The 71,447-nt window shown below is 45.7% G+C and overlaps 3 protein-coding genes across 3 annotated transcripts; 1 reads left to right on the forward strand and 2 right to left on the reverse strand.

Moving 5' to 3' along the window:
- The first annotated feature begins 24,470 nt into the window (after nt 1-24,470).
- LOC146342951 (uncharacterized) lies at nt 24,471-30,833 on the forward strand. Its single transcript, XM_084808666.1, has 4 exons — nt 24,471-24,537; nt 25,300-25,411; nt 29,863-29,928; nt 30,126-30,833. The coding sequence occupies exons 1-4, from the start codon at nt 24,487-24,489 to the stop codon at nt 30,296-30,298; spliced, it is 402 nt and encodes a 133-aa protein (XP_084664792.1). The 5' UTR covers nt 24,471-24,486; the 3' UTR covers nt 30,299-30,833.
- Nucleotides 30,834-33,638: 2,805 nt separating this feature from the next.
- Nucleotides 33,639-46,385, reverse strand: LOC146342952 (vomeronasal type-2 receptor 26-like). The gene is made up of 4 exons (XM_084808667.1): nt 46,095-46,385; nt 38,912-39,139; nt 36,848-36,974; nt 33,639-35,556 (listed from the first exon to the last, which is right to left on the reverse strand). Exons 1-4 carry the CDS (start codon nt 46,383-46,385, stop codon nt 34,655-34,657), a joined length of 1,548 nt encoding a protein of 515 aa, XP_084664793.1. The 3' UTR covers nt 33,639-34,654.
- A 13,380-nt stretch (nt 46,386-59,765) lies between these two features.
- On the reverse strand, nt 59,766-63,431 carry LOC146342953 (vomeronasal type-2 receptor 26-like). The gene is made up of 4 exons (XM_084808668.1): nt 62,643-63,431; nt 62,118-62,345; nt 61,506-61,632; nt 59,766-60,864 (listed from the first exon to the last, which is right to left on the reverse strand). Exons 1-4 carry the CDS (start codon nt 63,429-63,431, stop codon nt 59,954-59,956), a joined length of 2,055 nt encoding a protein of 684 aa, XP_084664794.1. The 3' UTR covers nt 59,766-59,953.
- Between the last annotated feature and the right edge of the window lie 8,016 nt (nt 63,432-71,447).

A 71,447-nucleotide genomic window follows, 5' to 3' on the forward strand; every position in this document is an offset into this window, starting at 1 on the left:
CAAGCATGGCCTTGGTGTACAAAATGAAGCAGGACAAAGGTTAATAGAGTTTTGCCAAGAGGATACGCTGATCATAGCAAACACTCTTTTCCAACAGCACAAGAGGCGACTCTACACATGGACATCACTAGATGGTCAATATCAAAATCAGATTGATTATGTCCTTTGCAGCGAAAGATGGAGAAGCTCTATACAGTCAGTAAAAACAAGACCTGGAGCTGACTGTGGCTCAGTTCATGAGCTTCTTGTTGCAAAATTCGAGCTTAAATTGAAGAACGTAGGGAAAACCACCAAACAATTCAGGTATGACCTAAATCATATCCCATATGAATATACAGTGGAGGTGAGGAATAGATTTAGGGGATTAGACCTGATAGACAGAGTGCCTGAGGAACTATGGATGGAGGTCCGTAACATTGTTCAGGAGGCAGCAACTCAATCCATCCCAAAGAAAAAGGAAATGCAAGAAAGCCAAGTGGCTGTCTGATGAGGCTTTACAAGCAGCTGAGGAAAGAAGGGAAGCGAAAAGCAAGGGAGAAAGGGGAAGATATATCCAACTGAATGCAGAGTTCCAGAGACAAGGAGAGACAAGGCTTTCTTAAATGAACAATGCAAAGAAATCAAGGAAAACAACAGAATGGGAAAGACTAGAGATCTTTTCAAGAAAATCGGAGATCTTACGGGAACATTTTATGCAAATACGGGCATGATAAAGGATAAAGAAGGCAGGGACCTAACAGAAGCAGATGAGATTAAGAAGAGGTGGAAAGAATACACAGAAGAACTATACAGGAAAGATCATTATGTCCCTGATAGCCATGATCGTGCGGTCACTGAACTTGAGCCGGACATCCTCGAGAGTGAAGTCAAGTGGGCCTTAGGAAGCATTCCTAACAACAAAGGTAGCGGAGATGACAGTATTCCAACTGAGCTATTTAAAATCCTAAAAGATGATGCTGTTAAAGTGCTGCACTCAATATGCCAACAAATTTGGAACACTCAGCAGTGGACGCAAGACTGGAAAATGCCTGTTTACATTCCAATTCCAAATAAGGGCAACGCCAAAGAGTGTTCAAACTACCGTACAATTGCGTTCATTTCACATGCCAGCAAAGTGATGCTCAAAATCCTACAAGCTAGGATTCAGCAGTATGTGAACTGAGAACTACCGGAAGTACAAGTGGAGTTTCGAAGAGGCAGAGCAACTAGAGATCAAATCTCCAAAATTCGCTGGATCATGGAGAAAGCAAGAGAATGCCAGAAAAACGTCTATTTCTGCTTCATTGACTACACTAAAGCCTTTGATTGTGTGGATCACAACAAACTGTGGCGAATCCTTAAAGAGATGAGTGTACCAGACCACCTTACCTGTCTCCTGAGAAACCTGTATGAGGGTCAAGAAGCAGCAGTAAGAACCACACATGGATGGAACAACCGATTGGTTCAAAATTGGGAAAGGAGCACAACAAGGCTGCATATTGTCACCCTGCTTATTTAACTTATATGCAGAGTACATCATGAGAAATGGCAGGTTGGATGAATCACAGGTCAGAATTAAGATTGCTAGGAGAATTATCAACAACCTCAGATACGCAGACGATACCACCCTAATGGCAGAAAGTGAAGAGGATCTCAAGAGCCTCTTGTTGAGGGTGAAAGTGGAGAGTGCAAAAGCTGGTTTGAAACTCAACATTAAAAAAAACTAAGATCATGGCATCTGGCCCCATCACTTCCTGGCATATAGAAGGTGAAGAAATGGAAGGAGTGACAGATTGTATTTTCTTGGGCTCCAAGATCACTGCAGATGGTGACTGTAGCCATGAAATCAAAAGACGCTTGCTCCTTGGGAGGAAAGTTATGGCAAACCTAGACAGCATAGTAAGAAACAGAGACATCACCTTGCCGACAAAGGTTTGTATAGTCAAAGATATGGTTTTCCCAGTAGTAATGTATGGCTGTGAGAGCTGGACTATAAGGAAGGCTGAGCGCCGAAGAATTGATGCTTTCGAACTGAGGTGCTGGAGAAGACTCTTACGAGTCCCCTGGACTGCAAGGAGGTCAAATCAGTCCATCCTAAAGGAAATCAACCCTGAGTGCTCATTGGAAGGACAGATACTGAAGCTGAAGCTGAAATATTTTGGCCACTGAATACGAAGAGAAAACTCACTGGAAAAGACCCTGATGCTGGGAAAGATGGAAGGCAAAAGGAGAAGGGGATGGCAGAGGATGAGATGGCTAGATAGCATCACCGATGCAATGAATATGAATTTGAGCACACTCCGGGAGAGAGTGGAGGACAGGAAGGCCTGGCTAGGGGTGGACGAAAGTCACTTACCTGTCATCGAGGCTTGTTCGCGGTGGGGGGGAGGCACTTTGCTGCTCCCCCCGCGAAATTCAGGCCGGGGGGGAGGCTTCCCCCCTCGCCCGGCCGCGAACTCCAAAGTTTATTTTTTTAAAAAAAAAAACGCCCCCGTGATAGGCTATGTGACGATTAATGTAGCCTATCACGGCTAGATCTGCAAAGTCAGCCGTGATAGACTACGTTAATCGTCACGTAGCCTATCACGGGTGACTTAAAAAAAAAAAAAGCGCGTACGCTAATGGCGGCCCCCATAGGGAGCCGCCATTCGCGTTCCTTATTTGGTCGCTGTAGTCTACGTAAAGATTTATGTAAAGACCTGGCGTGCTATGGTCCATGGGGTCACGAAGAGTCGGACATGACTTAACGACTGAACAACAGAACAATAAGTTTCAGGGGAGATTCACCATGTCCAGAGACAATTTTCAAAGTTCAGTCTGTCTTCAAATGAGCAGTTTGAAGCCTGAAGATTCTGCCTTGTATTACTGTGCAAGATATAGGGATGTACAAAAGTCACTTAGCTCGAACAAAATTTGATTCACGGTGGGGGGGAGGCGCTCCGTTCCTCCCCCCGAAATTCTGGTGGTGGGGAGGCTCTCCGTCCGTCCCCCCCGAAATTCTGGCCATGGGGGAGGCGCTCCGTCCCTCTACCCCCGAATCCTGGCCAGCCGGGCAGCAAATGGCAGTGGCCGTATCCGACGCCATTCGCGTCCCTGTAGTCAGCCGTGATAGGCTACGTAAATGTTTACGTAGCCTATCACAGATGAGTTAAAAAACAAAAAACAAAACCGTGCATACGCAAATGGCGGCGCCCATGGGCGCCGCAATTTGCATTCCTTATTTTGGCACGTCTAGTCTACGTAAACTTTTACGTAGACTACGGAGAAAATAAGGGGAACACAAATAGCGTAGATGCTACGCTATTTGCGTTCCCCTTATTTTCGCTGTAGGCTTTGTAAATGTTTACGTAGACTAGACTTGCCAAAATAAGGAACGCAAATGGCGGCACCCATGGGTGCCGCCATTTGCATAAACACGGTTTTGTTTTTTGTTTTTTTACTCAGCCGTGATAGGCTACGTAAACATTTACGTAGCCTATCACTGTATTTTTTAAAAATCTAGCCGTGATAGGCTACGTTAATCGTCACGTAGCCTATCACGGGGGCATTTTTTTTTTAACTGTTTAGTTCGCGGCCAGGCGAGGCGCCTCCCCCCCAGCCTGAATTTCGGCCGGGCGAGGTGGGAAGCCTCCCCCCCCCCCGGCCTGAACTTCGCGGGGGGAGCAATGAAGCGCCTCCCCCCCACTGCGGGAAATCTTCGAGGACAGGTAAGTGACTTTCGTCCACCCCTAGAATTTTTCTATTCTTATGTTCAGTTCATCCAAAATACAATTTTTATATGTATTCTCCTAATATAATCATTTTTTATTCAATTGTGCCTAAGATATACTTTTTGCAAAGTAATTTTTTTTTCAAATATAATGGATATTTGGATGTTATTTCACTAAATTATGCATTTTTGTGTTCATGTTTCCCCAATGTCCTACTTGATGACATTTTTGGGTGCACTTTTTTACTGGAGAACTCCATTACAAAAATCAGAGAAGTGTGAATTTTGAAGGATAACTGAGAGCTTTGATTCACATATTGATTTGGAAGTGTGAAATTGGGTAGGTTCACAGCAAAATGATCTTTTTTCCTTCATTGCCTTTCTGGATCCAAACTCTTGACTACCATGCACTTGGAGAGACAGATGTTGCCAAAAGACTATGTTGCTATTTTATCCTGAGGTCTATGTAAATACAGGGAGACCTTCCTGTTTAAATCTATGGGATTTTCTTCCTCCTCCAACTATATCTGGGTAGGGATGTCAGAGAATTTCACCACGAATCTCGGGGAGGCCGAATGCCAGCACATTTTGCCCCCCGAAATCAGTGGCGAAACGGTCTGCCACTTTGCCGCCCCTCCCTGGGACGGGACTTACCTTGGGCGAATCTTCCTGGAAGCAGCGGCTGTAAAAAAAAGTAAAAAAAGCAAAAAACAAAAAAAGTGATAGGCTACGTAAAGATTTAAGTAGCCTATCACGGCTACATTTTTAAAAAACACCATGATAGGCTACGTAACTGTTTACGTAGCCTATCATGGCTGATTTAAAAGAAAAAAAAACTCGCACGTACGCAAATGGCGGCACCCATGGGCGCCGCCATTTGTGTTCCTTATTTTGACACATCTTACTCTATGTAAATATTTACGTAGACTAAGACAGTGAAAATAAGGGGAACGCAAATAGCGCAGCGTCTACACTATTTGCGTTCCCCTTATTTTCACCGTCTTAGTCTACATAAATGTTTACGTAGACTAAGATGTGTCAAAATAAGGAACACAAATGGCGGCGCCCATGGGCGCTGCCATTTGCATACACGCGTTTTTTTTCCTCTTTTAAATCAGCCGTGATAGGCTACGTAAACATTTACGTAGCCTATCACGGCTGACTGAAGGGACGCAAATGGTGGCGGCTACAGCAGCCGCCATTTGCGGACCCGGCCTGCCAGGATTTGGGGGGGAGGGACGGAGCGCCTCCCCCCCAGCCAGAATTTCGGGGGGGGGAGGGACGGAGCACCTCCCCCCCGGCCAGAATTTCAGGGGGGATGGACGGAGCGCCTCCCCCCCGGCCAGAATTTCAGGGGGGAGGGACGGAGCGCCTCCCCCCCACCGTGAATCAATTTCGTTAAAAGGTAAGTGGCTTTCGTACATCCCTACGCCAGGGACACAGTCCTCTGTGTGCCTGTGACCTCTTTCCAACCCATCCCTCTCAATATGAGAGAAGGAGCAATGATGCTTTGTTTTCAGGTTGTTTGCTTTTTAGCATTCTTCACAGGTAGTTGTCTCTCCTTTGTAATGAAGGAAACTGTTGCATTTTAATGATCACGGTTATCAAATCTCCTTAAAATTATTTTCTTTCTAGGTGTGCAATTGGAAGTCCTGCTTCTGGAGTCTGGAGGGCATGGAAAAAAGCCTGGACAGAGTCCCTCCATCTTTCCTGTCAAGCATCTGGGTTCATCTTTAGAACTTATGGAATGACCTGGATGAGACAAGCACCTGGAATAGAGTTGGAATGGATAGCGTACGTAAGTACAAGTTCAGTTTACCTTTACTATTTAGATACAGTGAAGGGGCAATTCACCATCACCAGGGAAGATTTGAACAGCCTGATGAATTTGCGGATGAACAATCTGAAACCATAGGACGCTGGTCTATACAAGTGTGCGACTCGTGACACAGTGAGGGGAAGTAAAACTGAAGCCAAACAAAAAAACTCTGACATACCAAGCATGCCTTGAAGCCAGTCTAGGAGTAGAAACAATCTGCAGAAACAGGGTTATGAATGCCACACACCTCAGGGCTGGCCCTACCATTAGACAGAGTGGGGCAGTTGCCACAGGTGGCAGATGCTGGGAGGTATGTGCCACACAGTCTACCCTGCATCCTCTGAGCTAGCCTGCTGCCTTCAGTTGTGATGGAGGATGCAGTCTCATCACCAGTTTTGAAGAAAGCTTCAACTTACCCATATCTTGCATAAAGGTATAGAACAAAAAGAAGGATGAAGAAACTTCCCCAATCCATGTTGGCTTGGCTTGAAAATAATAATAAAAAACCTATTGACGATCCCACCCCCCCAAATCAGAAAATAGCTGGGCTGATTTTGGAGCTATTTCAAATTAGGACTGATTCCATGCTAACCCAACAATACACACACTGATCCATCTTTTTTCCATAATCCACTAATCTCCACAAAAACTCTGCCTCCTTTCCCCCACCTCAGTTTCCAGGCTGACTTAGTAGTGCTTCAATAACAAGCCATGGAAAGCAGAAAGAGGAAGTCTCTTTTCTCATTGGTGACAGAGATCTGGATGTTGGTAAGCTGTGGGAAATGAAAGGAAAACTAGATTTTCCATGGGTGACCATTGGAAGCATAGTGTGTTATGTAGCAATTGAACACAAATATTTGAATGCATTATATCTTAACCTCTGAATACAAGGCTGCCAGAGTAGTTTGCAAAGGTAAGGAATAGGGCATTCTGCTATTCTATGATTCGATGATTCTATAAGGCAGTCCTTGCCCAACAGGCTTACAAACTAAAAGACACAACATGAAAGGAAAGGGGCTAGAACGGAGGAGGGGGGGAAGCAAATCGGGCACTAGATTCTTAGTTGCCATATACAGGAAGTCATGGAGTTGGGTCTGAACACAGTGGTAAGACTGCTGCTTCCTCTGAAGTAGGAATGTGTGAGAAATTCCTTTCAGTTCATTTTTTATCAGGACTTACCCAGTTTTAGGGATGTACGAAATTGGCCTTACCAAGCTCCGCCAGGTTCCACTGGGGGGGAGGCGCTCTGTCCCTCCCCCTGGAATCCTCGCCAGGGGGAGGCACTCCAGGCTGGCTCCGCTCCACGGGGATTCCGCTGAGCCGCCGGCCGGCTCCACCAGCAGCTGGACATCCAGCTGCTGGCTAGCAGGGATGCAAATGGTGGCGGCCATAGCCGCCACCGTTCGCGTCCCTGTAGTCAGCCGTGATAGGCTATGTAAATCTTTACGTAGCCTATCACGTCTGACTTTAAAAAAACACAAAAAACGCATGTCCGCAAATGCTATTTGCGTTGCCTCTTATTTTCGCTATTTTCATTATTAAATGCTATTTGTGTTGCCCCTTATTTTCGCCGTCTTAGTCTGCATAAATATTTATGTAGGCTAAGACGGGCCAAAATAAGGAATGCAAATGGCGGCAGCTGTAGCTGCCGCCATTTGCGTATGTGCATTTTTTTTTAAAAAAAAGTCAGACGTGATAGGCTACGTAAAGATTTACGTAGCCTATCATGTCATTTTTTTTTAACCTAGCCATGATAGGCTACGTAAATCTTTACGTAGCCTATCACGTCTTTTTTTTTTTTTTTAACAGTGGAAATGGCAGCGGCGGCAGCTGGTCGGAAGACCAGCTGCCGCCGCTGCCGCCGCCGCTGCCGCCACCACTGCTGGAGACGCCGCCGCCCGGAAGATCTGCCCTAGCTGAGTCTCGTCCCAGGGGGGATCTGCAGGGGGGCGGGGGGTGGCAGGCTGTTCCGCCACAGAGTTTGGGGGGCCGAATGCACTGGCATTCGGCCTCACCGAGATCCATGGCAGAATTCTCATGAAGGAGAAGGTGGAGGAGGAGGAGGAGGAGGCAATGGCCCAGGTGAAGAGCTGGGGGTTTGCTCAGGGGCGACAGGGGGTGCCCAAAGTGGGATTCGGAGGGCCAAATCCTGCTTCAGGTTTAGAGCCCAAACAAGTTTGGGACCACCTGAGTCAACCCGAGCTGAATCAGGCCTGCCTCCAAAGCCATGAAGCAGCTACCAAGTCAGATCCGGGTGTCTCTGCACAGCCCTATAAGCAAGGCAGCGTAATCTGCAAACAAACTGATTTTATGATTTGCATCCTGGATTATAGCACCACTAATAGTTAAATTATTATGTATCCTATTAGTGAAAGGTTCTAATGCAAGGACAAATCACATTGGAGATAGTGGGCATCCTTGTTTAGTACCTTCATTAAAAAAATTTCCCCTAATCAAATCCAGTGATTCTGAGTAATCTTGAGAATTTTTGTACAATCTTTGAATCAGTTGTATAAAGACCTTACCCATGTTCATTTTGTTCCAACTAGGGATGTACGAAAGGCACTTACCTGATCCCGCAGCTTGCTTCGCGGTGGGGGGGAGGCGCTTCGGTTCTCCCCCCGAAGTTCAGGCCGGGGGGGAGGCGCCCCACCTTGCCCAGCTGAAATTCAGGCCGGGGAGAAGCGCCCCGTCTCCCCGGCCGCGAAATAAAAAAATGAATATAACAACAACACCCGTGATAGGCTATGTAACAATTTATGTTGCCTTTCACAGCTAGATTTCCAAAGTCAGCCATGATAGGCTACGTAAATAGTTACGTAGCCTATCACAGGTGACTTTGAAAAAAAAAAGAAGCTATTTGCGCTGCCCTTATTTTCGCCATAGTCTACGTAAATCTTTACGTAAACTACCGGGACCAAATGAGGAATGCAAATGGCGGCACCCATGGGCGCCGCCATTTGCGTACGCGCTTTTTTTTTTCAAAGTCATCCGTGATAGGCTAAGTAACTATTTACGTAGCCTATCACGGCTGACTTTGGAAATCTAGCCGTGATAGGCAACGTAAATTGTTACGTAGCCTATCACGGGAGTTTTTTTTTACTTTATTTTGTAATGGCGGTGGCATCAGCCGGTCAGAAGACCGGCCGCCGCCCCCACCCCCGACGAACCGCCACCGAACTCCCGCCGGGACCCGCCGCTGAGAGGGACATTCAAGGGAGGTAAGTCCTATTCCGGGGGTGCGTGGGGGGGTGGCGGAGAATTTCACCAACAATTTCGGGGGGCCGAATGCTTTGGCATTTGGCCTCCCCGAGATTCGTGGAGAAATTCTCCACCATCCCTAGTTCCAACACCTTATATAGAAAGGGCCACTTTAAATTATTGAAAGCCTTATGAGCATCTTAGGGATGTACAAAAGTCACTTACCTTTCTGCTGATTATGTTGATGGTGGGGGGGGAGGCGTTCCGTCCCTCCCCCCAGAATCTTCAATGGTGGGGAGATGATCCGTTCCTCCCCCCTGGAATCCTCCATGGCCGGCTGTGCTCCGTGGCAGCTCCGCAGAGCAGCTGGCCAGGCCCAGCCAGGCCAGAGCCGTCTGCAGCCGGATTTCCAGCCACGGAGGGCTCTGGGGGGGGGGGGGAACCGCGTACGTAAATATTTATGTAGGCTAAAACGACGAATCAAAAAGGTACGCAAATAGCGCCCACTATGTTATTTGTGCTCCTCTTTATTTTCGCCGTCATAGTCTACGTAAATATTTATGTAGACTAAGGTGGCCAAAAATAAGGAGCGCAAATGGTGGCGGCCGTAGCCGCCATTTGCATACATGAGTTTTTTTGTTTTTTTTAAACCCAGCCATAATAGGCTACGTAAAACTTTACGTAGTCTATCACGTTTTTGTCTGTTTGTTTGTTTGTTTTACAAGACTGCAAATGGCAGGGGCAGCCAGTCGGAAGACCAGCCACCGGAGCCGCCACCACCCGGAACATCTGCCCCAGATAAGCCTCGTCCCACGGGGGATCCATGGGGGGCCAGGGGGGCAGGCCATTCTGCCACAGAGTTCAGGGGGCCGAATGCACTGGCATTCAGTGTCACTGAGATCCATGGCGGAATTATCTGACATCCCTAGAGCATCTAGCAAGAGAACGGCTAGAGGTTTCTTGCAATTTTTTTAATGGTGAATAATATTCAAAACTCTTCTAATAAGATTAATTAATTGCCTAGATTGAATAAATCCAGATTGGTTGGGGTGAATATAATTAATATTATATTAATTAAATAATATATAATACTTAAACATTATTCAATCTAGAAGCCATGATGGATTTCAATAATTTAAAATCAAAATTCATTAATGAAATGGGTCTAAATGACTCAATTTCACAATGATCTTGAACCATTTTGGGAAGCACAATAATCCAAGACAGCTTCCAGGTCTCCAGTATTTGACTCCCTTTAAGTACATCTTAGAACAGTACTACTAATTTTGGTATTAGGAGTTTTTTTATTTTATTTTTCTCTAAAATTCTGCAACAAAGCCATCGACACCAGGTGTTTTACAATTCTTAGCTTTTTAACAAGCAGCTTCTATTACATCTGATGTTATGGGGGAGTTCAAAGATTTTCTGTGTTGTTCTATAAGTGTTTTAAGTTGTGAGTCTTCTAAATATTTGTCTATCTTACTAACATCAGGATCTGGGTTAGAATAGGGATCTATGAAAGTCACCTTCTCACGAAATTGATTCGCGGTGGGGGGGAGGCGCTCCGTCCCTTCCCCCGAAATTCTGGCCGGGGGGGAGGTGCTCCATCCCTCCCCCCCAAATTCTGGCCAGGGGGGCACTCTGTCCCTCCCCCCAAAATTCTGGCCAGGGGGGGAGGCGCTCTGTCCCTCCCTCCCGAATCCTGGCTGGCCAGGTGCGCAAATGGTGGCGGCCGTAGCCGCCGCCATTTGCGTCCCTGCAATCAGCCGTGATAGCCTACATAAATGTTTACGTAGCCTATCATGGCTGAGTAAAAAAACAAAAACAAACAAAGTAAAAAACAAAACAAAAACAAAGTAAAAAACAAAACAAAAAAATGCATGAACGCAAATGGCGGCGCCCATGGGCGCCGCCATTTGCGTTCCTTATTTTGGCACGTGTAGGCTACATAAACATTTACGTAGACTACAGTGAAAATAAGGGGAACGCAAATAGCGTAGATGCTACGCTATTTGCATTCCCCTTATTTTCGCCATAGTCTACGTAAATGTTTACGTAGACTACATCTGCCAAAATAAGGAACGCAAATTTGCGTACGTGCATTTTTTGTTTTTGTTTTTTACTCAGCCGTTATAGGCTATGTAAACATTTATGTAGCCTATCACGGTATTTTCTTAAAATCTAGCCGTGATAGGCTACGTAAATCTTTACGTAGCCTATCCCGTTTTTGGGGTTTTTTTTTACTAGAAATGGCAGCGGCAGCAGCTGAACTGCTGCCGGAGCCGCCGCCTCTGCCAGGAGTATTCGCCCAAGGTAAGTCCCATCCCAGGGGGGGCGGGGGGGCAGACCGTTTCGCCCCCAATTTCGGGGGGCCAAATGTGCTGGCATTCAGCCTCCCCGAGATTCGTGGCGATATTCTCTGACATCCCTAGGTTAGAATACAGTTCTGAATAAAATTGCAAACAATGATACTGATATGTCTACTCCCCCAAACCAATGAATTTTGATTGTCTTTAAATGAACAAACAATATTTCTTAAGTTGCAGTGTTTCAGCTCACATGCTAGCAATTTAGAGCTTTATCCCCAAATTCATAGTATTTTTGTTTAAGGTAAAGGAGTGATGTCAAAACCTTACCTACGTCAAAGGCTTTAAGTTCTGTTATTTTTTTTGTGAAAGACCGAAAATTTTTGCCCCACCTGATTTTTTTGTGTTTCATTTCCAAGAGTTTTATTTCTTACAAAAGTGTTTCTTTGTTGTATTGAATCTTCTTAATTGCTGCCAGTTCACTTATACAGATGCCCCTTATAACAGATTTCATTGCTATACTGCATATTACTGCATGTGACAGCCCTACTTGTTCATTTGTATGGAAATAATGTTCTACTTCAGTTTTAATTTTCTCGACACATAGTTTGTTTTGTAGAAGAATGGGATTGAAGTGCCACGCATAAGCAGAGGATCAGTCTAAACCACAGTTTATGAATAGACTTATAGCTGAATGATTTGATCTTTTTTTCTTTTTTATAGATCTCTCTGCTTATGATGGAAGAGGCATGGGTTGAAGAAATTAATAGATAGTCTATTCTAGTGTAAGTTTCATAGCGAGGGGCAACATATGTATAATATCGGGCTCCTATATGTACAAATCGCCAAGGATCCATTAATTTAAATTTGGCCAGAAGGTCACCAAAAGAAGGAACACTGGTGGTCCTGTGCTTATCCCCAAAGCAGGTTCTATCCAGAGTTGGATCACTCAATATATAGAAATCACCCCCAATTGTTACACCTTGTTGAAATAACTCTAATTTCTGCAAAGTATCATGTAAAAGACTAATTGATTTGAAATTGGTGAGTACAAAGTGGCAAATATATAATATGAACCCCCTTTGTTGTTGTTCAGTTGTGTCCGACTCTTCATGACCCCATGGACCATAGCACGCCAGGCCTTCCTGTCCTGAGCTCTCTCCCGGAGCGTGCTCAAGTTCATATTCATTGCATTGGTGATGCTATCTAGCCATCTCATCCTCTGCCGTCCCCTTCTCCTTTTGCCCTCAATCTTTCCCAGCATCAGGGTCTTTTCCAAGGAGTTTTCTGTTCGCATTAGGTGGCCAAAATATTTCAGCTTCAGCTTCAGTATCTGTCCTTCCAATGAGCACTCAGGGTTGATTTCCTTTAGGATGGACTGATTTGACCTCCTTGCAGTCCAGGGGACTCGTAAGAGTCTTCTCCAGCACCACAGTTCGAAATCATCAATTCTTCGGTGCTCAGCCTTCCTTATAGTCCAGCTCTCACAGCCATATGTTGCTACTGGGAAAACCTAGGGATGTACGAAAGTTCCACCATGGATCTCGGGGAGGCTGAATGCCAGCGCATTCAGCCCCCCAAAATCAGTGGCGGAATGGCCCCCCACCCCCCTGGGATGGGACTTACCTTAGGCGGATCTTCCTGGCGGCAGTGGCTCCAGCGGCGATTCATTTCCAGGAAATGCCACCGCCGCCATTTCCAGGTAAAAACAAACAAAAACAAAAAAATGTGATAGGCTACGTAAAGATTTATGTAGCCTATCACGGCTAGATTTTTAAAAAACACCGTGATAGGCTACGTAAATGTTTACGTAGCCTATCACAGCTGATTAAAAAAAACCCCAAAAATGTGTGTACGCAAATGGCGGCGCCTATGGGCGCCGCCATTTGCGTTCCTTATTTTGGCACGTCTTAGTCTACGTAAACATTTACGTAGACTGTGACGGCGAAAATAAGGGGAACGCAAATAGCGTAGCATCCACACTATTTGCGTACCCCGTATTTTCGCCGTCTTAGTCTATGTAAATGTTTACGTAGACTAAGACGTGCCAAAATAAAGAATGCAAATGGCGGTGCCCATGGGCACCTCCATTTGCGTATGCACATTTTTGGTTTTGTTTTTTAATTCAGCCGTGATAGGCGACGTAAATATTTACGTCGCCTATCACGGCTGACTGCAGGGACACAAACGGCGGCAGCTACGGCCACTGCCATTTGTGTCCCTGCTAGCCAGTGGCTGGATGTCCAGCTGCTGGCGGAGCTAGCTGGTGGCTCCACAGAATCTCTGAGGAGCGGAGCCAGCCGGCCAGGATTCCACGGGGGAGGAATGGAGCACCTCCCCCCCGGCCAGGATTCTGGGGGGAGGGATGGAATGCCTCCCCCCCAGCATCAGCATAATCTGCGGAAAGGTAAGTCACTTTCGTACATCCCTACCTCTGCCTCTTCTAAAGCCAGCTTGGAGTTCCGCTAGTTCTCAGTTCGCATACTGCTGAAGCCTAGCTTGTAGGATTTTGAGCATAACGTTGTTGGCATGTGAAATGAGCACAATTGTACAGTAGGTTGAACACTCTATGGCATTGCCCTTCTTTGGGATTGGAATGTAAACTGACCTTTTCCAGTCATGTGGCCACTGTTGATTGTTCCAAATGTTTTGGCATATCAAGTGCAGCACTTTAACAGCATCACCTTTTAGGATTTTAAATAGCCCAGCTGGAATACTGTCATCTCCACTAGCTTTGTTGTTAGGAAAGCTTCCTAAGACCCACTTGACTTCACTCTCTAGCACCGTGATGGCGAAGCTATGACACGCGTGTCAGCACTGACACGCGTAGCCATTTTCGATGACACGCGGCTGCATGCGGTCGCATGCAGAGAAGTATGGGGCAGCATGCCGAGAAGGACGTTTCATCCTCGGCTACTGCACGGCCAGGTGCAGTAACCAAGGATGAAACATTTGCTGTAGTGTAGTGTAGACACTCTGTGCCGCAGGTCTGTAGGCCAAAACAACAGAACTCCGGCACAGAGCGTCTAGTTCTGGGACTTCCGGTTAGGCCTTTAGGGGATCTTTGACCTCCGTTCCGGCCGGCGGAGCAGGGAGCAGCGGAATGCCGCGGGGGACGCATCTCTGGGGGCCCTGTGATCGCCATTACCAGCAACCACATAACCACAGCAACCATCATCCAATCTACTGTTCTGGGGTATTGTGGATTTCTAATTGACCATCATTACTGAGATAAGTGTGGGGGAGGATGGGAGAGGTGAGGGCCTGTGCTATGGGTGCCGTTTCCTGCCATTAGATATAGCTGCAGCCATCTTAATTTATATAAGGAATGCCATTTTGCAGCATAGTGCAGACTCCATTTCACCACTATTACTGTTGTGCATCCTTATTAACCCCTATTTCTGCTTATTAACCCTGCCCTTTCCTAAAAGACAGTTACATGTGCCATCTTGTGGTCAGTTAGGCTAGTTAACCCCTAATTGCCTGCAGGGCTAACAGGCTATCTATAATTCTATCTTCTGTCACTGCCCCCCTGATGGAGAACCCAAAAAATAAAAAAAACAAGGTTAAGTAAAGGAAGTGGTAGTAGCAGTAGCCAACCCTTTCAAGAGACATGGACCAAGATGTATGGCATTATAGAAAAAAATGGCAGATCATTTTGCGTTCTATGTACTGAAACGGTAGTAAGCAGAACGTGGAATATAAATAGACATTTTGAAACTAATCATTCCCAGCTCTTGAAAAAAAGTGAGGATGAGAGGAAGGAATACATTTCCAGGCAGCTACACCTTTATAAGAGCCAATCTGATTCCATCCTTAAATTTATAAAAGGCTCTACAAATTTAATATCTGCAAGTTTGAGCATTGCTCACTCCATAGCTCAGCATGGAAAAGCACTCAGTGAGGGAGAATTTATTAAAGAAACTCTCCTAAGATGTGCACCAGTTCTATTTCATGATATGCAGAATAAAGATGCAATTATTAAGAGAATATCTGAGTTACCACTCAGTAGAAATATCATAAAAGACCAAATAATGAGACTGAACACAAACGTACAGCATCAGTTAAAGAGAGACATAAGTAATTGTAAATATTTTTCGGTCTCTCTTGATGAAACTACTGATGTCACATCACATGCTCAGTTGGCCATTATTGGTCAATATTCTGATGGTCTCACAATGAGAGAAGAGTTGATAAAGTTAGTATCAGTGCCAACAAGTACATCAGGAAGCGAAATATGTAAGGTTGTTATACAAACATTCCGTGACCTAAGCATTGATATCTCTAAAGTTGTGTCAGTGACGACAGATGGGGCACCAAACATGGTGGGGAAAAAAGTCAGATTTGTCAAATTGTTTACGGAAGCTATTGGACATCCGATTGTGCCTTTTCATTGTATTATCCATCAGGAGGTTTTATGTGCCAAGGCAGGATTCACCGACTTAAACGACTTAATGTCAGTTGTTACAAAAATAGTTAATTTAATAGCTGCTCACCCCCTTCACAAGCGAGAATTTTCTGCACTTTTACTGGAGGTTGATTCCACCTACAGTGGACTGCTGATATACAATAATGTAAGATGGCTGAGCCGAGGCAAAGTTCTTGAGCGCTTCGTGGAGTACTTTGAAGAAATTAAGGTATTTCTTGAGGATAAGGATCTGGGAAACTTTTCTCAGCTCAATGATGATAAGTGGGTCAACACGCTGATATTTTTTACAGATCTCTCTGTTCATATTAGTGAACTGAACTTAAAGTTACAAGGTTTTGGCAAAAGTATTGACGTTATGTTTGGATACATAAAAGCTTTTGAAAGTAAACTTAAAATTTTCAAGCGAGATGTAGAAACTAAAACTTATAAGTATTTTCCTCGAGTAACAAAGTATTTTGAGAAGGCCAGTGCAGCTGTACAAAATGAAATGGAACCCTTGCATATAAAGTACCAGCATGTTTTAGACTCGTTACTTGACCAGTTCAGTGATAGATTTAATCAATTTAGAAGCCTAGAACAGACCATAAAAATAATTAAGAATCCTGATGTAGTAGTCTACAGTAGTTTGGAATTAAATGGTTTCCAATGGATGCAAATTGATGATTTGGAGATGCAACTTGCAGAATTTCAAGACAGCATCTGGGCTCAGGTGTTTGTCAACTTGAGGTCAAAGCCTGAGAATCCGGAAAGGTGCCGCTTGGAGAATCAAGAGGAGTGCCACTACGAACAGGAAATTTGGAGTGCCTGGAACCGATTACCAGACACTTTTAGCACCCTGAAAAATATAGCTATGGCTTTACTCACAATTTTTCCCTCTACGTACTTTTGTGAGACCTTATCCTCAGCGTTAAATAATATCAAAACCAACAAAAGAAACAGATTGACAGATGAAGTTAGTAGCGCTTGCTTGGGCTTGAAGTGTACAAAATACCAACCTTCAATTGAAGGTTTAGCCAATGAAATTCAGCAAAAAAAAGGCACTAATAGGCAGGTTAGTTAAAGAATTCCCCCTCCCCCTCACTTATCTTAGTTCACGGCACCCCACACAAGTTAAATAATATCAAGACCAACAAAAGAAAACGACTGACAGATGAACAAAGAAGTCACTAAGCAGGTAAGTTAAATAATTAGTTTTTGGTTTGTTAAATACAGTTATATATTACAATTATACATTTTTGTTATTTAAACTATAAATAACACAAAATTATGGTTTTTTTCTCGAAGTGACACACCACCCGAGTTATGCTCGGTTTTTTGGCGAATTTTGACACACCAAGCTCAAAAGGTTGCCCATCACTGCTCTAGCATGTCCCGCTCAAGTTCAGTGACTATGCTATCATGGCTATCAGGGACATTCAGATCTTTCTTGTATAGTTCTTCTGTGTATTATTTCCACCTTTTCTTAATCTCATCTGGTTCTGTTAGGTCCCTGCCTTGTTTGTCCTTTATCATGCCCATCTTGGTACAAAACTTTCCCTTGGTATTGCCAATTTTCTTGAAAATATCTCTAGTCTTTCCAATTCTATTGTTTTCCTTGATTTCTTTGCATTGTTCATTTAAGAAGGCCTTCTTGTCTCTCCTTGCGATTCTCTGGAACTCTGCATTCAGCTAAATATATCTTCCCCTTTCTCCCTTGCTTTTCACTTCGCTTCTTTCCTCAGCTACTTGTAAAGCCTCATCAGACAGCCACTTGGCTTTCTTGCATTTATGAACCCCCCACGGCACCTTTAATAAAGAGGTATCTGCCATTGGGGTCTACCATAGTACTTTCTACTGATATAGGAAGGGAGGTTGCAAAGAGAACAGCCACAGCACGGGCTTTTGAAGAACCTGAGGCAGTAAGTTGTTGTCCAAAATATGGGTGTTTTAATGCTGTGTGATGTCTCTTAGTTAGATGTGTCTCTTGCAAAAATACAGCATCAGGAGAGCGCTTTTTAATTTCTATTGTAGCCCTTTTCCTCAATCTTAAAGGAAATCAACCCTGACTGCTCATTGGAAGGACAGATACTAGGGGTGGACGAAAGTCACTTACCTGTCCTCGAAGGACATTCACGGTGGGGGGGAGGCGCTTCGCTGCTCCCCTCGTGAAGTTCAGGCCGGGGGGGAGGCTTCCCGCCTCGCCCCGGCCGAAATTCAGGCCGGGGGGGAGGCTTCCCGCCTCGCCCGGCCGCGAACGTGAAAGTTAAAAAAAAAACCAAAAAACGCCCCCTGATAGGCTACGTGACGATTCACGTAGCCTATCACGGCTAGATCTGCAAAGTCAGCCGTGATAGGCTACGTCAATCGTCACGTAGCCTATCACGGGTGACTTTAAAAAAAAAAAAAGTGCGTACACTAATGGCGGCCCCCATAGGGAGCCGCCATTCGCGTTCCTTATTTAGTCGCTGTAGTCTACGTAAATGTTTACGTAGACTACGGCGAAAATAAGGGCAAGGCAAATAGCGTTGCCCTTATTTTCGCCGTAGTCTACGTAAAGATTTACGTAGACTACAACGACCAAATAAGGAACGGGAATGGCGGCTCCCTATGGGGGCCGCCATTATCCGTACACACTTTTTTTTTTTAAGTCACCCGTGATAGGCTACGTGACGATTGACGTAGCCTATCATGGCTGACTTTGCAAATCTAGCCGTGATAGGCTACGTGAATCATCACGTAGCCTATCAGGGGGCATTTTTTTTTTCTTTCATTGCAATGGCGGCGGCGGCGGCAGCCAGTCGAAAGACCGGCTGCTGCTCCCGCCTCGCTCAAGCACCTGCTGAACCGCTGGCCGGACCAGCCACTGGGAGGGACATTCGGTGAAGGTAAGTCCCATCCCGGGGGGGGGTGCGGGGGGTGGGGGGGTTGGAGGATTTCTCCCTGAAACTTGTTCGGGGGGCCGAACACGTTGGCGCTCGACCCCCCAAAGTTTCGGGGAGAAATTCTCCACCAACCCTAACAGATACTGAAGCTGAAGCTCAAATATTTATCCACCTAATGCGAATAGAAAACTCCCTGGAAAAGACCCTGATGCTGGGAAAGATTGAAGGCAAAAGGAGAAGGGGACATCAGAGGATGAGATGGCTAGATAGCATCACTGATGCAATTAATATGAAACTGAGCACACTCCAGGAGAGAGTGGAAGACAGGAAGGCCTGGCGTGCTATGGTCCATGGGGTCACAAAGAGTTGGACACGACTTAACGACTGAACAACAACAAAGCCCTTTTCCTTTTGACAACTGTGCCTAAATCTCTAACATTATGTGGATAACATTTTAGGATGCCCATGTATATAGTATAGGGGTGTCAGAGAATTCTGCCAAGGATCAAAGCCCCTCACCCCCCGCCCCACGAAAGGCGCGTGAAATGGGACACGTACCTGCTGCCGTTTGCGCTGACTTGCGAATGGTGGCCGTGTAAATATTTATGTAGCCTATCACGGCAAAATACAGGGATGCAAATGGCAACAGCTATGGCAGCTGCCATTTACGTCCCTGCAGGCTGCCCAGTGGCCAGATGTCCGGCTGCAGGCGGCCCCAGTCGGCAGCTCCACAGAATCTCCATGGATCAGAGCCAGCCAGAGAGAATTTCGGGAGGAGGGACGGAGTGCCTCCCCACCACCCGAATTTACCCTTTGAAAAGGTAAGTGGCTTTTGTACATCCCTAATATAGTATTTGATACCTTTGACAATATACCCTCATGAACGTGAATCAGTCATGTTCTGTAAAGGAGGGAATCAGCCTCTCTTTGCAGAAATAGAAATTTCATACAGTGCTGTGACATTACTATGCCAATACTACATTAGGTTCTCTTCTCAGTGCTATTTTGGGGAAACACAAGGGCACTTCTCTTCTCAACACTGTTGAGAGAACACTCAAGCAGCAGTGCTGGATCCAACCTGTAAGTGGGGTGGGGTACCTATAAGTAAACCCCACCAGCGAATCCTTCACCCCTTATTCCTGTGTCTAGAGGGCAAAAGTTCTTCCCTGTTGTTTAAAGAGTGGAAGTTTTTTTCTCTTTCCCCAATCTCTCTTCCTTGAAGGTATTTTCACATTCTGTTCCACTCCTTCTTGCATTTGTGAGCTGAGCCGGGGCTTTCCCAAAATCTGGGGACATTTTCCATATTTTTGTGTGTATGCATAGAGATTTGTGCAAATCACAGCCATAATTTGTGCAAATAGGTTTTTGGGCAAATTGCAGCCTCTTGTGCAAATTACACAAATTTATGCAAAGTGTGGCTGAAATTTGCATGAATTAAAGAACACAGAACTCTGCTGGCTGGCATGACTTGCTGAAGCCCAAGTTGGGCCAGTTAGCAGAAGGTGAACCAAAGTTTGGGGGACCAAGCTGATGAAAGCCTGCCGAACTCCACCCCAGAACTGGATTCCTCCAATATCCCAGTGGTAATATATTGTCTTATCTTGTAAAGTCACATTCCATAACTAAAGGAATAGACAATGCACATATAAGTCCTCTTTGATAGAATTCCTCTGAAAATCTTGGAGTACTGGCAGCATTCCAGCTTCACAGTGAAACTGAATATGCTTGACATAACTTTGCCAGCAATTGCTGCCAAAGGGCAAGAAAAACCTTCATAACTCTTAAACCATTGCTCAGAACTTCACTGCACCAATGAAAGACACACCTCCTCAACAAGCCTGAATAATGTACACCAGCAATTCTCACCAAAATTCAGAGGAAATATATGATGTGCTGAGCCACAGCTTGCAATAAAAAGGGTAGGGATTTATTTATTTATTTATTTATTTATTTTTATTTCATTTCTATACCACCCAATAGCCGAAGCTCTCTGGGCGGTTCACAAATAAAAACCGCCCAGAGAACACATCCCAGTTTGGGTTGTCCGGGTGCCCCCGAGTTTCCCCCCTGCTTGCTGGCCCTCTGGGCTGCACTCAAGTGCCCCCTCTGTGCTCGATGAGCAGCCCACAACTTCCCTGGGCCTGTTCATCTCTCTGCCAATCACCATGTTAAAAAAAAAAGGTGATCGGCAGCACTTGCCCACGAAGTTATACACAAAATAGCTCTGTAAACTAGAGCCTATGGGCGATTCACAGCACTTTTTGCATATAAGTCTAGGTGCCTGGAGGGGGCACTCAGCTACAGCTCAGAGGGCCAGTGAGCAGGGGGGAGCTCGGCGGGCACAGCTCAGCGGGCACCAGCAGTAGGGATGCCAGAAAATTTCGCCACGGATCTCGGTGAGGCTGAATGCCAGGGCATTCGGCCCCCCGAAATCTGTGGCGGAACGGCCTGCCACCCCCCTGCCTCCCTGCGGATCCCCCCCGGGACAAGACATACGTGGGGCGGATCTTCCGGGCAGCGGTGGAGGCGGTGGAGGCTGGTCTTCCGACCGGCTGCTGCCGCCACCATTTGCAAAGTTGTGGTGTTCTTTGTTTTTGTTTTTTTCAAGACATGATAGGCTACGTAAAGATTTACGTAGCCTATCATGGCTGGGTAAAAAAAAAAAAGTGTACGCAAATTTGTGTACCTTATTTGTGTTCCTTATTTTTGGTGTCTTAGTCTACGTAAATATTTACGTAGACTAAGATGGCGAATAAGGGGAACGCAAATAGCGTAGCGGGTGCTATTTGCATCACTTTTTGATTTGCCATTTTACCCTACATAAATATTTATGTAGGCTAAAATGGTGAATCAAAAAGGGATGCAAATAGCACCCGCTAAGACATCAAACATAAGGAACCCAAATGGCAGTGGCCGTAGCCGCCGCCATTTGCTTACACAGGTTTGTTTGTTTGTTTTTACCCAGAGCCCTCCACGGCCGGAAATCCGGGTGTGGACAGCTCTGGCCTGGGCCTGGCCGGCTGCTCCGCGGAGCCACCGCAGAGCACAGCCAGCCATCGAGGATTCCGGGGGGGAGGAATGGAGTGATTCCCCCCCAATAAACATAATCCGTGAACAGGTAAGTCACTTTCATTAGGATGTACGAAAGTCACTTACCTAGCCCGAATTTTGATTTGCGGTGGGGGGGAGGTGCTCCGTCCCTCTCTCCCGAAATTCTGGCCAGGGGGGAGGCGCTCCGTCGCTCCACCCCCAAATCCTGGCTGGCTGGGCCGGAAATGGCAGCGTCCGTAGCCGCCGCCATTTGCGTCCCTGCAGTCAGCCGTGATAGGCTATGTAAATGTTTACGTAGCCTATCACGGCTGAGTAAAAAAACAAACAAACTGCGCGTTCACAAATGGCGGCGCCCATGGGCGCCGCCATTTGTGTTCCTTATTTTGGCACGTCTAGTCTACGTAAACATTTACATAGACTACGACGAAAATAAGGGGAACCCAATTAGCGTAGCGTCTACGCTATTTGCGTTCCCCTTATTTTCACCGTAGTCTACGTAAATGTTTATATAGACTACTTGTGCCAAAATAAGGAACGCAAATGGCGGTGCCCACGGGTGCCGCCATTTGCGTATGCGCGGTTTGTTTTTGTTTTTTTTACTCAGCCATGATAGGCTATGTAAATCTTTACGTAGCCTATCACGTTTTTTTTTTTACTGGAAATGGCGGCGGCGGCAGCCGGTTCGAAGACCGGCCGCTGCAGCCACCGCCGCCAAACCGCCGCTGCCAGGAGGATTTGCCAATGGTAAGTCCCGTCCTGGGGGCTGGGGGGCAGACCTTTTCGCCACCAATTTTGGGGGGCCAAACACGCTGGCATTCGGCCTCCCCGAGATTCGTGGCGAAATTCTCTAACATCCCTACTTTTGTACATCCCTAGCCAGCAGTCCGTTAAATTTGCGGACCAAAACAGGTGCCTGCAACATCCCTATGTGTCAAAGGGCAAATGTGTCAATTTTCACTGCTGTTTAACTTGCTTCACCTGTGGCACTTTTGGATGGGTTTGTAATTTTACACAATTGTAGAGTTTATCATGTAGACCATGGATGCCGTGTTTCAAGTCATTAACAGTAGAAGTTTGAGGGTTCTAATGGTGGAACCTTTTTTTTCTAACTTACTGTAGTTAAGGGGCCACTTCCATGCACTTTTATTATTAATTCGCTTCTCATTCATTGCTTCAATATAGTATTATACTATATATAGTGGACCTGGCTCCTACAGGATAGAACACGACACGTCTGATCTCAGGGGTTGGGAAACTGTGGCCCTCCAGATATTGTTGGGTTACAACTCATGTAATCTCTGAGCAATGGCCATGATGGCTGGGGCAGATGGGAGTTGGAGTCTAACAACATCCAACACAGACTTTTCAAGCAAGACTGCAATGTTACTGAAGATCCTACATTGGTGCAAGGCACTCTATACACCAGCACAGCTGTAAGTATTTACCGGAGCTGGTTTCCCATCTCATGGAGACATAAAGCAATTATCTGAAGCTAAGAGGAAATGAAGTATTTGTCAAGGCTTCAATCATGGTGGATCCTGGTTGGTACATAGTGATACAGCCTCGTACAAAAACCTTTTGGAGGTAAAGACAGGAAGTTGCCACAATTAGTCAGGAGAAAGAAGCTAGAGAGAGGGAAGAGAAAGAAAGAAAGAAAGAAAGAAAGAAAGAAAGAAAGAAAGAAATTATATAAAGAGAGTCTTTCAGTTGTTTACACTCTCATGAGTTTGTGTAAGTTACTGATAATAAATTATAGGGATACTCATTAATAAGATAATTTTTTTTATTGTTGAATACTTTAATTATATTTTATATGTTCACTGACAACCCTCTCCCCCTCTTCTGTAAATCTGAAGTAAAATGTCTCCTTGAGTCACTTGTGTCAGGGCATGACAAAATAGTTACTTGGATACAAGTTATATCAGTGTTTTCATATCAGCAACTTACTATCCTTAATTCAAGCCTTGTTACCAATGGCACTTTGTGATAGCAGAAAACCTATTTGACTATTCTGCTGTGCAATACCTCCTCCCGTCAGTTATTATAATTTGTCTAATTATCCCAGGAAATGTTTATTTGAAATTTGGGGTATCAAGATGGACAATTCAAGTCAGGATTTCAGTTCCGTCCCCTAGATGGCTCTGCAAAAATAAGAAGGCTGAGAGGTTTGTGTGATGTAAAAAAAAGGTAAAGGTAAAGGTGTCCCCAACCAGTCGTGTCTGACTCTAGGGGGCGGTGCTCATTCCCGTTTCTAAGCCGAAGAGCCAGCGCTGTCAAAAGACACTTCCGTGGTCATGTGGCTCGCATGACTGAACACCGAGGTGCACGGAACGCTGTTACCTTTCCCGCCGAGGTGGTACCTATTTATCTACTTGCAATTTCTTGCTTTCGAACTGCTAGGTTGGCAGAAGCTGGGACTGAAGACGGGAGCTCACTCCGTCACGCAGCACTCGGGTCTCAAACTGCTGACCTGCCGACCTTCCAGTCTGCAGTTCAGCATCTTAACCACTAAGCCACCGCGGCCCTTTGTGTGATGTAGGGATGTGTAAATCAGCAAAACGTGGCCACACTGAAGTTCTCCAGATTCCATCTCAAAGCTTGTTCTGACTAGGGATGTATGAAACACCTACCTGGCTCCAATGTGGGCAATCCGCTGTGGGGGGGAGGCGCTCTGTCCCTCCCCCCAGAATCCTTGATGGGGGGGAGGCACTCCATCCCTCCCCCCGGAATCCTGCCTGCTGACTGGCTCCACTCCGCGGCCAAGCGGCAGAGCTGCCGGCCAGCTCCAGCCGCCCACAGCTGGACATCCAGCCGCTGGGCAACCCTGCAGGGATGCAAATGGCAGCTGTCATAGCCACCGCCATTTGTGTCCCTGTATTGAGCCATGATAGGCTACATAAATATTTACATAGCCTATCACGGCAGGGGGAAAAACCCCAGTGTACGCAAATGGCAGTAGCCGCTGCCATTTGCGCATGCTGGGTTCCCCCCCGCTGCCGTTATAGGCTACATAAATACTTACGTAGCCTATCACGACCTCCGCAGGGATGCAAATGGTGTCCCTGCGTTAGCCGTGATAGGCTACGTAAGTATTTACGTAGCCTATCACAGCTATGAAGAAGAGGAAGCGAATGGCGGCCGCAGAACGGCTGCCATTCGCAAGGCAGCGAGGATGGGAACAGGTAAGTGCTCCGTTTTGCGCGCCTTTCATGGGGTGGAGGCGGCAGGGACTTTGTTCCGTGATGGATTTCAGGTAGGGATGTACGAAAGTGACTTACCTTTCCACGGATTATTCTGATGCTGGGGGGAGGCATTCCGTCCCTCCCCCCAGAATCCTGGCCGGGGGGGAGGCACTCCGTTCCTCCCTCCCGGAATTCTGGCCAGCCAGCTTCGCTCCGCAGGGATTCTGTGGAGCCACCGGCCGGCTCCGCCAGCAGCCAGACATCCGGCCACTGGCTAGCTGGGACGTAAATGGCAGCGGCTGTAGCCGCCGCCGTTTGCATCCCTGCAGTCAGCCATGATAGGCTACGTAAATCTTTACGTAGCCTATCATGGCTGATTTAAAAAAAACACGCGTGTACGCAAATGGCGGCAGCTATGGCCGCCACCATTTGCGTTCTTTATTTTTGCACATCTTAGCCTACGTAAACATTTACATAGACTAAGACGGCGGAAATAAGGGGAACGCAAATAGCGTCGCGTCTACTCTATTTGCGTTCCCTTTATTTTCGCCGTCTTAGTCTAGGTAAATGTTTACGTAGACTAAGACATGCCAAAATAAGGAACGCAAATGGCGGCGGCCATGGCTGCCACCATTTGCGTATGCACATTTTTTATTTTTTTTTTAAGTCAGCCGTGATAAGCTATGTAAACATTTACATAGCCTATCACGGTGTTTTTTTAAAATCTTTACGTAGCCTATCATGTTTTCTTTTTTTAACTAGAAATGGCGGCGGCAGCCAGTCAGAAGACCGGCCGCCGCTGCCGCCGAACCGCTGCCAGAGTCGCCGCCGGAGCCACCGCCGGAGCCGCCGCCGCCAGGAAGATCTGCCCCAGGTAAGTCTCGTCCCGGGGGGGTGGGGGGGCAGACCGTTCCACCACCGATTTTGGGGGGCCGAATGCACTGGCATTCGGCCTCCCCGAGATCCATCGCGGAATTCTCTGACATCCCTAGTCCTGACTCGAGTCTGTATGAGATTGTGAGCTTTTCTTTTTTCACACAAAATTCCATGTGTATTTTCGTGCATATTTTTTCCCCAAATGCACACATCATTTGTGCATGTTTTTGAAATGTATGCAATACCATTGATGAAAGCATGTTTGTATGTGTGCCTATTTTTCAAAAATACACATTTTTATGTGCATTTTTCAAATGTATGCTGATTGTCGAACACATGTGTTTGGTCTGTGAATCACATTGCAAGCCGGAAAATTTACAGACTTTGACCACAGATTGCATCCCAGTCCATGTTCAATTTGGAAGGTAAAATCCTGATCAAAAATGAACTGAAATGAGTTCATACAACTCTAGTGTGAATCCTCCTTCTTCTTACCCTACTTCTCTGTTTTCCATGGGGAGTGATGGATGCATTACTTGGTGAGATCCAGAAGATCCAAGGTCCTACAGAGCTCGTAGATTTCCCTTTAGTCTCATCCACATATTACTGCAGGAGCATCATACCAAGGCCTAGAAACTCTCCTCCACCTGTTTCTCACAAGGGGGCAGCCATGGCATGAAGAACATAACACTGTATAGGCCATGAGGGAATTAAGAATGGATGGCTGAGCATGACACTTTGTGCATTCAGCCATGAGACTACTTATTTTCCTCCACTGTTGGCTTCTTTGACAGTATGCATGACTCTTGAAGAGAATTTCCAGCAATTCTCTCTTAAGCCACAAGGCAGACTTGCTCCACATTTCCACACTCTGCACAATTCATACAATTGCTCACATAGCTTACATAGGCATGAACTGGCATAAACTGACTGGATCAAAACCAAACAGGTGTATTGGGGAAAAGTGATAGAATGGAACCAATGTACACCAGGAGAGATTAGGGCCTGGGGCATGTTCATAGGACCTGTTTATTAATTACATTTATACCCCACATATCTGATTGGTTGCAACAACTATTACTCAACTTGATAGAGTATACAGTATTACCAATTAGGGATGGATGGATTGCCAGTTTCGCTTTCTCACACGTTTCTTTTAAAGTCTCCAATTCTTTCCGTCAAATTTATACAGACATTTATAAATTGTCATAAGTTCCTATTTAAAATAAACTGAATGAAATTCTCACCCTTCTGCAGTGTACAACTTCCACAGGTACAGCCATTATCAGAGTACAGCGCATAATGTTGTACCAGCATCTAGTAATAGAGTCATCTATGGTAATTTGACCAGACTAAAAGGCTTCCAGTTCAAGTTATGCCAATCAAGTGTGTGGCTCAATGGAACCTGAGGTTGATAGTTGCTTCTTCACATGTTGCAGGAGACAAACCTTGACCTGCTGCAAGAATGGCAGAAAGAAGGAACAGAGGCAGTACAGAATCACTGAGGCCTCTTCCCAAACATCTGATCTAGTGGGTACCCACCCGCCCTTTGGCTGGAAACTAACTAGGGATGTTAGAGAATTCTGCCACGGATCCCAGGGGGGCCGAATTCCAGTGAATTCAGCCACCCAGAATATGCTGCAGAACAGAGCCCCTCACCCCTCCACCCCGCGAAAGCCCTGCAAAACGGAGCCTACCTGGCTGTGGCTCCAGCGACGGCTTCAGCTCTGGTGGTGGTGGCTCCAGCTGCTGCTGGGCTGCTGCAGACGCAAATGGCGTCCTGAGTAGGGGATGCCATTTGCATCCCTATGGTAGCCCGTGGTAGGCTATGTAAATATTTATGTAGCCTATCACACGGCTAAAGCAGGAATGCAAATGGCATCCCCTCCATTTGCATTCCCATTTTATCCATGATAGGCTACGTAAATTTTTATGTAGCCTATCACGGGCTACCATAGGGACACAAATGCCATCCTCTACTCAGGACGCCATTTGCATCTGCACCAGGCTGGCAGCGGCTGGAGGCCCCACTGCAGGTTGGCCTGGCCAGAGGCCCCGCGGCCTGGCTGCGGAGCAGAGCCGGACAGACAGGATTCCAGGGGGAGGAACAGATCGCCTCCCCCCACCTGCAGAACCTGGTGGAGCCAGGTAATCTAACCACAAGAGATTAAAGAAACTGCATACGCTGCAGAGTGGCTCCATTTTAAAAAAGAATTATTATTTATAATTATTTATTTATTGCATTTCTATCCCGCCTCTTTTCCTCCAAGGAACCCAAGGCAGTGTACATAATCCTTCTCCTCTCCATTTTATCCTCACAACAACAACCCTGTGAGGTAGGTTGGGCTGAGAGCCTGTGACTGGCCCAAAGTCACCCAGTGATCTTCCATGGCCGAATGGGGACTAGAACCCAGATCTCCCGGCTCCCAGTCCCAACACTCTAGCCACTACACCACACTGGCTAGATAATAATAATAATAATAATAATAATAATAATAATAATAATAGCAGCAGCAGCAGCATTTGTTCCCAAAATCTGCCTCACTTTCACATCCCTTGAAGCCAAGATTCCTGCATATGGGGATTTAGCAAACTCCATATGGATGCTAAACAATTGCTGAACATATACCAAATAATGTGTAGGGGGAAGAAATGGAAGCAGTGACAGATTTTATTTTCTTGGGCTCCAAGATCACCGCAGACGGTGACTGTAGCCATGAAATTAAAAGACGCTTGCTCCTTGGGAGGAAAGCTATGGCAAACCTAGACAGCATAGTAAGAAGCAGAGACATCACCTTGCCAACAAAGGTCCGTATAAGCAAAGCTATGGTTTTCCCAGTAGTAATGTATGGCTGTGAGAGGTGGACTATAAGGAAGGCTAAGTGCTGAAGAATTGATGCTTTCAAATGGTGGTGCTGGAGAAGACGCTTATGAGTCCCCTGGACTGCAAAGAGGACAAATCAGTCCATTCTAAAGGAAATCAACCCTGACTGCTCATTGGAAGGACAGATACTGAAGCTGAAGCTCAACTATTTTGGCCACCTAATTCTAGGGATGGCGGAGAATTTCTCCCCGAAACTTCGGGGGGCCGAGCGCCAACGTGTTCGGCCCCCCAAACAAGTTTCGGGGAGAAATCCTCCGTACCCCCCCCGCACCCCGCACCACCCCCGGGACGGGACTTACCTTAGCCGAATGTCCCTCCCGGCGGTGGGTCCGGCCGGCGGTTCGGCGGGTGTTCGAGCGGGGCGGGAGCGGCAGCCGGTCTTTCGACCCTATGGGGGCCGCCATTAGCGTACGTGCTTTTTTTTTTTTTTAAAGTCACCCATGATAGGCTACGTGACGATTCACGTAGCCTATCATGGCTGACTTTGCAGATCTAGCCATGATAGGCTACGTGAATCGTCGTAGTAGCCTATCAGCCTATATTACGTCACGTAGCCTATCAGGAGGAGTTTTTGTGTTTTTTTTTTAACTTTCGCGTTCGCGGCCGGGCGAGGCGGGAAGCCTCCTCCCCGGCCTGAATTTCGGCCGGGCGAGGCGGGAAGCCTCCCCCCCGGCCTGAATTTCGGCCGAGCCGAGGCGGGAAGCCTCTCCCCTCGGGCCTGAACTTCACGGGGGGAGCAGCGAAGCGCCTCCCCCCCACCGCGAACGTCCTTCGAGGACAGGTAAGTGACTTTCATCCACCCCTACCTAATTCGAAGAGAAAACTCCCTGGAACAGACCCTGATGCTGGGAAAGATTGAAGGCAAAAGGAGAAGGGGATGGCAGAGAATGAGATGGCTAGATAGCATCACCGATGCAATGAATATGAACTTGAGCACACTCCAGGAGAGAGCAGAGGACAGGAAGGCCTGGGTCACCAAGAGTCGGACATGACTTAACAAATGAACAACAAAGGTTGTGATAGCAACTGTGCTGAAGTTTTATCCTGTGGGATATGCAAATACAGGGGCAACTTCCTCTTTAAATCAGACATATACACTCTCTCTGCTGTGCTACACTCAGAGAGATAACCCAGTTTCCTGGTCACTACTTTCCAGTCATTCTCTCTCAAAACATCAGAAGAAAAGATTATGTTTTGGCTTCAATTTGTTGTCTTTGTAGCCATTTTCAGAGGTAATTTCCTTTGGTTCAGGTTACAAAAGACTTGTTCCTTCTAGGGATTAATGTGAATAGAATGTTGTAATTAGGAATGGATGAGAATTTCATTTCAGTTTGTTTTGGATAAGAATTTTCCCAAATTCACACTTTTTTTCATATTCAGGACATAAAGAGCTTGAGATCATGATGATTTTGATGATGAGGGAGAAAACAAAAATAACAGATTCATCCCCCCTGGCCCAGGGCTTCGAGTGCATAACTCTTAAATGCCTGTGTTTGAATTCCTGTATATTCCAATGTGTTTGTAGTTCTGAATGAAGGTTGCTCTCTCTCTTTTTCTTCTGACAGGCTCCTCATCGTTAAAAGATATATGGGAGGCAGGTACAACACCATCAAGCTGGGATGAGAGTGCCAGTATGTATTAAATTTGGCCAGCACAGATGGTTGAGAATCTTGATTCAGTTTGTTTTTGATAAGAATGTATAAAACATCACACATGTCTTCACTGGCAGTAGGGAAAGAACTTTAAAATTTTGTTTTTAAGGAAAGTGGGAAGAAAGTGAAACTGTCAGATTTGTCCATCCCTGGTTGTCCTATCTCTTTCTTTCCAGGTGTCCCATGGGAGACCTGGACCAGCTGGTGGAGTCTGGATGGGATGTCAAAACGCCCGGAGAGGCCCTCCACCTCTCTGCCAAGCCTCTGGGTACCCCTTCAGCAGCCACAGCACACACAGGGTGAGAAAAGCTTCTGGGAAGGGACTGGAGTGGATCGCATGGATATTTGATGATGGCATTCGGTTCTCTTATGCCAGCTCTGTGAAAGGGCGCTTCACCATCTCCAGGGACAATTCAAAGAGCCAGCTGTATCTGCAAATGAACAACCTGAAACCCAAGGACATGGCTGTGTATTACTGTGCAGCCTGGACAGAGTGAGAGGAAGTGAATCTCAGCCTGGCTGAAAACCCTCCTGTGCTGGTGGCAGCTCACCAAGTTGCTTCAAGTGACCCACTTCGAATGACCCAAAGTGGAATGACTAAGATGTCGAGTGAAAATGGAAGAGCGTCCTTTGAAGTACCTGAAACCTGAAGACACGGCTGAGATGAAGTCAGTTAAAAACCCTGTTCTGATCGTGAACAGCAATCTAGGCTGGCTGGTTCATAGGGATGGATGAAAGGGACTTACCTGGTCCCGCAGCTTGCTTCGCGGTGGGGGGGGAGGCACGTCGGTTCTCCCCCGAAGTTCAGGCGAGGGGGGGGAGGCGCCCCGCCTCACCCGGCCGAAATTCAGGCTGGGGAGGAGCGCCCCGTCTACCCGGCCGCGAAAAAAAAAGTAAAGTAAAAAAAAACACACACCCACACCCATGATAGGCTACGTAACGATTTACGTAGCCTATCCCGGCTAGATTTCCAAAGTCAGCCGTGATAGGCTACGTAAATTGTCATGTAGCCTATCACAGGTGACTTTGAAAAAAAAACTGCGTACGCAAATTTGCATTGCCCTTATTTTCGCAGTAGTCTACGTAAATCTTTATGTAGATTAGACGTGCCAAACTAAGGAATGGGCGCCGCCATTTGCGTACGGGCTTTTTTTCTTTTTCAAAGTCACCCATGATAGGCTACGTGATGATTTACATAGCCTATCATGGCTGACTTTGGAAATCTAGCTGTGATAGGCTACGTAAATCGTTACGTAGCCTATCACGGGTGTGTTTTTTTTAACTTTCCTTTTTTATTTTGCAATGGTGGCGGTGGCAGCCAGTCAGAAGACCGGCCGCCGCCGCCGCCCCTGCTGAAACGCCGCCGGGACCCACCGCCGAGAGGGACATTCGCACGAGGTAAGTCCCATCCCGGGGGGGAGGCGGGGGGCCGGCAGAGAATTTCACCACCAATTTCGGGGGGGCAAATGCGTTGGCATTCGGCCTCCTGGAGATTCGTGGAGAAATTCTCTGCCATCCCTACATAGGAAATTCTCCGCCACCGCCATTACAAAGTAAAGTAAAAAACACACACACACACCCATGATAGGCTACGTAACGATTTACGTAGCCTATCATGGCTAGATTTCCAAAGTCAGCCGTGATAGGCTACGTAAATTGTCACGTAGCCTATCACAGGTGACTTTGAAAAAAAAACTGCGTACGCAAATTTGCATTGCCCTTATTTTCACAGTAGTCTACGTAAATCTTTATGTAGATTAGACGTGCCAAACTAAGGAATGGGCGCCGTCATTTGCGTACGCGCTTTTTTTTTTTCAAAGTCACCCATGATAGGCTACGTGATGATTTACATAGCCTATCATGGCTGACTTTGGAAATCTAGCCATGATAGGCTACGTAAATCATTACGTAGCCTATCACGGGTGTGTTTTTTTTAACTTTCCTTTTTTATTTTGCAATGGCGGCGGTGGCAGCCAGTCAGAAGACCGGCCGCCGCCGCCACCCCTGCCGAAACGCCGCCGGGACCCACTGCCGAGAGGGACATTCGCACGAGGTAAGTCCCATCCCGGGGGGGAGGCGGGGGGCCGGCAGAGAATTTCACCACCAATTTCGGGGGGGCAAATGCATTGGCATTCGGCCTCCTGGAGATTCTTGGAGAAATTCTCTGCCATCCCTACATAGGAAATTCTCCGCCACCGCCATTACAAAGTAAAGTAAAACACACACACACACGCACATGATAGGCTACGTAACGATTTACATAGCCTATCACGGCTAGATTCTCAAAGTCAGCCAAGAGAGGCTACGTAAATCTTTATGTAGCCTATCACGGGTGACTTTTGAAAAAAAAATGCGTACGCAAATGGACAGCCAGCCACCCAGCTACACGAGCCCCCTGCTCCTTACCAGCTTACCAACTTCGACAGCTGCTTCCCATTGGTCCAGGTAAGAAGCAGGGGGCTCATGTTGCTGGGGGGTGGGTCCATGTAAGGAGGAGCAGGAGGCTTATGTGGCTGGGCAGGGGGTGGGCATGGGCTCTGCACAGCTGGATGAGTTGTGGGGCTTGCTCTGCTGGGCAGAGGGGGGCACTTGAGCTGTACGGATCTTGCTCCTGATTTGCAGGCCGAATCGGGTTGGCCTAGCTCTGGACTGGCCCAAGGTGGGTCAGGACCAGTTCCAAAGCTACAAATCGGCCTCTAAAATGGGTCAGGGGTTGGTATTTGTGCAGCCCTAATTCTCTCCATGCTAGTTGAGAGGGGGCATAGGTGGGGCACAGATCTCCAATTCCCCTTTCCAAGAATGGAGCACTGTCTCTAATATTGGAAGTGGTTTTCTGAGACATTCTATGGTCCCTGGGATGCCCTGGGAGAATAATCCCTGCACCCCACCCTACCCCATCCATGTTGCTCAGGTCATGTACACAAGGGGAGGTCTGACAGTACCATGCCAATCAAAGTTGCATAAAATGCGGGACCTGAAGTCAGGTGGAATATGAACATGGCCGTATGCAAGTGACCCGTCGCAAAGTGATTTCACCTCATGGGAAATAGGAAACACCCTCAAGGTATAGAGCAAAGGGATCAAAAGGGCTGAATAGGTTTTTGCGAAGTTGCAACTTGACAATAGCCATTGTTCACAGGCCCAATATGGCATAGGTACCCTCTTTGCTGGCTCTGGAATTACCATGCTTACATCTTTTGTTTGCAAGCAGGAACTGCAATGCCAATAGTTAAGAATTCTTGCAACCATTGGGGTATAGTTATGCAAGTTGTGACAACCCAGTTGTGCCTGGGTTTGGATTAGTTCCTTCCAGGGTTTGAGGGGCTTAATTCCACCAAATCCTCACCACTGGAAAGGATTGAGGGTAGGATCCCTCGCTACACCTCTTCTTGTTTCCTCATTTTTGTTTTGTCCCTTCCAGTTGGCAACCTTTTCTGGAAATGTGGTCAACTATAAAGATCTGATTGCATGGGCTTGTGGAAATAAGAGGCAAATGCACAAAGCACTAGAAAAGTGTTTATTTATGTCATTGCAACAATGGGTACACCCCATCTCCCCTTATGGCTATGGTGGTTGTATATTGGGCATTGGTCTGATCACATCTCCTCACAGCAACCCAAATGCCCCTCTTTCTACCTTCTTCCTCCCTATTCTCTACAATCACCCACTACACTTGTTTTTTCATTCCCAAGAACACAAGAGATCTCAATCTCCCTATTCAATCCCTTCTAAACTCTAGAGATGTACGAAAGTCACTTAACTTTTCGAAGGGGTGATTTGCGGTGGGGGGGAGGCGCTCTGCACCTCCCCCCGAAATCCTAACCTGGCTGGCTCTGCTCCACAGCAACTCCGCAGAGCCGCTGGCCGGTTGCATTTGCAGGCGTACGGAGCCTGCGGACACAAATGGTGGCAGCTACAGCAGCCGCCATTTGCATTCCTGTTTTTTTGCCGTGATAGGCTACGTAAATATTTACATAGCCTATCACAGCAAAAAAACAGGGGCACAAATGGTGTAGCGGCTGCCACTTGCACCCATGTCTTTCACCGTGATAGGCTATGTAAAAATTTACATAGCCTATCACAGCCTCCGCAGGGATGCAAATGGCATCCCTACGTTAGCCGTGATAGGCTATGTAAGTATTTACGTAGCCTATCATGGCAAAAATTTGCAAAGGATCTCTCATTTGCAAAGCAGCGCAAACGGCACCAGGTACGTGCTCCATTTCGCGTGCCTTTCACGGGGTGGTTGGGTGGGGGGGGCTTCGTTCTGTCACGGATTTCGGGGGGCCGAAAGAACTGGCATTTGGCCTCACTGAGATCTGTGATGGAATCCTCTGACATCCCTACTAAACTCTCACCTCAGCAAACCTTTCCTCCTGCAAAGCTGAACAGCCAGCACAAGTCTGCAGCTATGATTATGCTCAGGAGATGGCCTCCATGAGAACTCAGCTACTATCTCCATAGTTATCTTCTGTAAGATATTTGTAGTAAAATAAAAAATGTACCAATGAACTTTGACATTTGTGTTTGAGCTACTTTTCCCTGTTTGAATACCGTCCCCCATTGTTGAAACACAGTCCATAAATCTGCTGTGTGCACCCCATGGCCAGCATTTCTGGGTTAAAATGACACATGTACTCATGTGAATTTGCATATGTGTGTGAAGAATGATGTGCAGTAATAGGAGAATAACTGGACAGATACTTTAATTCTTTCTCCTCATCAGTTGCTCCCTGTTGTTCAACTCAGGCTTCAGCACAATGAGGTAGCATTTAGGGAAAAAGATACAACCCAGTAACCCAACACTGGAGGACAAAATGGAGAAGATCTCCACAGCCACCATGTCTTTCCCACTCGTGCTCAGGTAGGTGGGAACAAAGGAGAGCCACACACTGCAAAATGCCAACATACTGAAAGTAATAAACTTGGCTTCATTAAAACTATCCGGCAATTTACGGGCTAGGAAAGCCACAAGGAAGCTGGTGATGGCCAATAGGCCCATGTAGCTCAGGACACAGTAAAACATGGTGACTGACCCTTCATTACAGTGCAAAATGATTTCTTCAGTTACTGAGTACATGTCTAAATCAGGGAATGGGGAAGAGGTTGCCAGCCACACAGCACAAATGGCTATCTGGATAAGGGAGCATGAAAGAACAATGGAGTTTGACAGTCTTTTCCCCACCCACTTCCTCATATTGGACCCTGGTCTGGTGGCCATGAAAGCTACAACCACAGTTACAGTCTTGGCCAACACAGTAGAAACAGCCACTGAGAAGATGATGCCAAAAGTGGGTTGTCGGAGAAGGCAGGTCACTTTCCCAGGAAGTCCAAGAAAAAGCAAAGAAGAGAGGAAACACAACAAGAGCGAGACAAGGAGAGTGTAGGTGAGGTCCCGGTTGTTGGCTTTGACTATGGGGGTGTCTCTGTGCTTAATAAAAATTCCTAGCACCAGGGCTGTGATGAAGGAAAATGAAAGCGCAACTGAGGCTAAACCGATCCCTAAGGTGTCTTCATAAGAGAGAAAGCTGATTGTCTTAAAGATGCATCTACCCTTGTCCCTGCTTGGATACTGATCTTTGGGGCATCTGATACAGTCATCCATGTCTGAAAAAGAAAAGACAAAGAAAAAAGGGAATAGGTTTCACATTGGTTCATTGGTGAGTTATAGACGATTCTCTGTGTTCCATATGGAAATAGTTGCTCATGCTGATGTAGCTTATTTTGAGGGCTATTTTCATCATAATTGTTCGGCTGACCATCATAACTGTGTTTGAACCAATTCCATTGCTTGTTTACAATATCTAAGGGTTGGATCCAGAGTTTGCCTTTCAGGCAAAGAAGGTCTCCACACTAGGGATGGTGGAGAATTCCACCATGGATTTCAGTGAGGCTAAATGCACTGGCATTCAGCCCCCCAAAACCCGTGGCAGAATGGCCTCCCACCCCCACCCCCCTGTGGAATCCCCCCCGAGATGAAGCTTACCTGGGGTGGATGTTCCGGCGGCGGCGGCTCTGGCAGTGGCGGAGGCAGCTGGTCTCTCAGCCAGCTGCTGCGGACTCAAATGGCAGCCACCATGCCATTTGCGTAGCTGCCTTTGGCGTGATAGGCTACGTAAATACTTATGTAGCCTATCACGGCAAGCAAAAAAAAAAAACAGTGTACACAAATGGCAGAGGCTACCGTGGCTGCCATTTGCGTTCCCTTTTTTTCGCTGTTTTAGCCTACGTAAATATTTATGTAAGCTATTAGGGCAAAAAAAAAGGAACGCAAATAGCACAGTGGGTGCTATTTGTGTTCCCCTTTTTTTTCATCATAAAAGCTTACGTAAATATTTACGTAGGCTAAAACAGTGGGGGGGGGAAAGGAACGTGAATAGTGCCCACTAAGCTATTTGTGTTCCCCTTTTTTTTGCCATAACAGGCTATGTAAATATTTACATAGGCTAAAACAGTGAAAAAAAGGGAATGCAAATGGCAGCCACCGTAGCCGCCACCATTTGCGTACGTGGGTGTTTTTTTTTTCTGGAAAGCTGCCCAGCGGCTGGATGTCTGGCTGCAGGTGGCCCCAGCTGGCGGCTGTGCGGAATCTCCGCGGTGCAGAGCGAGTCAGATTAGTATTTCGGGGGGAGGTGCTCCGCAGAAATCACCCCGTCGAAGAGGTAAGTGACTTTCATACATCCCTACTCCACACATGGAAGGTGCCCATACTTGAATTTTAGATATCCCTTTTCCTCCAAATCACAGCTTTTCTCAATCAGCAGAGTCACCTGGTCTTCTGGGTAGCATTTCCAGGGGGCAAAGGGGCTTCTGTGAAAGGGGTGGAACAATCTACCTCAGCATCAGTCTACATCTGAATTCAACCCTTACTTTATATGTCCAGCTAAAATATACCCACCAATCTTGTTTGAAATCTCCCCTTCTGGGCATGGAGCACACTCATAGCAACAAAATTTCTCCCCTTCCTTCTTTTTCTTCTGATTACCAGGATGGCAGTAGTCATTACACACAGATAGAGGAAGCACCTATCCAGACAGATGAAAGGAGTGTAGGTTGGCAAAGATTAAATCAAGCCATTATATTACCTGCGGATCTTCAAATACAGTAGTTGAGCACAAAGCCCCAGACAATTTGCATAGGAAGCAGCCTCATACAGAGTCAGATCCCTGGTTCATCAAGTTCAGAACTAGAACTAAGGAGGGGTGTAGCTCAATGGTAGACCGCATGCTTTGCATGCTGAAGGTCACAGGCTCAACCCCTGGAAAGTATCCTTCCTGAGCTCCTGGAGAGACATCAGTATGGACAATACTGAGCGAGATGAACCAATGGTCTGACCCTGTGTTCCTAACTCTCTATGAACACCGGCAAAAGCATCATAGAGGCCTCATAGAATCATAGGGATGGAAGGGGACTACAAGACCATCGAGTCCAACCCCCCGCTCAATGCAGGAAGCCTCATTCCGAGGCCATCTCCCAGCCATGTACTAAAGAGGGCTGACCCTGCTTAGCTTCCAAGATCAGATGACATCAGGCTGGGTGTTGTTAAAGAATGTAGTGTCCACCTTTTACACACAAACTACTGTATGTGCTCTATGGTGGAGCTAGGAGCCATATTTAATAGAAACAGAGATGGCCACCTGGTGACCCATGAAGATGTGTGTGTGTGTGTGTGTGTGTGTGTGTTTCCTGAGTTCTCCAGATCCCAGCCATATTTTATTTATTTATTTATTTATTTATTTATTGCAATTATCCCCCGCCTTTCTCCCTCTCGCAAGGAACTCAAGGCGGCTTACATTATCCTCCTCCTCACCGTTGTATCCTCACAACAGCAACCCTGTGAGGTAGGTTGGGCTGAGAGTCTGTGACTGGCCCAAAGTCTCCCAGTGAGCTTCCATGGCCAAGTGGGGACTAGAACCCGGATCTCCTGGCTCCCAGTCCGTCACTCTCACCACTACACTACACTGGCTACTTATTTAAATTAAGCATGATAGAGTTTCATTTCTACATAAAACAAAAAGACTGTGATGAAACTCCCAGCCCAGCTTCCCCAGAGAAGAAGCCCAATATCTACTGGTTTCTTGGGACAAACATTTACAAAGATTTTGGGTTGAGTTGGGGGGAGTTATGCTGGCTCCTTTATTTAACCCTATGATATTGCCAAAATTTTTCAATTTTATCTTGTTTGTTAAAACATTTCTTTAAAGCTATGCACTACTCAGAGTGATGCACTATTGTTGTCCTTGCCAAGATTCTGCAAACATCAACTTGCTGTTCATCTCTCCTCAGTTTGAACTTTCTGTTCATTTGGAGTAAATTGGAAAATTGTGCAAAATGAACTGCTATCAAATGTGGGGGGAAACCACCCACATTTGTGCAAATTTCCAAAGTTGTGCAAATCTCCCCCATAGACTAAAGCATGGACAATTTTAAAAGTTGTGCATTTTAAAAATGTGTTCATTTTTAAAATGTGTGCAAAATTTTACAGGGAAATTTGCACAAATCTAACATTCGTTTTCCACAAATTTTTAAAATGTGGATTTTTAAAAAATGCACAAACACGTGCCTTCCCCACCCCCCAAAAACGTAATACAAAACAGAAAACTCTTGGCCATCCTGTAAGGTGAAGTAAGGTAAGCTGCATACCTGTCCCACCTCCCATCTCAGATGCACCCCACACACACACACACACACACACCTTAATGGGGTGTCATTTTGGCCCACCTACAGAACTCACAGTTGGAACTGAAACATTTTCAATCTTTGGCCCAGAATTAGAAAACATAGCTTTGTTTTAAAAATAGGAATAGAGATATTCAGCAGTTCTGTGTTGCATCTAGGTTTTGAATATGCTCTATAGTGAAATAATTCCTCAAAAGGCCAGGTGGGACAGGAAATTTCTGACACTCAGTTTTGCCCATCTGGAGAATGGAGCCCATGTCCTTGTATACCCCAGAACCCACACCTGGTTGAAAACTGTGTGCCACTGAATTATATCCTCATGAATGATTAATTCTTTTCCTTCAAGGCCATTGGGATCCACCCATCCAACTTTCACTCTCTGGAAGGAGGTGTTTGGGAATGTGACCATGTTCATTATGTCAAATCCACCCCCCATTTCCTTTCCATCATTAAAGGAAACCGCTTCTCCAGCTGAGTTGTTAAATGAAATGCCTTGAAGAAATGGGTGGAGCTAATGAAAGAGAAAAAGACACAAAGAGATAATAACATAATTGAGATTTTGTGCCATGTTTGACAGTCAGCTTCTTTGGTCTAATTGCTTAGGTAGTTTCATCTAACACAGACCTTGTATGCAAGCCTTGCTGGTTTGACATCAGATGGAAAATTAATAATTCAACAGACAACAGTTACAACACTTTTCAGGTTCAGTGTACAGCAGGAGATAAGAATCTACAGCAGGAAATGTGAAACTACATTGTCAATGTAAAAAGTGTAGAATACCATTTCATCAGTTATGTGTGGATGGTAATCTGGAAGTAGACTCACCTTGTACTAATCTATTCATTGAAATAAGCATATTTTGCCAGGATAAATTTGACGTCTACTTAGGGATGTTAGAAAATTCCACCACGGATCCCGGGGGGGTGAATTCCAGTGAATTCCCCCCCCTGAGTCCATGAGGGAATGAAGCCCCCCACCCATCCACCCCGCGAAAGCCCCGCAAAATGGAGCCTACCTGGCTGCGGCTCCAGTGGCAGCTTCGGCTCCGGCGGCAGCTGCTCCGGCTGCTGCCGGGCTGGTGCAGACACAAATGGCATCCTGAGTAGGGAATACCATTTGCATCCCTATGTTAGCCCATGATAGGCTATGTAAATATTTACGTAGCCTATCACAGCTACAGCAGGGACGCAAATGACGTAGGGGACGCCATTTGCATTCCCATTTTATCCGTGATAGGCTACATAAATATTTACGTAGCCTATCACGGATAAAACGGGAACACAAACGGCATAGGGGAGGCCATTTGTGTCCCTGCTTTAGCCGTGATAGGCTATGTAAACTAGGGATGTCAGAGAATTCCACCACAGATCTTGGTGAGGCTGAATGCCAGTGCATTTGGCGCCCCGAAATCCATGGCGGAACGGCCTGCCACCCCCTCACCCCCCGCGGATCCCCCCTGGATGAGACTTACCTGGGGAGGATGTTCCGGATGGCGGCGGCTCCAGCGGAGGCTTCAGCGGTGGCAGCGGCGGCTGGTCTTCCAACCGGCTGCTGCTGCCGCCATTTGCAGTCGTCTTCATCTTTTTTTTTTTTTTTTACATAGATGTGATAGGCTTCATAAAGACTTATGTAGCCTATCACATCTGGGTTAAAAAAAAAACACACGCATACGCAAATGGCGGTGGCTATGGCCGCCGCCATTTGCGTTCCTTATTTTTGGCCGTCTTATTCTACGTAAATATTTACGTAGACTAAGACAGTAAAAATAAAGGGGAACGCAAATAGCACCCGCTATGCTATTTGTGTTCCCCCTTATTTTCATCATCTTAGTCTATGTAAATATTTACCTAGACTAAGTCGGCCAAAAATAAGAAATGCAAATGGCGGCAGCTGTAGCCGCCGCCATTTGTATCCGTGTTTGTTTTTTAACCCAGACATGAGAGGCTACGTAAGTCTTTACGTAGCCTGTCACGGCTGAATACAGGGACGCAAACGGTGGTGGCTACGGCAGCCGCCATTTGTGTCCCTGCTAGCCAGCTGGCGGCTCTGCGGAATCCCTGCGAAGCAGAGCCAGCCGTCGAGGATTCCTTGGGGGAGGGACGGAGTGCCTCCCCCTCATTGAGGATTCTGGGGGGAGCGATGGAGCGCCTCCACTCCCCAGCGGATGCTCATACTGGAACAGGTAAGTGATTCATACATCCTAACATAAATATTTACGTAGCCTATATTGGGCTACCATAGGGACGCAAATGGCGTCCCCTACTCAGGACACCATTTGCGTCTGCACCAGCCCAGCAGCGGCTGGAGGCCCCGCTGCGGGTTGGCCCAGCTGGAGGCTCCATGGCCTGGCAGCAGAGCAGAGCCAACTGGGCAAGATTCCATGGGGGAGGAACAGATCGCCTCCCCCCCTGTCGAGGATTCCAGCGGAGCCAGGTAAGTGGGGTTTCGTACACCCCTATGTCTACTCAACAAAGGAAGGAAGGAAGGAAGGAAGGAAGGAAGGAAGGAAGGAAGGAAGAGATGGCAGTTTGGCAGTGCCAGAGTTATGTTTGAGTCAACAGGCAGCCATGTTAACAGCAATGTCCCATCAACAGTGGTTTCTATACAATTAAAAGAATGGATACGGAAGGTGAAAACCAGTCAACCAAATGCAGTTAGCTGTAGAACCAACCAAACCTGTGTTCATTCGACTTCTCGCAATTTCTAACATGTTTCTAAGTACTCAGTACTGTCTGGCTTACATATAACAGCAAGGTTTCATGTGATGTAGTGTTGATGGTTAGAAGGAGGATATGGAGAAATAGCCCTTGCTTTAAGACTCTGCCCTTGTGATTCTAGGGATATTGAAACATTAATGCATATAGTCTTTTTTTTTCCCCTTCCTTTCCTTTTTTTTAAACAGGAGGGTATAGAAAAATTGATTCAGCAAATTTTGGTATCATATCCTGCTCATTCAGATGTGGTCCTATTTCTCATATGTCTTGAGGCGTGAATGTCAACTTCTTACTCCAAAGGTTGCAATGTTTTTAAATTCAGTTGTGGATATTAGACTGGAGATGCTTTCAAATGATAACCCTTTACTTCACTTATTCCATGTTGCCAGTATGCTGCTGTTGTCCATATACTGTTACAGGCATTCATTTTTGTCTGTATGTGTATTCTCCTTTTATTTGTGAAGAAATGTGCATGCTATGGGGATTAATTTTAAATATCAGATGTATTTGGGTATGCAGTGTTAAGGATAAGGGTTAAACATAAGCCACTATTAGTACCTGGAATGTCCCCATTGGTGTATCTGTTTTATTTGAATTGTTTCATATAGGGATGTCAGAGAATTCCATGACGGATCTCGGTGAGGCCGAATGCCAGTGCATTCGGCCCCCCAAAATCCATCGCGGAATGGCCTGCCACCCCCCCACCCCCCACGGATCCCCCCCGGGACGAGACTTACCTGGGGCGGAAGTTCTGGATGGCAGCTGCTTCGGCGGTGGCGGTGGCTGATCTTCCGATCGGCTGCTGCCGCCGCCATTTGCAGTCTGGTCTTTTTTCTTTTTTTCCCCCATAGACGTGGTAGGCTACATAAAGATTTACGTAGCCTATCACATCTGGGTTAAAAAAAAAAAAATGCCCACTACACTATTTGCGTTCCCCTTTCTTTTCTTCATCTTAGTCTACGTAAATATTGACGTACACTAAGACGGCGAAAAATAAGGAATGCAAATGGCGGTGGCCATAGCCGTCGCCATTTGCGTACGCGTTGTTTGTTTTTTGTTTTTTACCCAGAGCCCTCCACGGCTGGAAATCCGGCTGCAGTGGAGCCACCGCGGAGCACAGCCGGCCATCGAGGATTCCAGGGGGGAGGACCGGATCTCCTCCTCCCCCATCAAGAATTCCGGGGGGAGGGACGGAATGCCTCCCCCCACCATGAACAGAATCTGCGAAAAGGTAAGTCACTTTCGTACATACCTAGTTTCAGAAAGCCAAGTTATACCGTGACAGTAGGTCATGTAACAAAAGAGGCTAGAAAGAATCTATGATTATTATAATTTTGAAAAATACAAAATTCTTAGCTTTAAATATCTGGTTCAGAAAATTTCCCACTTATCTATATCTGACTTGAATGAGCTATCTCTGAGTTTTTATGAATTAGAAATTACTAAAGAATTAATGACATATACAAGCTATTAATACAATATGAAAACATTTTCACCAACAACATTTCTTGAAAGGAAATATTGCCAAAGTTTGTGATATAATGTCAAACATTAGGAATGGGAGAATACGGGATGCTGAGCTCACTCAGATTGTCCGAACTCTACGTCAAAGCTCAGTTCACCTCACTCCTGGTTTGGTTTGTGAACTGTTTTTTTTTTCTTTTTTTCTTTGTGTCTGAATGGGAAAAATATGTGTTTTTTTAAGCGCACATCACATATTACCCCCGTTGACTGAAGCATGAAAAAGCATGTGTGTGTGTGTGTGTGTTTTAAAGTGAACAATAAAAAATACAGATTTTTGGAACGCAGTCACAAACTCAGCAATATGCAAGAATTTTTCCAAAAAAAACACTCCTGTTCATGTTTGGGACTGCAAACAGACAAAGTTTTGATGTTCTGTGAACTGAACTGAAATTTTCATACATCCCTTCCCTATCAGTGATATAAGAAGAGAAGACGGAAATCCATCTGAGATGGGAACATGTATAAAAGTAATATTTCTCGTACACAATGGAAGGACAAATGCTGTGATCAATGGAGGCCGGTGGCGATTTCGATGGGGCTGTGAATCCATTCTGGGTTCTAATCAGAACCAGCCAGAACCCTAAAGAAGGTATCCAAGGTGTGGAACCCCATCCCTAAAATTGGTTCAACACCTGGGATAGCTCCTTTAGAGTTCTGGCTGGTTCTGACTAAAACCCAGAATCGATCCCCGGCCCCACCAAAGTCAGAGACACCATTATGGATGTTGCAGAAAGACAAATGTTTAACAAAATTATGTATTCACTTTGCCATATGTAAGTGAATGTCTTATGTGTCTCATAATTTTCAGAGAGATAACGTATAAACTATCGATCAAATTTTTACAGATGCAGATTTTAAACATGCTTGGTGTACCTGTGAGGAAATAAAATAAAATAAAATACAGGACATAAGTTATCAATGAACACTGTGCCCACTTTAGTCGGTAGCATGATGGTTTGATCGAATGAAAAAAAAAAAAGGAGTATGTTGGGTTTGGTTAACATGCTGGTGGCTAGACACTGGAAAAATCAGAACTTTAGATTAATAGGAAAGAAGTATATAACTCAGAATATTAATGCATCAGACGTAGTATAAGATGCTCTGGGAAGGAAAGATGACAGGAAAGGATTTGCTAGAACATTGGGATGCATGTATCCAGTACTACAATTCAATGCCAGAAGGTTAGAAATGAGATATTAGAAGTTGTAAAAATGGAACTATGATTATATTAGCTATCGATAGGATCCAGACAAAGTGAGTTATGCTTTAGTAACATTGATATTAATGGGAGAATATAGCCATGCATTTTTCTGCTCATTTTTTGCCAGCAATTTTCCTAACAGAATGCATTTTCACTAAAACAAACACTTGTCTGCTTAAAAAAAAAATGCAGAACTTCATTGCAAAATTCAGAGAATTACAAATTTTGAAGAATAACTGAGTTTCGGTTGTCATATTGGTTCAAAAGTTCATATCAGGTACATTTGCTTTAAAATGTGAACAAATCTATTTCCCAATACTAGCCATGCCTGACTCAAGTGCCATTGATTTCAAGGGGACTAAAGTGTGACCAACATAGTCTGGATCCCACCTGGTGATATTACTTACCCATGTTGTATTTTTATTTTGGGTTTGTCTTTTGATAAACCATCTCTGAGGGATTGTTTTGTGTTCAGGTGTTCAGCTATATACCTATAACTAGAGTTCTCTCTCTCTCTCTCTCTCTCTCTCTCTCTCACACACACACACACACACACACACATAAAAATGCATTTTTTTTCTTTTCTTTTTAAGGAATAAGATCTTGTTCTGGAGAAATTACCTGCCAAGGCTGCAGATCCCGGAGGTCAACTTTTTTACCCCCCACCACTTCTCTGTGGTTGGATCTAGATGAGGACAGGGAATGCAAAGCATGAGCCACCACATAGATGGCATTATAGATAAGGTAGCTATGGCCAATCATGCCCATTTCAAAAAGAGGGCCAGGAAGGCTCTCCAGCCTTTCCTCCCCAGTACATGAGCCATCAGTCTCCATCATTTCCTGGGGATCTGGAAATGTGCAGTCGAACGCTTGCTCCCAGAAGTCTTTGATAAAACCATCTTCCTGGGTCCAGGCGGGCCTTATGATCTGAAGAAACTCCTTGAAACCTGGAACATCTTTTGAGTGAATTGTGAAGGAAATGGCACCCTGGAAGAGCTGGAAACTCCAGCCCCTTTGAACACTTACTGACACAAAATCCATTTGGCTTGTCATAATCCACACCTTCCCAAAGGACGTGTTTCTCTTATTTTCAGGACTACCTAGAAGTATAGCAGTTCTCAGCCATGCCATAGTCAAAGCTTCTCCATTAATAATAAATGTATTGGCTTTGTCATCTGTGAAAATTTCATAAATACTTGAAAATATATCAGACATTTCACCCAAGTTATCCCAGTGGCCCTGTCGTGCAATTTTTTGTGTGAACGCCAGACAGATCCCATGCTGGGTAAGCAATGAATCCATAATCTTCAAGAAATGTTCTCCACTGTCATCTTCTACAGCAAGAAGCCCAACCCATGTCCACCTAAAATGCTGAAGTAACCGGATAATCCCCATATACTGACAGGATTCATTTGGGACCATGTTGTAAAAGGAAGGGACCTGCATTCCACCACTGTCTTCTGAGGCAAATGAGCCATACATAAGCTAAAAGGAAATGTACTGATTTTAGAGGCAACGAAGGAACAGGATTTGCATGCATGTTAGTATTTGTGCCACTAATATTTTTTGAAGCAATTTGTAAGTTTGGTGAGAATTAAATACCACAACACTTCCAACTGAATTTTCTCAATTTCAGTTTCTGGGAAATTTCTTCTGTCAATCATATTTTATTGAGTTTATTTGATTTATTTGGATTTTACAATCCTGTACATGACTTATTCCTGCTTTGGGACTTTCGAATTGATAGAAGCCCCACTATGCTGGAGGTATACTGGATTTTCAGCCACTATGACAGATATGATGTTAAGCAGACCATTTCGGTTGGGCCTCCAGTGTTAAAGCAAGATATAGGAAAACAGTGAAATTGATCTGGAGTTGTTCCCTGAAGGATACCGTATGTCCCTAGACTCAGGAACCATTCACCCACAGAAATACAGTCTTCTCTGGATTAAGCCTAAGTCGTACACTTCCCTTTTTCTGAAGATCAAAATTACTCCTGTAACAGCAAGTGAAGAGTACAATCCTACCTGTGGAATGTTGTAGAGACCTAAGATATCTGCCATGTTGAAGGAGGTATCTGCACCAAGTCCCCCAATGATGGCTACCAGGTTTTTCTGGGTATCATACTTGTAGTTGGGGACAAATCTATGGAATTTGAAGAGCAGGTATAGAGTGTTCCAATAGGTCATCCTTGCATCACAATAGCTATCGTAAATGTGGAAACCAAGTGTGACATTGGGCAGGATCTCAGGCTTCTCATTTATCTCAGTTACGGCAAATGCCAAGGCCAGGGCATGCTGATAGAACTTTGTCACCATGCTGCCAACATAGTTAATTTACAATTTCAGAGTAGAATTCAACAATGCATTCAGTTGAGATGCCACAATATCGGTAATTTCTTCTGAAATTATTTAGATCATAAGGAAATCTTTATGTTACTACTGATATTTCTAAGCTAATCTACACCTTACGCTTAAACTCAAATATATATAATGTATGCACCAGGGCATTTGTGCTGTGAATAATACTTTTACATGTATTTATACTCCCACATAGGTGACCATTTCATGTATCTTATCACGTGTGCTCTGGCCAATTAAAACGTGTGCCATAATCATTTCTTAGAGCCCAAAACAGACTAAGCTGGTTAAAATTTGTTCCCATGTTCAATGGGAAGTAATTCCCATTGAGTACACTTATAACTGTGTATAGGATTGAATCCATGGTCTTGATCCAACCCTTATTTTTTTTACAGTTCAGGAAGATGTGTTGTTAGTTTTGCTAAATGTTTTCTAATGCAATATTTTATTGATCTTCCCCATCCCACTCAAAGTTCACTCAACGTGCAGTTCTAAACTTCATAGTAGAATAAACCAATGTTTCAATTGTATTACTCTTACTTGGCAGTAAGCCCTATTGGATACAATAGGGCTTACTTTTGAGTAGACATTGGTAGGATTGCATTGTTAGACTCCCAGAGAGGTTTTTCATTCTATGTTACTATGCCGGTGCTTTGGCAGAATCTTATGCAGCTGTATTGCATACAGTCATTAACACTTATTTCATCTTGGTAGCTTTTTGGCAAAAAAAGACAGACAGACAGACAGACAGACAGACAGAGGTATATATACACCAATTATTGATTTAAAATAAATAATTTGTTGCTAAGCCATGCAAACCTCATGACCTTTCAATGATTTGGCCAGCCTGAGGTTAATGTTCCAGGCAGGTTAATGAGGTTGATGTTCCAGACACTTATCGGTGGTATGGAGCTCACAGCTTTATGAGGAAGGGTTGGTTGAGTTGGAGAAGTGAAAGTTTGGGTTAAGTATGGACCCTATATTTGAGAATACAAGTAATTTTATTGTAATTTCATTTCATTGTAATTTTATGTAATTTTATGGTCATTTAATTTTATTGTAATTTCATTTCATTTCAATTTTTTATATTGTAATTTTATTGTAATTTCATTTCAAATGTACAAGAAATGTACAAGAAATCTTTTTTAAAGTAACAGAATGAAGGGAGAATCACAGTGTCTCAGAAGATAGGCTGTTGCAATTGTACAACCGAAAAGTGCAACTGAACAGAGGGTAATGACGACATCCAAAAATGTATGAGTATTGTATAGAAAAGGCACAGTGCAACCTAAATATATGGTGGCAGCGTCGTTTTTATTCTAGAAATTTAAGAACATCTGTCCCTAGGAGCTTGTGGTAAGAAACACGGACAGGTTGCCTTGAGCTCATTGCTTTTTGTAAGTTATTAATACATGAAATGATCACACCACAATGTATCTACCAGCCCAAGAGATCATGCTAGCCAACAATATTTTCTGTGGACCTTCTTTAAAAAAAATAAATCCTTTCATTCTGTGTTTTAGAAGCAAGAATTGATCTTTTAAAATTGTGTTTGAAAACTTGTTACCCATTATGTATATATGTGCATGTGTGTGCAAATATCTTGCGGTATTTCACTGTTCTCACAGATTTTCCTCATTTCTGCATCTGTGTGAAGTCAGTTATTTGTGACACTTTCCCCATTTACTTTAATTTTCCATTCCCCCATATCCTCCCCAATGGTTGTACTGCAAAGAAGTTGCCCAAACATGTTGTGCAATTAAAACACAAACAGTTTATCCCCATCACCATGTTGCTTTACAAAACTGAAAGGGTTCTCATGATGGGAGAACTAAGTCCACAATTACTGTCAGCTTAGTAGAATACACAAGCCCCAGAAAGCAATGGATACAGATGACTAGTCTAAATGCCTGTAGTTTAAATCACACTTTATAACCTGGACAAGCTCACAAGATCCAAGGGGGGGGGGTCTTACTATGGAATCAAAAACAGCTTCTTTGAAGGGTGTTCATCAAAAGCGACATCATCAATAACATAAGAGATCTGAGAAGTAATTCCACCAATGAGGAGACCACCTGGCCGGTACCACTCATGTGGAATAAGGAGGGGATCATCCGCAGGGCACTTCATAGAGCTGACTTTGCATACAACAGGAGGCAGCAGAATCAGGAACACCATTAGCCACAACATCCTGGCAGCAAAGCTTCTCTCTCTCTAAATGTGGACTGTCTTGTGTCCATCCATAGCTGCTGTCTCAGTTAACCAGGCTACATTGGACGATGCTGGTCCTGCCAACAAAGCTCTAGAAGAGAAATTCATGAGTCTTACTTTTGAATGGGTGCAGATGCATGTCTTCTTGAGTACTAGCTGAAACTGCCAACACTTGGATCTCAAGTCTGGCTGCTAACATGAAAAAATGGGAAACTGTCAAAAATCAAACGGACAGAGCCCTGCCTGCCTCTTGCCCCTGCTCCTAGATCTTCATGGCACAGAGGTTTGTTTATAAGTACTTTGGGGCTTGCTTAAAGATTGTTTTCTCCTGGCTTCTAGAAAGCCTTTGGAGCTTTGGCTAGGTCAACCTAAATATAATGATTTCAATAATTGCATGGTGAGATAATTGCTTCTCCAGAGTTTGAGCTCCAACTAGCAATTTGGTAGCAAAAAAATGACTCTCTTCCCAAATGTGACTAAAAGTCTCTGCTGCTCATTAGTGCCACAAAAAGCAGCAGATGGCTTATAGTTCCCTGTGGTAAGCAAACAGCAGCAAGGAAAAAATCATAATGAAGTCATAGGATCATAGAATAGGGGCCTGTAAAACCATTTAATCCATCCCCCTGCTGAATGCAGGAATCTAAGTCAAAACATCCCTGACAGGTGGCTGTCCAGCCTCGTCTTGAAGGCCTTCAGTGTGGGAGAGCCCACCACCTCCCTAGGCAATTGGTTCCATTGTCGTATTGCTCTAAAAGTCAGGAATTTCATCCTGATGTCCAGCCGGAATCTGGCTTCCTGTCACTTGAGCCCATTTTTCCGTGTCCTGCACTCTGGGATGATCGAGAAGAGATCCTGGCCTTCCTCTCTGTGACAGCCTTTGAAGTAGGGATGTATGAAAGGTACTTACCTTTCCGCGGATTATGCTGATGCTGGGTGGGAGGCGTTCCGTCCCTCCCCCCAGAATCCTGGCCGGGGGGGAGGCACTCCGTTCCTCCCCCCCCCGGAATCCTGGCTGGACAGCTCCGCTCCGCAAGGATTCTGGGGAGCCACCGGCCGGCTCCGCCAGCAGCTGGACATCCGGCTGCTGGCTAGCAGGGATGCAAATGGCGGCGGCCGTAGCCGCCACTGTTTGCATCCCTGCAGTCAGCCGTGATAGGCTACGTAAATATTTACATAGCCTATCACGGCTGATTAAAAAAAAACACAATGCGCGTATGCAAATGGCGGCGCCCATGGGCACCACCATTTGCGTTCCTTATATTGAGACGTCTTAGTCTACGTAAACATTTACGTAGACTAAGGCAGTGAAAATAAGGGGAACGCAAATAGCGTAGATGCTACGCTATTTGCGTTCCCCTTATTTTCGCCGTCTTAGTCTACATAAATGTTTACGTAGACTAAGACGTGCCAAAATAAGGAACGCAAATGTCGGCACCCATGGGCGCCACCATTTGAGTATGCGCGTTTTTGTTTTTTTTAATCAGCCGTGATAGGGTACGTAAACATTTACGTAGCTATCACGGTGTTTTTTAAAAATCTAGCCGTGATAGGCTACGTAAATCGTTACGTAGCCTATCTTTTTTTTTTTTAACCTGGAAATGGCAGCGGTGGCAGCCAGTCGGAAGACCGGCCGCCGCAGCCGCCACCGCCGAACCACCGCAAGATCCGCTGCCAGAGCTGCCACCGCCAGGAAGATCCACCTAAGGTAAGTCTCGTCCCGGGGGGGGCATTCTGCCACCAATTTCGGGGGGCTGAATGCGCTGGCATTCAGCCTCCCCGAGATCCGTGGTGGAACTTTCGTACATCCATACTTTGAAGTACTTGAAGAGTACTATCCTATCTCCCCTCAATCTTCTCTTCTCAAGGCTAAACATGCCCAGTTCTTTCAGTCTCTCCTGGTAGGGCTTTGTTTCCAGTCATTGACACGGAATATCCAAATAACACTACATCCTGAAAAGAAGGCACTACCCAGCTCCAGTTTTATTAAGCAAATAGGAAGCTCTTTTTTAAAAGAAAGAAAGAGCCATCATGCCTTGCCTTCAGGTAACCCACCCCCAATTCTAGGACAAGCAAGCAATTTTTGTGATCACTGAGATTCTCCAAACACCACATTGAATCTTGTAACACCTCATTACCTGTGTTCAGTTGCACTCTATTTTGTTGTTGCTGCTTCTATTGTTGTTCAAACACAAAATATTCACATTTTGAATGGGAAACATGTGCATTTCTTAAAAAAAAAAAAAAACACCCTGCACTGAAATGTTCACTTTCCCCCCAAGAGCAAAGCATGAAAATGCTTCCCCCACCCCTAAAACAAACACCTTTTAAAGTCCACATTTTTAAAAATGTGATTTTTTTTTCTAAGATGGATGCAAGTTTGTACATTTTCAGCATGCTCCCCTGTTCAAATTCACATTCAGGGTTCCAAACTGGACGTGTTCACATGATCTGTGAATCCAATGCTCTTTTGAGCTCTGAAGGAAAGGATGCCCTCTATGGTTTTAATTCACTTATATCAGGCCAGGACAGGTTGTGACCAACCAAACTGAATGCATCCTACCTGAGGGTTATTGTTATTCTGGTCTGCCAGGAGATAGACCAGATGTGGGGAATGTGTGATCCTCCAAATGTAGTGAAAATACAACCCCCATCTACAACCCAAATACAACCCAACCGCCACCGTGAGTGCCCTTTTTTGGTAGAAAGGTGGGGTATAAATCAAAAAAATGATCATTCCTTATGCTGGCTCAGACTGATGGGACTTGGAATCCCACACCACTTAAAGGGACACGTGTTCATTGGGAAGGGGGCATAGTTCAGTGGGAGAGGAAATGCTTTGCATTGCATGTAGAGTGTTCACAAGCATCTCCAGGAAATCCAGGAAAAATTCTGCTAAAACCCTGGATTGCTGCATTAAGTCAGTGTCGACAATATGGACTAGATGCACCAATGTGCCCACGAAACAGGAAATGAGCAGCACTCTGGCTAATACCCTTATCAACGTTCTACTTATAGCCTGGACCCCCTGAGCAGCCCTTTAAGGATCTCTTGCATCCTGAGGAGTCCCACCTTCCTTCTTTTAAACTTCCCCTTCCCAGTAACGTGGGGTTTAGTCTGTTGACATGGGGCGACTGGCACTCTAGACTAGGGATGTTAGAGAATTCCACCACGGACTCCAATGAGGCCAGATTCCAAAGAATTCTTTAGAATCCAGCCCCCGGAGTCCATGGCGGAACGGAGCACTCCCCCCCCTGCCACCCCACAAAACCTTCCCGGGATGGACCGTACCTGTTGGCCAGTCTGGTCTGTCCACTGCCCCAGTCTGTGGCCACAAATGGCTGCCCCGATCTGCGGCCGCCATTTGCCTCCCTACTTTAGCCTAGGGATGTCAGAGAATTCCGCCACGAATCTCGGGGAGGCCGAATGCCAGAGCATTCGGCCCCCCGGAATCAGTGGCGGAACGGTCTGCCCCCCCTGCACCCCCGGGACAGGACTTATCTTGGGCGGATCTCCAGCAGCGGTTCGGCGGCAGTTTGGCGGCAGCGGCTGCGGCGGCCGGGCTTCTGACCGGCTGCCACCGCCGCCATTTCCAGTTAAAAAAAAAAACATGTGATAGGCTACGTAAAGATTTATGTAGCCTATAACGGCTGATTTAAAAGGGAAAAAATGCGCGTATGCAAATGGAGGCACCCATGGGTGCCTCTATTTGTGTTCCTTATTTTGGCACGTCTTAGTCTACGTAAACATTTACGTAGACTAAGACGGCGAAAATAATGGGAACGCAAATAGCATAGCGTCTACGCTATTTGCATTCCCCTTATTTTCGCTGTCTTAGTCTACGTAAATGTTTACGTAGACTAAGACGTGCCAAAATAAGGAAGGCAAACGGCAGCGCCCATGGGCGCCGCCAATTGCATATGCGCTTTTTTTTCCTTTTAAATCAGCCGTGATAGGCTACGTAAACATTTACATAGCCTATCACGGCTCACTACAGGGATGCAAACGGCGGCAGCTATGGCCACCACCATTTGCATCCCTGCTAGCCAGCCAGTGGCTCCACAGAATCCCTGTGGAGCGGAGCTGGCCGGCCAGAATTTCGGGGGGGGAGGGACGGAGTGCCTCCCCCCCTGGCAAGAATTTTGGTGGGAGTGATGGAGCGCCTCCCCCCCGCCACGAATGTCATGCTTCGAAAAGGTAAGTGACTTTCGTACATCCCTACTTTAGCCTTGATAGGCTACGTGAGTATTTACGTAGCCTATCACGGCACAGAGCAGGGACTAGGGATGTCAGAGAATTCCGTGACGGATCTCGGTGAGGCTGAATGCCAGTGCATTCAGCCCCCTGAAAGCCATTATAGAACGAAGCCCCCGCCCCCCACCCCATGAAAGGCACGCGAAACGGAGCACTTACCTGCTCCCGTCCATGCTGCTTTGCGAATGGCGGCTGTCCTGCGGCCCCCATTCACTTTGTCTTCATAGCCGTGATAGGCTGCGTAAATACTTGCGTAGCCTATCATCGCTAATGCAGGGACGGCAGCTACCGCCATTTGCGTATGCTGGGGTTTTTCCCCCTGCTGTGATAGGCTACGTAAGTATTTATGTAGCCTATCATGGCTCAATACAGGGAGGAAAATGGCGGCAGCTATGACAGCCACCATTTGCATCCCTGCAGGGCTGCCCAGTGTCCGGATGTCCATCTGCAGGTGGCCGGAGCCGGCTGGCAGCTCCATGGCTTGGCCGCGGAGTGGAGCCAGCTGGGAAGGATTCTGGGAAGGAGGACTGGATCACCTCCCCCCCCGTCGAGGATTCCAGGGGGAGGGACGGAGAGCCTCTCCCCCCCACCGTGGATTGCCTGGTGTGGAGCCAGGTAGGTGTTTCATACATCCCTAGCAGGGACGCAAATGGCATCCGCTAAGCCATTTGCGTTGCTACTCTTTGCCGTGATAGGCTACGCAAATATATACGTAGCATATCACAGCCAACACAGCGACGCAAATGGCGCCCCCTACACTGGACGCCATTTGCGGCTGCAGCCTGGCAGCAGACGGAAGTCCAGATGCGGGTGGCCCCAGCTGGCAGCTCTGCAGACTCACCGCAGAGTGAAGCCAGCCGGGGAGGATTCTGGGGGGAGGAACGGACAGCCTCCCCCCTTCAACAGACACCCCGGACTGGAACGGGGTAAGTAATCCGCCCATCCCTACTCTAGACACAGGGTTGAACCACAACAGTTTAGTCGTAGATGTAAAGCAAACGAATTACAACTAAAGGTATTTACACAATAGAGCTGAGTGATACGAAAGGCAATACAAGAAAAGAAAAGTTGCAAAACACATGTTCGTTTACCCAGCAGACTTGTCTAGGCTGCTTTTTCCTGCTCCAGTCTCTGTACTCACTTCAGGCACTGCTCTTCCTGGCTCACTGTTGCCCTGGCTCTGGCTGCACCCTGGTCTTTCTGACTCTTGCTGGCTCTCTACCTCTCTTTATATACCCCCCACCTCAAAATCGAAAGCACTGCCTCAAACTGAAGAAATGCATCCTAAGTGGAGAAATGCAACTGACACTAATCTGGAGAAATGAAGCTACTCCTCTCAGAGTTACCCCTTCCCAACAGGAAACTCCAGGCTTCTAAGCAGTAGAGATGTACGAATCCTTCACTTGGCTCCACAGTGGGGGATCCATGGTGGGGGGGAGGCACGCCCTGGAATCCTCCCTGGCTGGCTCTGCTCCATGGCGGCTCAGTGGAGCCACCGGCCAGGGTCATCCACAGCCAGGGTTCCGGCAGTGGCTGGGCTGCTGCGGACACAAATGGCAGCCATCATAGCCATTTGCATCATAGCCATTTGCGTCCTGCCAGGCTGCCATGATAGGTTACATAAATATTTGCATAGCCTATCATGGAAAGAACAGCGGCGCAAACGACGTAGCGGCCGCTGTTTGCATCCCTGCTCTTTGCCGTAATAGGCTACATAAATATTTACATAGCCTATCACAGCTCAGCGAAGGGACGCAAACGGCAGCTGGTGCAGCATCTGCCATTTGCAGCCGCAGCCTGGCAGCGGCCAGAACCACTGCCGCCACCAGAGCCACAGCCAGATAGGCTCCGTTTCGCAGGGCTTTCGAAGGGTGGTGGGGTGGGTTGCTCCATTCCGCCACGGATTCCAGGGGCCCGAATTCACTGGAATTTGGCCTCCCTGGGATCTGTGGCAGAATTCTGACATCCCTAGCCTCCATTTGTGACAAGCGCCCCCCCTTTTTTTGGATGTGTAAACTGTGATCACAAACATTGTATTCCTTTACTGATAAGGGAATGGGCAACAAATAGTCTGCAAGCTACATTAGGCTCATACTGCCCCGGGTCCAGCTCCCGTCCCCTGTTGCCCCTCTTTATTTTATTTTCAGTAGGGGGGAAAAAAAGGTCACCATTTGCCAGCAAAATTCAAGGGCAAACCAGTACACTGCTTCGAATGGGAAAATTTAGCTTGAAAACAAGCCAAATTTCTCTATTCTAACCATCTACAGTTGCTTATAAAAGACCCCCCACTTTTGCTACTGGAGCAGTAGTAGTGCAGCCAGCCGTGTTTGTCTGTGTGTGTGTGAGAGAGAGAGAGAGAGAGAGAGAGGGAGGGAAGGAAGGAAGGAAGGAAGGAAGGAAGGAAGGAAGGAGAGGGGAGGGAATTGGCCATAGTTGCATGCCCTTGTGATAAACACATATGTGAATTTTCCAGTGTGAACTCAGATAACAGAAATATCTCTATCATCTGTCTAGGAACTTATTTTTAAGTAGAAAAGGTTGTGCTGTCCATCCAGGAGACTCATCCAGTATAGGGATGTTAGAGAATTCTGCCACAGATCCCGGGGGGGGCAAATTCCAGTGAATTCAGCCCCCCAGAATCCGTGGTGGGAAGGAGCCCACTGCCCCACCACCCCGTGAAAGCTCCATGAAACGGAGCCTACCTGGCTGCAGCTCCGGCTCCGGCTCCGGCTCCGGTGGTGGCGGCTCCAGCCGCTGCCGGGCTGCTGCAGCCGCAAATGGCGGCCATTATAGCGACCGCCATTTGCATCCCTACGCCGGCCCATGATAGGCTATGTATATATAGGTAGGGGACGCCATTTATGTCCCTGCTTTAGCTGTGATAGGCTACGTAAATATTTACGCTTTAAAAAAAAAAAAGCGCATACGGATAATGGCGGCCCCCATAGGGAGCCGCCATTCCCGTTCCTTATTTGGTTGCTGTAGTCTACGTAAAGATTTACGTAGACTACAGCAACCAAATAAGGAACGCGAATGGCAGCTCCCTATGAGGGCCGCCATTAGCGTACGTGCTTTTTTTTTTTTTTAAGTCACCCGTGATAGGCTACGTGACGATTCACGTAGCCTATCACGGCTGACTTTGCAGATCTAGCCGTGATAGGCTACGTTAATCGTCACGTAGCCTATCATGGGGGCGTTGTATTTTTTTTAAACTTTCGAATTCGCGGCCGGGCGAGGCGGGAAGCCTCCCCCCTGGCCTGAATTTCAGCCAGGCAAGGCGGGAAGCCTCCCCCCCTGGCCTGAACTTCGCGGGGGGAGCAGCGAAGCGCCTCCCCCCCACCGCGAACAAGCTTCGAGGACAGGTAAGTCACTTTCGTCCACCCCTAATTGTTCCTAAGGAAATGGGTTCCTCGTTGGAAAAGCCCACTCACCAAAGACACAATAGGTGGGGGTGGGTGGGTTCCAGAGAGATGCCACTCAGGGCTTTGGGACTCAGGGGGGCAGGTATGGGTCCCCTTTGGTTCAAACCTGTTCCACTTACTGAGAGCTGTGAGGCCTCCCTTAGGAAGGCCTCCACCGCAATGATTTATTAGGTGTGGAAGTTGGGAAATATGACTGCTGTATGACTACAACCAACCAGCCAACAGTCTGGGTTAGCTCACGCTATCATCTACAAGTTAACAACAAAGCCCCACGTTTCCTAGTGTGGCAGATCTTTTTAGCCCTAGTTTACCCAGTTCTCTTGCATAGGGATGTCAGAGAATTCCTCCACAGATCTCGGGGAGGTGCATGATAGGCAATCCATGGCGGAACGAAGCCCTCCGCCCCCCCACCCCACGAAAGACGCGTGAAATGGAGCACTTACACACATCTGCGGCCGCCATTTGCTTCCTCATTATAGCCATGATAAATAATTATGTAACCTATCACTGCTAGCGCAGGGATGCCATTTGTGTCCCTGCAGAGGCAGTGATAAGCTATGTAAGTATTTAAGAATCTACGTAGCCTATCACGGAAAAACAAAACAAAACAGCAAACGCAAATGGCGGTGGCTACGGCGGCCACCATTTACGTTCTTTTCTCTTTTTTTGCTGTTTTAGCCTACGTAAATATTTACGCAGCGTATTATGGCAAAAAAAAAAGGGGGGGACACAAATGGTGGACACTACTCAAACTTGCATCCCTGCAGGCTGCCAAGTGGCCGGCCAGCGGCTCCGCAGAATCTCCACGGATCTGATCCAGCTGGAGAGAATTTCGGGGGGAGGGACGGAGCGCCTCCGCCCCCACCATGAATGTCACCCTTCGAAAAGGTAAATGACTTTCGTACGTCCCTACTCTTGCATCTCATCTCATTATTCCAGCAATGTTTCCCTACCCCTGTTCTAACCCTTCATAATATTCTGATTTCAGAATCACAAAATTTGGATCAGCATTTGTGAGTTGTGGTTGCAGAATTCCAGAAATCCATGCACACACATGCACACACACGCATGCACACAAACACGTGTACACACATACAAAATGATGCATGATTATACTGAGTGCTGGCAGATTTTGGCACTAGCAGTCAGGACTGTGGAAGAATAAAGCCCTCACAGCATTATATCCCAATACAAAAACTGTTTCCTGAAATGAAACAGGCAAAGAGGCTCATCATAGCCTGCTCTTTCATCAGGCTGGCATACTGAATTCATCTATGCATTGCCCTGGTTTCTTGATATCCACCAAAGACTATGAAGTACTTCTCCACAGGTAGGATGAACAGATAAACCATTCTGATGGGGATATGAAAATGTTGTAAATGTGCCCTGGTTTTAGGGATGGCAGAGAATTCCGCCATGGATCTCAGTGAGGCCGAATGCCAGTGCATTCAGCCCCCTGAAATCTGTTGCAGAATGGCCTGCCACCCCCCCGCCCCCCTGTGGATACCTCCCGGGATAAGAATTACCTGGGGTGGATCTTCCGGGAGGCGGCAGCTCCGGCGGCGGCGGCAGCGACTGGTCTTCTGACCAGCTGCCGCCGCCGCCATTTGCAGTTCTTTTTTTTTTTTTTACAGAGACGTGATAGGCTACATAAGTTTTTACATAGCCTAAAATGTCTGGGTAAAAAAAAAAAAAAAAAAGGCGTACATAAATGGCGGCGGCTACGGCCGCCGCCATTTGCGTTCCTTAATTTGGGCCATCTTAGTCTATGTAAATATTTATGTAGACTAAGACGGCAAAAATAAGGGGAACGCAAATAGCGTAGTGGACGTAGCCGCCGCCATTTGCATACGCGGTTTTGTTTTGTTTTTTTCCCAGAGCCCTCCACGGCTGGAAATCCGGCTGTGGACGGCTCTGGCCTGGCTGGGCCGGGCCGGCTGCTCTGCAGAGCTGCCATGGAGCACAGCCAGCCGTGGAGGATTCTGGGGGTGAGGAACGGATTGCCTCCCCCCCACCATCGACATAATCCGCGAAAGGTAAGTGACTTTCGTACATCCCTACCTGGTTCTGGGTTTCCCCTGTGTAAATGAGGGTGGTGGATTAGAAGGACTTGTGGTCTGATGAGCCAAGGCTCTTCCTATGATTCTATGTTCAGTCTGCACTGCTCCAGATTTGCATCAGGTCTTTGCCCACGATTCAGTGCTTCTCAGTGAAATGCCATAGTATGTGTAAGGAATTAACAAACCCACCAGGGAACACAGCAATGAAAACTGTGGATAGGCAAATGTGTCAATTTCACTTGCTCTTTTTCCTTCCTTCCTTCCTTCCTTCCTTCTATCTTTCCTTCCCTCCTTCCCTCCCTCTTTTGTTCATTTCTTCTTCTTCTTCTTCTTCTTCTTCTTCTTCTTCTTCTTCTTCTCAATCTTAAATTTTGGTTCATTACGAAATTTGATTTTTTAAAAATTTGGCATGAAAATTCATACATTTTTATTTGTACTTCTGCTAATACATGGATTCTTGTAGGCAATTTTGCCAAATATACACATTTTTCAAATTATTTTATGATTATAATGAATGTCAATATTATTTTCACTAATATACACATTGTTGTATGCATGTTTCCTTTAATGTACACATTTTTGTACATCACAGTTTCTCTGGAATTTGTGGACATCACTAAGTAAGGGATAAAAAAGGATGCTGGTTCCTGGATGGGGCCAAAGACAGACATAGTGGACAGAACCTCACAGCTTGTAGTGGACCCAAGAACACAGTCCTTTGGTTTCTTCTGAGCCCAGAAGTGTTTTTATTGTTTTATAAACAAAGATCTAGATAGATCTCTAGACAGACAGACAGAGATGTAGATATGGATGATATATAGATAGCATGCAAAATCATTAGCTGAAAAATGCAGCATAACCCTGAAATACTTCTTTAAAAGCTGTGCTTTTAGCTCACAATGGTACAGGCTCCAGGATAGAATGTGCTGGGCTTCTCCCTGGGGAGGGACTAGGTCAGCACATCCAGGAGTTACTGAACTGTGCATGGATGTAACAACCACAAAGGATTATAGTCTAAATTACAGAAGTTAAGTACATCACTGGCAGAGTCCGCTCCAAGTTTCTGGGAGTGCTTGGCAAATTGCCCTCTGGAGGCCCCCCTTACATTGATGCCCCAGTTCGGCTAACCTGGCAGCAGCACTCTGAGCGTGACTAGACAATGGCATTTTAATTTCCCACAATGCACTGGAGCACCTCATTCAGTGCCACCCTGAAGCCATTTCGGAAACTTAATTGGAGGTTTATAGTCCCAGCCACCTGGTCTCGAGGATGCAGGGCAGGTATCAGCACTGATGGGCCCGAATTAGGCAGTGAGGTCTTGGCAGATGCTCTAGAATGCCTGGGCTGATACAGGGTCTGATAATTGGAACAAATAGGGGAAATGAAGAGTAATTGCCCATTACACAATCACAGCTTTTATTACCCATTTAACATGCATGTCCATCTCACACGTTTGTTGTGTTTTCTGGGAAAATGAGAGTACAATGGATCAGATTGGTAAAGAAGGTAGCCCAGCCTGGGTCTTCCATAGGCCGGCCCATTGTGTCCATTGCCCCAGAGAGACATACATATAATTGAACATTTAGAGTTTGAAAGTCTCTTTCTTCATGAGGTGTTCCTTGATGTTCAGTTCAGGCCTCAACACAAGGATGTAGCATTTGGGGGAAAAGATACAACCCAGTAACCCAGCACTAGAGGCTAAGATAGAGATGATCTCCACAGCTACCATGTATTTCCCCTTGGTGCTCAGGTAGGCCGGAACAAAAGATAACCAAACACTGCAAAACACCAGCATGCTGAAGGTGATAAACTTGGCTTCGTTAAAACTGTCTGGCAACTTTCTGGCAAGGAAAGCCACAATGAAGCTGATGATGGCTAGAAGTCCCATGTAGCCCAGGACACAGCAAAACATGATGACAGACCCTGAATTACATTCTGCTATGATCTCTCCAGCCTCTGACTGCATGTCTAAATCTGGGAACGGGGGAGATGTTCCCAGCCACACTGCACAAATGCCAGCTTGAATGAGGGAACAGGAAAGGATAATGGAGTGGGACAGTCTTTTCCCCACCCAGGTCCTTAAGCTGGACCCTGGTTTGGTGGCCATGAAAGCAAGAAGTACAGTGATCGATTTGGCCAACACAGAAGAAATCGCCATAGAGAAGATGACACCAAAAGCAGAGTGTTGGAGAAAGCAGGTCACTTTCCCAGGTTGTCCAAGGTAAAGCAAAGAGCATAGGAAGCAGAGCAGGAGAGAGATGAGGAGAATGTGGGTGAGGTCCCGGTTGTTGGCTTTGACTATGGGAGTATTTTTATGCTTAATAAACATCCCTAACACCAAGGCTGTGATCAGTGAGAAAGAAAAAGAAATTGTAGTTAAGCTGATCCCTAAAGGTTCTTCATAGGACAGAAATGTTATGATTTTAGGGATGCATAGATCTTGCTGCTTGCTTGGATATTGGTCTTCTGGGCACTTGAAACAGTCATTCATGTCTGGAAGGGGGAAAAGAGACCTCATTTCAGTTCCAACTCATGTATGAATTGGGGACAGTACTCATGACTGCCTGATTTCTCAGGTCTTCTGTGTTCTATTTTCATTCTTAACTACATTTAAAACATTTCTAATGAGTGTATCTCTTTTGACAAGCCATAACAAGTGTTCTCTGTGTTTGTGTCTCTGTCTGTCTGTCTGTCTGTCTGTCTGTCTGTCTGTCTCACACACCTACATCACTTACAGCAAGTCCAGATAGGTGTTGACTTTTTAAAACTGGCATCTTGAAACAAGTATACAGGCTTATGGTGCTCACATAAATGATAAATCTGCATGCATTGATTTTTGTGCACATTTCCAGGTGGCGCTTTCAGGGATTAAACAAACCATACGATGAGGCTGCACAGAGTGACCTGAGCACACAGTGGGGGCAGGTAGACAGACATTTAATTCCTTTGATCAGACATTTAATTGTGATAGAATTATCCTAATACTTTCACAAAAGGATACAAAACACTCTTGTCAAGTGGTTACAGTTAAATATATTTATTTATTTATAGTTAAGGTATTAACTTACCTCTTTGTGAACTATTACTTGCATTATCCATGTATGCTAGAATATTTTACATACCACATTACCTACCCCCTTTGTATGAAACCTTCCCCGCTGGGCACAGAGCACAATCGTAGCAGCAAAATTTCTTCCCTTCCTTCTTTCTCTTCTGATAACCAGGTTGGCATGCATCACTACATACAGACAGGGGCATCACCTATTCATAAACATGAAAGGTGTTTAGGGTGGAAGAAATTATATGTTATTGTTGTTGTAGTGGGGGTGGGAGTGAACTAATAGACAAAGGAACAAGTGGTCAGATGACATGGCAGAAGAGAATTCTGACAGTACTTTCCTAATCAAAAACCATTTTTTTGCAATTAGGTGTTGGAGGAAACTTTGAGGACCAGATACAAGAAATTTTCTACCCAGAATTAGGCATGCTCATAGAGTGCTCTACATTCCTGTTACGATCCACAAACAAGTTTGTTGTAGCTCTCTCAAATCTCTATCACTTTTCAATGGGCATGGTAATTGGTAAAAATTGACCAGGTTTTACTTGTCCTGCAAATGTACAATTGCTTTCAAATGTGTGACTTCATTGTACAGTTTCATTGCACATTATAAGGCCAATTTATACAGAAAAGGGATGCTCTGGCCCCTGATGCTGGAGCTCCACCTCCCCAATCCCAGCATCCACACCTGGTTAAAGCTCCTGTGCCACTCAATTCTATACTCATTAATGGTCATTTTTGCCCATTCAGGAGCAGTAGGATCCACTCGTCCGACTTTCACTCTTTGGAATGAGAAGTTTGGAAATATGACTATATTCATGATGTCAAATACAGCAACCATTTCCCTATCATCATTAAAAGACACTGTTTCTCCAGCAGAGTTGTTAAACAAAATGCCTTGAAGAAATGGGTGGAGCTAGTTTGAAGACAAAAAGGAAAAACGGAATATCATAACACATTGGAGCCTTTAAGCAGAGATTTACATACAATATTCCTTGCTGACACAATTCCCAAGGAGTTTCATCCAGCAAACACCAAGACTGGAAATCCAGCCAGGTACCTTTTTCACCCTCCAAGTATATTAAAGAAATGTGACCACCCAACACCTTCCCAATGGATAATGTTTACATCATTTCTTTTAAGGGTGCTGTTGTTGGATGCTGTTTCATCTTGTATTCATGTCAACAAAGCCATTCCATTGTGGACACATTACCTGCCAAGATTGGAAATCTCTGCATCTTTTACTTCTCGCCATTGCTCTGCACTTGGATCTTGATGAGTCCATGGCATGGAAAGCATGTGCCACAGCATAGACAGCATTATAGATACTGTAGCTGTGGCCAGTCATGCACATTTCAAAAACAGCTGAAGGAAGGCTTTCCAGTCTCTCCTCCCCAGTACACATTTTATCCTCCTGCTTTGGCACACTGGGATTTGGAAATGAGCAGTCAAATGCTTGCTCCCAGAACTCCTTGAGGAAACCATCTCCTTGTGTCCAATAAGGTTTTATGTTCTGAAGATATGTCAGGAAACCTAGAAGATTATTAGAGTGAATTGTGAAGGAAATAGTGCCATGGAACATCTTCAAGTTTCTGTGTGTTACAAGGCCTGTGACTGAAAGATCAACCTGGGCTGTCATAATCCACACCTTTCCAATGAAATCCTGAGATTCAGGATCTGCTAGAGCCACCAACGTGCTCAGCCACATAATGGTCAGAGTTTCACCATAGATGACACATGCTCTGGCATTCCTGTCCATGAAATGTAGATAAATATTTGATGTCGCAACACTCAATTCCTCAAAGGTAAGCAAAAAACTTTGGTTTGGGATTCTTCCTGTGAAGGCTGAACAGATTCCGTTCTGGGAAAATAAAGGCTCCAGGGCCTGCAAGAAATGTTCTCCACTTTCATTATCCATAACAAAAACACCAACCCATGTCCATCCAAAATGCTGAAGCAAATGGATAATCCCTGTATACAAATAGGCTTCATTAGGGACCATGTGATAAAAGGAAGGGCTGTATGTTATATCATGTTCTTCTGAAGCAAATGAGCCATATGTAAGCTAAAAGGAAAGCATAGAATCATAGAAGAGTAGGAATGGAAGGGGCCTATAAGACCATTGAGTCCAACCCCCTGCTCAGTTCAGGAATCTAAGTCAAAGCATCCCTGACAGCTGGCTCTCCAGCTTCATCTTGAATGCCTCCAGTGTGGGAGAGCCCACCACCTCCCTAGGTAATTGGTTCCATTGTTGTATTGCTCTAATAGTCAGGAAGTTTTTCCTGCTGTTCAGCCAGAACCTGGCTTCCTGTAACTTGAGCCCATGATTCTGTGTCCTGCACTCTGGGATGATTGAGGAGAGATCCTGGCCTTCCTCTCTGTGACAACCTTTCAGGTACTGGAAGAGCACTATCCCCTCAGGCTTCTCTTCTCAAGCCTAAACATGCCCAGTTCTTTCAGTCTCTCCTCATGGGGTTTTGTTTCCAAACCCCTGTTTATATACATATTAGTAATGGGTCATGTAGAGTACCTGAATACGTATGGACTATGTATGTAGTTGCATTCCATGAGGTCCAAGTTAATAGTACTAGAATTCAGGACACTTTTGGCTGATGTTAGGAAATGATAACCTATATCTATATCTATATGCTAGACACAACTGACTCTGCTCTATACTCCCTGATCCTCCAGATGGTCTGAAGTCAGTTTCCAGATAACTGTTGTCCAGTCAATCCCTTCTTTCTCACATCCAGAACCACAAAATCATTCATAGTATCACAAGAATTAATATGCGTATTTTTTTTATTATCCATTCACAGATCTTACCTGTGGAATCTCATAAAGACATAAGATATCTGCCATATGGAAGGAAATATCAGAACCCATTCCTCCAATAACAGCTATTAGATTTTTCTGGGTACCACATCCATAGTTGGGGACCAAACTATCTGAATTGAAAAGCAGGTCTAGTGTGGTACGATAGGTCATCCTTGCATCATTGTAGCTGTCAAAGATGTGGAACCCAAGTGTGACATTTGGCAAGATCTGGGGGTTCTTGTTGACCTCATTTACAGCAAATGCCAAGGCCAGGGTTTGCTGGTAGAACTTTGTCACCATGCTGTGTGAATAGAGTTAAACTGTGTCGCAAATAAATTCTATAATGCTTGTCATTATGGAGGATTTCAGTTTTTTTCTTTTTTGCAAATCCCAATATGAACTTATATATATGTAAAAATAAGTACCCTGCAATATGATCCAAACCCATAAACCATAATATTGCCCTTTCCACCAGCATGAGGCATTTGTATAAATTCTCTCTATTTCTTACATACTGTCAATGTCCTGTCCCAACAACCACTGTTATCATTATTTCAGACATCTTTTAGGTGTGTTTGATTTTGGAAATCCTAATCAATTGCTTCTTTATCTTTTATCAGAGTCTCCTCGTTGGTGTCTTCCTCACCAATTTCTGCTGTGTTTGCGTATTTTGCAATCTCTTGTAGAGATGGCTTTTTGCCCTTTATTTCTCAACATGTTTGCCAAACGTATTGGGCTGCTTAAAAGTCTTATGAGGCTACTATGCAAATTCAGTGTGATGAAAGAAAACACTCAGCACCATCTTCAAAATAGTAAGAGCTCTCTTATTATGGGAAGAGAAAACTTATTGGGGGAAAATCCCAGGCATTTTAGCATTTTAGCGTTCTAAATTTTTAGCTTTGCTGTTTTAAGTCTGTATTTTAAACTCCTGCACTGCTGCTAGGTTGTATTGTGGTTGTATTGTTATATTGTGGTTTTAATGTTCTATATATTTTCAATTGTTTTATTGTGTGTTGTTTGGTTTTAATTTTTGTGAACCGCCCAGAGAGCTTCGGCTATTGGGCGGTATAGAAATAAATAAATAAATAAATGAAAGAGAGCTGTAAACATGGTGATGAGTATGACATGCGCAAAGCTTCAATGACTGATGCTAGCACACTGCTTGTATATGTTCTTTGAGCATTAAGGATGTATGAGAAATTTGGTTTGATTCCATTTTTCTCAGAATACCCAGGTCACACTTCCAGGAACCAAATGAGGACCTGAATACAGTTTGCAGCCGCCATCCAAATGTTTCCAAGCTTGCAACGTGATTCTCAGAGCAAACAAAAGAAGTGTCAGAAGAATTTATATATTTGAAAAACGTGCATGAAAAAAATGCACACTTTGGGGGAAATACGCACAAGCACACTTAAATCAATGGTAGAAAAACGTATACACTTTTAAAAATGTGCATAACTGATGTCTGCGTTTGGGGGGAAATGCCCTGATTTTCATGCAAAAATAAAGTTCATAATCTGATACCGACATGAGTCACAACAAGCTTTGGAATTCAGACAGCTTCAGTGAGATCAAGTTTAGCTGATACTTGCACATACTTACGGGGAATTCAGTTACACAAACACATAGGTTTCCAAGCTCATGGGGGGGGGGGAGTTGCTTACACTGGAAAATCAAAGCCCAGTTCCTGAGAAGGGTGTTCCTTGAAAGGAATGTTTGGGAAAAGGAGTATGATCTGAGAAGCCATCCCACCAATGATGAAGCCGCCAGGCTGATACCACTCATGAGGAACAGGGAGGGGTTCAGTTGGGAGGCACTTGATGGTTTCTATCTTGCACATCATGTGAGGCAATAGAAACAGCAATGCCAATAAGATGGCTACCTGAAGGCGGAATTTCTCTCTAGATGCAGATGTTACTATGACTGTTGCATTGCCACTGGCATCAGGCCACTTTAAACAAGCCATGCTACAGGACAGCTTACTCTGCTGCAGTCGATGATCAACAAAAGGATATCAGCCCTAGCTTGAACATGAATACATGCAGAAAAACATGTATTTTTTCCTCAAATGACAACTGCGCTAAAATGCGTGGCAGCCAGGACCGTACAGTACAAGTGACATCACACTCTTCACCTCTTGCCACTAATCCTAGCTCTGAATGGCAGAAGTGGAGAGTTTTTAAACAGTTACTGAGTCATTAATGGATTGTTTTTCGACCGTCTTCTGGAAAGCTGTGAGTGCTTTGGCAAGGGGAGCCAGTGACAGTGATTCAGATAATTACAGGGTGGGGGGATAAATATATCTGCTGCCAAGTTTGGTCCCTGAGGGGCATCACTGGTAGCAAATGAGGCTGGTTTTTTTCTTGCTGCTTTTCAGTGGGAGAGTAAGAAGGAGGATAATTCTAATGGCCACAGTGAACAAAGACCAACAGGGAATTTTGGCCCTACAGCACAGATGCACAACCCACGGGCCTCAGGAGCTCTGGGTGTGGCCCTCAGAGCTGTGGGAACCCTGAACACTTTCCCGGGCAACTCAGCTGATCAGATGGACTGTAGTGCTGGGCCAGGTGGGGGAAAGGTTTCCTGGTGCTGCTAGTACAGTGGTCTCACGTGTAAGATCAGTGTTTCCCTGTTGTTACTCCATCTGGAATGGTCAGGAGAGAGGACGTTACTTACCAAGGACCCAGAGCATGCCAGAGTTGAACAACTGCCTTAGATGATTCTTCCAACAATGATCTGAGCACTCAGCTTTCTCTAGAGAAGACAAATGAGTAACTCATTCAGTTAAAACCCTGTTTTTTCTTTTCCTCCAGCTTTCACTTGTAGCCTCTTTCCCCTTATTTGGCATGTGTCATTAAGGCTGCTTAGAGCCTTTTTCTAAGGCCTGCCTGCAGCCTGTCCAACAAAGGTTGAAAACCTGACCCATCTTCTTCCACCAAAGATGAAGGTAGAACTGGGATGAAGGTATAACTAGGGAGTGGGCTCTTTTTGTATGGTCTTGTGGGCTTCCAGTTGCTTGCTGTTTGAATTGCCTGGCCCTATGTTGAGAGCCATACTTCTACTCATCCAAGAAAAAGAGGTAGGGTCAAGATTACTGGGACCACCACTCTGATGCACAACCCAAAGGACTTTCCAGAGAGCAAACTCTTGCCCCTGTCTCTGCCACCCCTTATGTCACCCTTATTTCTGAAGATGGCACCGGTGTGTGGGGGGGTCCTGTATGCTGTGTTGCTGCTAGGTCTTGCCTAGATCCCACCTCGAATACATGGAGTTGGTGTGTCACTCCCCTGAGGCCAACCCTACCCCACTCCCCTCATAACCTGGTCAGGTTAGTGGCTGCTAATATGATTTATTATATTAACTGTGGTGGTTATTATATTAACTGTGGTGTTGGAGGAAAATTCTGAGAGTGCCTTGGACTGCAAGCAGATCAAACCAGTCCATACTCCAGGAGATAAAGCCAGACTGCTCACTTGAGGGAATGATATTATAGGCAAAACTGAGGTACTTTGGCCACATAATGAGAAGACAGGATACCCTGGAGAAGATGCTGATGCTAGGGAAAGTGGAAGGCAAAAGGAAGAGGGGCCAACCAAGGGCAAGGTGGATGGATGATATTCTGGAGGTGATGGACTCGACCTTGGGGGAGCTGGGGGTGGCAATGGCGGACAGGAAGCTCTGGTGTGGGCTGGTCCATGAAGTCACGAAGAGTCAGAAGCGACTGAATGAATAAACAACAACAAAATATGATTTAGCAAATCATATTAGCAGCCACGAATCTCACCAGTTTATGAGAGGAGAGAGGGTGCCTGAGAATGGCCGCAAATGGATTTTAAAACGTATGAAATGGGAGGAGGTAGATCCGTGAACACAACATGCGCAGAAAGACTTTTTGATGATGTTATCTGCCACCCCCATCAGAAGAAATGTGTGAATTTTGGTAAATTCTCATCTTACCTAACTCTTGGTAGGGCCAACCTAACTCTTGGTAGGTCCAACCATGTGAGTCTTTCCCACTCAAAGAACACTGCAGAAGGAGTATTGGAACATCTCGATGGAATTACCCACTTGATCAGATATACCCATTCAGTAACTGTTTTCCCCATTTTAGAGGTGGGGACATAAGTCCATGGAGCTTGATTCTGACACTTGTTCTGCCTAAAATGAATGCTAAAATGAATATCAGGCTCCATGACATGATATGGGATGGTGAACAGAACTTGAAGATTTGGCATAAGGTAGAGCAGTTTATGCATCCATTGGGTTGCCTTCAGCAAGCCACAGTCTCTTGGTCTTAGAGCAGATTCACACACACACACATGCTCATCACTTTGTGACTTCAACATCAGGTACTCTTGTACATGTGGGAAGGGTCCTTGCATCTCACTGGCAAAGAGATAGAACTCTCCCATTGCCTTGCATACACTATGTTTCAATGGAAGTTCACAAATTCAGCTGCCGCTCATTATGGCTGGTTAACACATGCTTGTTAATTAATCACTTATTGCTTGCAACATTGGATGGTAAGCTGAAGGTGTGAACAGGCCATCACAGGTAGAAATGGCTGTCAGCAAACATTATTCTATTTCCAGGAAGGACTTGAATGGTGCTGAATCTTACAAGAAGATGTAGCACCATCCTTCTACTTACTGGGAGGAGAGTATCAGTGCTCAGCAGCTGGCACCTGGCCACCACAAGGACCTCTCTCTCCATCAATCTCCCTCTTGCAGTGAGGTGAGAGGGAATAAGGGGGAGAGAGAGAGAGAGAGAGAGAGAGAGAGAGAGAGAGAGAACTTTTTCAACTATAAAGAAATAAAATAGTAAAAGGTGGGGGGCTGAAATGGTTTGGGATTGTAAACTCTCTTAAAAACAAACAAACAAACAAAACTGGCTGACCCATTTCTCTGCCCCCTTATAGGAAGCTGAAATGTGGAAGGGCCATTCTGCATCAGTGATAACACATAGGTATCACTGCAGACCCATAACAGCCATTGCACCAGAGGGAGAAAATTCTCTTACTGCACATTATGAGCAGGGCTGTGCATGTTTCAGTCCAAAGCCTGAATAATGAGGTGAAGCAGGCTGATTCAGAGGTGCTCCATCTTGCTACAAAGCAGATCAGAACAGCACCGAGGCACCGTGAACCGATGCAGGTCACCTACGAGGTGCTTCATATATTCAGAGCTCTTCTCATGTCTTCTGAACAGTCCAGACAGGCTGTCTCCAAAATGTATGAACTTCTGAAAGATCATGCAAAGGGGGAGGAGGAGGAAGAAGGAGGGGAGAAGGGGAAAGGAGACAGAGGTGCCAAATGTATCAATTTGAGAGAGATCTGGCCACTGGGAGGGGAAGAAGATGAGGAGGGAGGGGGGAAGAGGAAAGGAGATGAGAGGAGGCAGAGGAGGAGGAGGGAGTGAGCTTTGCTGTGAGTCAGCCTGCACTAGCTCATTGTGAGAGAGGTCACGTTACTAGAGAGGAGAGGACTAGAAGAAGCTAGAGCAGTGCTCTCCATAGTGGGGTGTACACACCCCAGGGTGTGTGCAAAACAATACACCGAGGTGCACAAGCCGCCCAATAATTGAGCAGCCTTCTGCTGCCCTGACAAGCTGTCATTGTATGCAATGATGGTGGTGGTGGTGGCAGTGGCAGCAGGATAGGACGGGAGCCAAGAGGGAAGCTTTGTGGCATTTCTCTCTCGGCTCCGGTCCTATCCTGCCTCTGCTGCAGCCACCGAGAGCAACTGTGCCAGTCTCTGCCAGGCATGACAGAGGAAGTGGTAGGAACTGGAGCAGCTGGCATCCTGCGGAAGGAGAGCGGGAAAGAGATTAACCCTTCCCACTCTCCTTTGGCAGAACGAAGCCAAGAAGAAAGCATGTGCTATGACAGCTATATTAGTCTCTCCCCGCCCTGCCCCACCCTTCTGTAATAGGTTTACCAATCATTCTTGTTGTCTGTTCATTTAAAAATCCAGAAAATTTTCCTGTAGTAGCTTATCTCCCTGCCCCCTTTTCAATTCTGTCTCAACCATTTGTTTGTTGTTACTTTGATCCTGTCTAGATTTTTTTTATAAATATACATAAAAATATAGTATTTTCCTTTCCTTGTTCTTGGCTCCCCTCCACCCCCTTTCTCAATTCCTGTATTCCTTCCCTTCCCATTTTTGATCTCTTTTCCAATAATAATAATAATAATAATAATAATAATAATTTTTAGAAACCCTTTCTCTTCTATTAGGATTATAGTTACCCCACCCATTCCTTTGCTTGTGCGTCGGTGTTTGCTTTTCTTTTGCTCTTGTGTGTATCTGTGTGTGTGTGCTTGCACTGTGTGGACAAGCAAACAGTATGTGTCAAATGACTCCATACAGTCCACATTTCCAAAATCAGTGGGCAAAGGATTACACACACTAACAGCTATTATTTAAATAATATAATGCTACACTGTGTGTTGCAAAGCAAGCAAGCCCAATAAGAGGCATCTTCAGGGTCTTGGCAGGGGCAGAGGTGGGTGACATGCTGCTGTGCCCTCCTGGCAGGGTTGCTGCTTTGCTTCCTGCCTCTATCAGTCCAGCAGACAATTGCCATTGCTCTTTGCTGAAGTCAATGTCTTTGTTTGCGTCCTGCCTACTAGCCAGTGTTTTCCCAAGCAATTCAGCCAAAGAGACCCTGAGGTTATTGACTTTCAATAGAAAAGTAGTGCTATTTGCACTTCAAAGAAACCTACAGCAAAGCTTAGGGATAGTGACCTCCTCACTGCTTCAACACCAGATTTGATTATCCCTTTATGAACTTTGGTTTGAGTTTCTGAGAACAGCACATTTTACCTGTGCCTAGCACAAAAACCCTTGGGCCAAACTGTCTGAAATGTAGCAGGTGGGATGCCCTCCGGGGGGGGGGGCTGTGCGTTCCCCAACTTTCATGCATTTCTGTGCAAGCAGTAAAAAGTTATAGCTCTTTGCTTTGAGAGGTTTCCTTGAAAAATCAAATCTCACCTGTGCCTTGCACAAAAACTATTGGGATGAACTGCCTGAGACTTGGCAGGTGGGATGCCCTCCAGGAGGCTGAGAGCTCCCCAAATTTCATGTATTTATCATGATAACTGGAAAAAAAATGTCCATTTGCATTTTCCCATGCAAGTCAATGGGAAAACGCCAAAAATGAGTGATTCGGATGTTCGAAACGAGTGATTCGGATCACGGTGA

The sequence above is a fragment of the Heloderma suspectum genome, chromosome 6 (genome assembly GCF_057233095.1).
Source record: "Heloderma suspectum isolate Gila_16-S chromosome 6, 16-S_ref, whole genome shotgun sequence".
NCBI classification, from domain to species: Eukaryota; Metazoa; Chordata; class Lepidosauria; order Squamata; family Helodermatidae; genus Heloderma; species Heloderma suspectum.

What these genes read in the sequence shown, in the direction of transcription:
- LOC146342951 (XM_084808666.1), top strand. Translation starts at nt 24,487, where the DNA reads ATGGCGGCCGCAGAACGGCTGCCATTCGCAAGGCAGCGAGGATGGGAA. An exon ending in GGCAGCGAGGATGGGAACAG is followed by an intron (nt 24,538 to 25,299) that starts GTAAGTGCTCCG and finishes TTTTTTAACTAG; the next exon opens with AAATGGCGGCGGCAGCCAGT. An exon ending in GCCAGGAAGATCTGCCCCAG is followed by an intron (nt 25,412 to 29,862) that starts GTAAGTCTCGTC and finishes TTCTTCTGACAG; the next exon opens with GCTCCTCATCGTTAAAAGAT.
- LOC146342952 (XM_084808667.1), bottom strand. Translation starts at nt 46,385, where the DNA reads ATGGTGACAAAGTTCTATCAGCATGCCCTGGCCTTGGCATTTGCCGTA. An exon ending in GTCTCTACAACATTCCACAG is followed by an intron (nt 39,140 to 46,094) that starts GTAGGATTGTAC and finishes CTCTTTCATTAG; the next exon opens with CTCCACCCATTTCTTCAAGG. An exon ending in GGCACACAGTTTTCAACCAG is followed by an intron (nt 36,975 to 38,911) that starts GTGTGGGTTCTG and finishes CTGTCTGGATAG; the next exon opens with GTGCTTCCTCTATCTGTGTG.
- LOC146342953 (XM_084808668.1), bottom strand. Translation starts at nt 63,431, where the DNA reads ATGGTCCCTAATGAAGCCTATTTGTATACAGGGATTATCCATTTGCTT. An exon ending in GAGATTTCCAATCTTGGCAG is followed by an intron (nt 62,346 to 62,642) that starts GTAATGTGTCCA and finishes TCTTCAAACTAG; the next exon opens with CTCCACCCATTTCTTCAAGG. An exon ending in GAAGGTTTCATACAAAGGGG is followed by an intron (nt 60,865 to 61,505) that starts GTAGGTAATGTG and finishes TCCCCCTTCCAG; the next exon opens with ACATGAATGACTGTTTCAAG.